The 57,580-nt window shown below is 36.3% G+C and overlaps 3 protein-coding genes across 6 annotated transcripts; 2 read left to right on the plus strand and 1 right to left on the minus strand.

The window, feature by feature from the left end:
- The first annotated feature begins 2,381 nt into the window (after window positions 1–2,381).
- LOC135696043 (ATP-binding cassette sub-family C member 4) lies at window positions 2,382–35,743 on the plus strand. 2 transcript variants are annotated; one of them, XR_016144606.1, is made up of 30 exons: window positions 2,382–2,573; window positions 6,213–6,323; window positions 6,599–6,716; window positions 9,043–9,258; window positions 9,578–9,667; window positions 10,446–10,609; window positions 10,931–11,056; window positions 11,554–11,803; window positions 12,430–12,543; window positions 13,025–13,075; window positions 13,718–13,759; window positions 14,219–14,410; window positions 14,685–14,779; window positions 14,995–15,081; window positions 16,130–16,226; window positions 16,605–16,865; window positions 17,558–17,695; window positions 18,167–18,204; window positions 18,860–19,104; window positions 19,650–19,729; window positions 20,888–21,038; window positions 21,667–21,903; window positions 23,242–23,342; window positions 24,689–24,880; window positions 25,281–25,436; window positions 26,116–26,205; window positions 26,784–26,956; window positions 27,927–28,032; window positions 28,566–29,980; window positions 30,439–35,743. XR_016144606.1 is itself a non-coding variant. In XM_065215307.2 (29 exons), exons 1-29 carry the CDS (start codon window positions 2,497–2,499, stop codon window positions 28,833–28,835), a joined length of 4,068 nt encoding a protein of 1,355 aa, XP_065071379.2. In that variant the 5' UTR covers window positions 2,382–2,496; the 3' UTR covers window positions 28,836–35,743. The 2 variants fall into 2 exon arrangements, 1 of the variants encoding a protein (XP_065071379.2); XM_065215307.2 differs by having other exon boundaries at window positions 28,566–35,743.
- Window positions 35,744–42,149: 6,406 nt separating this feature from the next.
- LOC135696099 (DAZ protein 1) lies at window positions 42,150–53,965 on the plus strand. 2 transcript variants are annotated; one of them, XM_089112543.1, is made up of 8 exons: window positions 42,150–42,289; window positions 43,505–43,573; window positions 45,795–45,886; window positions 46,263–46,317; window positions 46,617–46,673; window positions 47,043–47,282; window positions 51,203–51,250; window positions 52,208–53,965. In XM_089112543.1, the coding sequence occupies exons 1-8, from the start codon at window positions 42,287–42,289 to the stop codon at window positions 52,223–52,225; spliced, it is 582 nt and encodes a 193-aa protein (XP_088968669.1). In that variant the 5' UTR covers window positions 42,150–42,286; the 3' UTR covers window positions 52,226–53,965. The 2 variants fall into 2 exon arrangements, with proteins under 2 accessions (XP_088968669.1, XP_065071450.1); XM_065215378.2 differs by having other exon boundaries at window positions 52,461–53,965.
- On the minus strand, window positions 50,359–56,005 carry LOC135696098 (3'-5' exoribonuclease 1). 2 transcript variants are annotated; one of them, XM_065215375.2, is made up of 5 exons: window positions 55,677–56,005; window positions 55,069–55,279; window positions 54,587–54,670; window positions 54,249–54,355; window positions 50,359–51,866 (listed from the first exon to the last, which is right to left on the minus strand). In XM_065215375.2, the coding sequence occupies exons 1-5, from the start codon at window positions 55,946–55,948 to the stop codon at window positions 51,593–51,595; spliced, it is 948 nt and encodes a 315-aa protein (XP_065071447.1). In that variant the 5' UTR covers window positions 55,949–56,005; the 3' UTR covers window positions 50,359–51,592. The 2 variants fall into 2 exon arrangements, with proteins under 2 accessions (XP_065071447.1, XP_088968668.1); XM_089112542.1 differs by having other exon boundaries at window positions 55,789–55,991.
- Window positions 56,006–57,580: the final 1,575 nt, after the last annotated feature.

Genomic DNA, 57,580 nt, shown 5'->3' on the forward strand with positions numbered 1-57,580 from the left:
TGATTTTTAGAGTGTGATATTTGCCTTCCTACCTTGTTAAAGGTTTTTGGCAATAATTAACTTTAAAACTTGTACCAAAACTTTTTTAAGCTGTAAGGATAGTATAGTTGCAGCCCCACCTGTTACAGCTGCATTACCTTTGAGCCTCAATGTCTGGCGAAAGGTTGGAAAACCTTGTTCAAATTAGCACCAATCAAGATATGGCACATAAAATAGACAAAATAGTCTCGTTAACAGGGTTGCCAGGAAATTTTTAGCACGAATTCATTGCAGGAAATTGTTGATGTTTGCCAGGAAATTTTTAGCGTGAAATCTCCATTGCTTGATTTTAATATGAACATTAAATTCATGTTGCAATATTTCTACGGAATGCTGTTTTCTTTTGATATACATACATACTATATAATTTTTGTTCTGCACTACTAACAAATAACGAAGATTTGCTTTCAATCATCTGGTATTATAAGCGTCTGTTATGCCAAATTTCCGTGCATGATTTTTAGCTACTAGTTTAATTCCAGCAAGCTAAAACAAAATTCATTCCTTTTTATACATTAGCCATTCTAAATATGTAAAAACACTTAAAGACAGCCAATCTTGTTACGTCAATTGTTTTGAAGGTGAACATGCTCCAAAACCTGTGTGGATGTGTCCATTATTATTCGTATTTTCCTACTGGCATTCGCATACATTTTTCATCACTTGCTTTATAGAATGTAAGCGTTTTGGTCTTAATCTTTGCCTCTAGCACCACCCCTGATTTAAAACATTTATTTTAACCATTGAAAAATAAAATAGTATTCTTACATGTTGTATGAACTACTAGCTTTGATGTTAAAAATGAGCACCAAACATGAAACCCAGAGCAAGTTGTATCGATATATCAATACTTATAAAGTATCTAGTTTGCTAGTACTGATATGAAATTTAATCAAAGAATATAGATTTTCAGATCTACTTTCTTTAACCTTGAAAACAAACTATGAGTATCGTGCTTGATCACGTTCTCTTTGATCATCTAATATAGTATAAACAAAATGATTCCTGTTCGAATAGCTATGATCAAGACTGCAGGACCAACAATTAGTTCTTTTTAGTGTGACAATTTGTTTTTTGAACAAATTTTTAAACAAATCAAGCAATTTGAAATATCAATTTCAGTGGCTGGAAACTTCCTCGAAGCTTCGCAGGAAATCTTGAATTTTTTATTTTGCTGCCAGGAAGAATTTTTTTTTCAAGGCCTGCTCGTTAATAAGTTTGAAACCATTGATTGCTAAAACATACCACTCTGAAATTAGCTTTTATGTTATTAGCTTTTATGTGTGTAAACCTTTGCCTATGAAATTTAACTCTTCTATCGAGGGTTTCAAAATATGTCAAAGTTGATTTCAATAACGAGTGCGATTTCTCGTACGGTGCTGCACCGATTTCTCACTCAGACTCATTTATCAGCTCTACCCCTTCATTGTCCACCCCTTTATTTTGGGGCTGGCGCCGCCCCTGAATTGAGCACACATTAAAAATCATATTTCAAGATTCTCACTATAGTCTGATACATTAAGATGCTCATCTTGTCTAGGTATTCATCCTGACTGCTTAGAAAAGTCCCATTAAGGCCTGACAGGGAGTCCAGTCGATTTGAGGGCCTTACCAAATGGCTACCATATGGCCCAGTTTCGATATTAACACAACAGCTTGGTTTACCTTGCGATTTATTATAGAAAATGAACAACGTTTTATATTTCTCGAATCAACAACAGTCAATGGCGGAGAAATTTGTCAATGAAGGATCATGCACGTACAAAGAAATGCACTAAGGACATAATTTCCGTCCATATGTTACCATTTGAGGGTTATTGTCTAAAAAGACTATCACGTGAGGGTAATTTTTTAACATTTTAGCTTTGGCCCTCTTTGACCCTGACTGGACCTCCCTGTTAGGCCATAATGGGAGTACCCCCCCCCCCGGGTTTGGTAATAGAGGAAATAAACTAAATTCAGATGTCAAAACTGAAATCGTTCTACTTGAATATAATTGTAAGGTAATAAATAGTTACCAAAAAAGCAATTCATCGTGATGAATTTAGTGGAGGTTTGATGCAATTTGCTAGGAAAGGCAAAAACGAGTACTACTTTCCATCTTGCGGTACCTAGTTGGTAAATTTTCAAACTTGTTGGCAAATGAAGAATGGTTTGACCACTTTGTCGGCATAAACCCTCTAAGAACGAAGAGTGGTTATAACAATTAAGCTATCTTTACTCCAGTGGAGAGAGTAAAATCATAAAAATCACCGCTCATTTTAGAAAACACGATACTTTTCTTTCAGTTGTTTGCGTCAGCATAATTTAGCCCGACCCGGTCCCCCTGTGAAAAAATAATGAAATTGAGCTGAATTACGGTAATATTTGAACATGGATTAAGATGTTCCAAGAGAAGAACAGATAAGAAATATGCATTCGTCTTGGGGATTCACATCCTAAGGTTAGCATACCGAGATGGAAACAATAAAAAAACTAAGGAAATCACCGAATCCTCGGGAAACGGCGCCGTTCCTTTCCAAGCTGACATTTTGGTAAGTTAAAAGATCAAAACATGTGAGCAGTCGACTGCTCGGCAAAGCTCAGTTGTAACAGAATGTTCTTCGTCAGTTTGTTTTCATTGCTTCTATAGAATGCTTTAGCTTTTATTTGTATTCATGGTTTCCAAGGATCGTGTTATGCTGTCCTAAAATCTCTAGTCACTTCCTTGTCGGAAATCAGTAATGACCAGGTTGCTTGTGGTCGACCTTTGCTTGTCAGGAAACGTGTGTCCATGGGACGGAAAACTGTCAAACAGACTCAATTGTGAAGCACCACCAAAGAACTTCAAGCATGCCCTAATGTCAGCGTAGGCCAGCATTACCAAAAGTTAGGAACAACATAGCATGCCAAGCATCAGCTGAAAAATTAGTAATAAAAAACAATTTGTTTTTGAAAATGTTTCAGGTTAACAAAAATAACAGACTCAATCTCTTAATCAACCTTACTGAAACTGAGACTCACTCTAGGTTCTAAAAGTATTTTAAAGGATTGGCCCCAGTAATGTTTAAATTTAGGGGTTGGCAAAAAATCTTGTTGATACAAAAATCTTTAAGGGAAATACATAAAATATATTTCTAAATCAGTTGAGAGCACTTGCCTCTGTGGTCCCCACAGATAAATTGATGACCCTTTGAAGATGTCCTTCTGAAATTGAAATTGGTGGCTGGCCTGACGTATCCATTTACACTAAAAGTATGGAAACAACAATGGCAGCTCATAGAAGCCAAGGTCTGAGCCAAGAGGTTTTTAAAAACATTTGCAATAAAATATTTTGGTAATGAATGTCATTGGTACAAAAGTGTTTGCGTTATACCAATAGCTTTTGAATGATAATAAATTTGAAAGATTATCTTACTATTTTGTGGAAAAAAATCATGGAATGGCTAGGCCAGTGCTTCAGAAAAGCTCTGGAAAATGTTTACGAAAGGTTCATAAAAATTGCCTTAAAATACAGGCAAAACTTGAGAAGCAAAGGATAATTCAATCAAACTTGAATCTTTAATACATGAATCTTTGTTCTGACTTTAAATATATTACCGAGAAGATCAAATTTGGCTGAGATGTCAAGATTAAAAATGATGTGAACAATTTCTAAAGCTCTAATTTAGTGATAAAAAATAGCTGGCTTTTTAAATAACATAGAAAGTTTGGGTGTAGTCAATTAATTTCAATAACTTTAAAGGCATAATAAACATAGAACGCTTTGATTTAATTTTTTGATTTTCTTGTGCTTAGATAATGAGTAAATCAGAATTCAAGATAAACAAGCATTTAAAATCAAATGTAGAGCAATGACCTTGTGTCAGCAATGAAACTTTAAAATTAAAGTGCACTGTTATAATTACTTTTTTAGTTATAATTTCATCATCAAAAGAAGCTTTGAGCTGTTTGCTTGAAATTCTAACATTTTTGGCTCATTTTTCTTCAAAAAAGTAACACTTTGTGGTCATCTTCCATGAATACTTAGAAAATATTTTATAGAATTGTTTTGAAGCAGTCCTTGAAAGTTCCCCTGAAGTTTTTCCCCCAAAACATCAAACCAATAATTAAATCTTCTTTTGCTGAAAGTTGCAGATATGGCAAATGTATTTTCCTGCCACAAACTATTCTTTCCAAGCCCCTTCATCTTGTCAGCTTAGGCCCGTGGCCACTGTGAGCTGCCATTTTGACCTACCGTTTCCATACTTTTGCCACCCCAGTGTAATTTTAAAGAACATGTTGTCTCCTTCAAAGTACAATGGTGATGGCTATGGTAAATAGGGGAGCAAAATTTGTCTTTTGATACACCAGTTTTTATTCATTGAAAATTTTTTTGGATCCTGAAAACAATAGGCGTGCAGCCAACAGTTCTGCCATTGTCTATCAAGGACTGTTGACCATGCTTTTTTGTCTATATATAAATGGTTGTTAAGTGCTAAGCTATGGATAGTTTTCAGCCCCCTGAAGTAAGTACGTTCTGGTACATATAAATTAACTTATGATCGTATTGCATGCCCATAAAAGCATCAGCAAAGTAAGTGAATTGATTGGCAATAGAAAGTGGTATGGCAGGGGATCTTTTAACATACAAACTAGTGGGGAATTACCCCACCAGGCCCTATTAAGTTTTCCACTAGTTTGTCCATGATTCCCCACTAGCAGGTGCCCTTTTGTTGAAAATTGTTTTAGAAACCATTACTGCTTGCTATGTCTTTGTCCCTTTATATATGAGTCAAATCAGGCACCGCGCAGCCATCGGGTTAGCAAAGACTAAAATTTAACAAATTTCTATATGGCTTAGAATAGACAGTTTGATGATTTTCAGAAAATCATTGATTAATGATTTTTAGGAAAATTTCAGGAGGGGAGGATTCATGCGTTGGGAAAAGAAAGAAAGGGTGATCTTTGGTTCAGAGTGCACATCGATGTGGATAACAAGAAGCTGTTATATTTGATTGCAAGGGTGCATTCCATGTTATTAGGTCCAAAGGTCTTCGGTGTTCACTCAGGTTTTTTTGGCCTTCTAAGTGCCGACTAATAAAAAAAGTTTGGCATATATTTAATTTTCATTAGTTGGCGTCCTAAACATGAAGCCATGTACATAGTTAACATAGTTAACATAAATTAGTATTTTCAAGAAGAGGCGTTTTCCAGCATTCTTGAGGGCGTGGCCTAAAACAATTCGGCTGCGCCCTTGTTAGCCCTCCCACCTTTAGACTGGTGCACTGTCGGTGTGTCAAATTTTGTGTTATTTTTTTTGTTTCATCGACAATATAAATCTCTGACTCTGTTTGGTTCTCTTACACAACACCAAAGTGAGGTAATGAAATTTGCAGGAAAATTCATTTTCCTGCAAACATGGCTGAAATTGCGTTCTTGTCCTGCAAACATGCCGAAACTGAAAGCTTGTTATTTTGTCTGGTTTATATGTAACTTTTCGCTGTTTTAGGAGTAAGGGCTGATGTGCAAGACCTTGAAGCCTTACATACTTTACATACACATCCCTTTGCTTTTGTTTCTGCCGTCAGTTGTGTCACATTAAGAAAAATGCCCTTTTGTGTCAATTCCCCACCAGTGAAAATTTCTTAAAAGATCCCCATGTGAACTGGTGAGCATTCCCTGCAGAATTTTGTTGCACCACACACTTCAAAATGATCTGTATCATCTTGTCTTCAAAATTCCTTCTTAAAGCTGAAAATGAAGAAACTTGTCTCAGAGTAATATAGGAATGGACATTGTTAAAACTTCTATAGTTTGATATTGTGAAATTTTGAGACTCATTTGGATAATTTTAACATAATGTGTAGACAAATGATTCTTCTCCTTTGCTATTGTAGCTGTATGAATCTTTTTATCTGTTGAAAAGGAAGGGAAGGGGCCACAACCCGACAACCAATAAAATTATAGTTTTATTCAAGCATTGGTTAACTCACCATCCTGCTGCTTAGATCATGGCCTTTTCTTGATTTAGCTCATCAATCTTGGCTGAAGTCTCATCCCAACCCCTCTTTTTGTTTCACAATACATAGTTGTTTAACAAGCAAAAGTTTTATTCATACAGGAAGTTTTAACCTTTACCCTTTATAAGAAATTGTTGTAAAGTGAAGGAATTTAAGATTTTTTTAAAGTTTTTTATAAAATTATCCAATCAGGTATTTGAATCCACTATTCAGAAAAGGATGGAAGACACCATTGGAGTCTTCAGATTTGCACGAAACATTGAAAGAATATTCTTCAAAGCAGCTTGGAAGCGACTTAAAAAGGTATGATAAGTGTTATACTCTTTTTCAAATTGAAATAAAAATCAGCCACTTTTAATGATTGAATGCCTTTGCTCAACATTGATTATTGAAAATTTATCTTTAGGTTTTGTTTGCTCTTTTTAGCAACTATTTTTATCAAGCGTGCTTTAGTAAAGAATAGATTTAGTTACAAAAAACTAAGAAAACTTGGTAAGCTGCTCAGAAAAGACAATAAGAAAATGATGTGAAAATGATTCATTTCATGGAATATTCTGTATTGAATTCTGTTTTCTCAGTGAATGGAACAAAGAGCTGGAGAAAAAAAAGACAGGGAAAAAAGCAAGTCTCCTGCATTCACTGACAAAAACACACAAATCAACCATCTTGAAACAAGGCTTGCTACTTTTCACTGAGGTAGATGTCCAGATTTACTTTGTAGAACCATTTTTATCTGAAATGATAAATTTATCTTAAATACCTTATTTTGCCATGTATAAAACGCATCTTTGCAAAAGACGCACTCTTAATTCCATGTTTGAATTATGAAAAAATAGTTATATATATTTAAGTGAAAGAATAAACTTAATAATACTATAGACACTTTTTCTCAGGGGAAAATTCTTTCAAACTGCATTGTTTAGAATACCATGTTCTGTTAAACTGTTATGTTTAAGATCATCAAGTAGAAAGTTTATCATCATAAAATAAGCAAAGTCATCATTAATGTTTACAGGTTTTAAAATCCATAAAATTCTTGTTGTCATCCCTTTCATTCACAACATTCACAACGATGAAGCAAATGCAGGGTGTACAACCCTTCCGTTTGGTAGTAAAAAGCTTTTGTCACATATTTTGCTATCGTGGCTAAATTTTTTGCTAAATTTCCTGCCAAAGTGTGATTATTCGAATTAAGAAAACAGGTGCTCAAATTATCATAATATTTTGTCTAAAAAAGGAAATTTTGCCTTCAAAAGGAAATGATGGGATAGTCAATGTTTTTATGCATGAGACACGCCCTATAACAAATGCCAATAATAATTCGAGAGAGGGTGCGTCTTATACACGGATAAATACATTAAACATACTTTTATTTCATAAATGATATCATAAGGATAAGGATATCACAAAGGACATCTTGGTAGTCTTTAGTCATTCCTAGCCAAAATATCTTCTGGGACGCTGAAGATCATTGTCACCCAAGGCAATCAAATAGACTCTTTTCATTACTTAAACCTTGTCCATAACTTGCAAGTTTTAACAAGGATGTTTTAAAAAGTGTAGTGTACAATGAAAACACTTTAGAATAGCATAGGAAGAAAACAGGACTGGAGTTCATTATTTCCTATCAAGTGCAGTGGTGTGGTGGCCAGGGGGCTGGGGGACACGTTCCCCACCAGCAACCAGGAAGAAGGGGTTGCTGAAGATGAGGCAACTCTGCAAAGGGGGCGCCAAAATCCCGTGGAAAACAAATGTGAACGAAGAAGGCCACTTAACATAGCAGCGCTCCAAAGAAACGCATATATCAATACGGGGAAGTCTTTCTCTCGTCTCTTTCTCTTTTCCTTTGCACTTCAACCTCACTCCACCTTCTCCGCAACCCAGGGTAGGGGTAGCATCCCAGCATCCCTTGGCTGTCCACCATAACGGTCCATGAGTAGTCCACTAATTTGCTTCGCCCTAAGGAGGTTGGAGATGAACCATAAATGCCATGGGAAATTTTAACGACCAGATACCTCAAATTAAAATAATACCTCAAATTTACAAAGATACTTAGCCTGGTGTTTTCAATGGTAAATTGCGGTACCTTTGACGCCCTTTAATCGCGGTCTTGTCAAATGCAAAATAGACAAAACTACGGGGTGTAATGATAAATATAAGCTTATGAATATTTGCTAGATCTATGTACGTGGTAGATATTTTGGATGCTATTTCGAGGCATCCTAAGGAAGTTATACTTTCAATTTTTTTCTTACTACCAACCGTGGTGGCGGCTTACACTTAAAACCCTCTACACTAATGAGGTTTTGGCATAATGATACAGAAAAACTCGTGATCATTTCCTTTGATCTTCCTACTTTCTAAACCTATGTTGTAAAAACTTTAATTGAGATTTCAGCTGTCATAATCCTAAAATTTTTCTTGCCCCCCACCATCGTGGTGGCACTTAGTAAGCCCCTTTACAACCTTGAGATTTTGGTGTAATGATAAGGGGAATTTCTGAATATTTCCTTTGATCTTCTTCCAATCTAAACCGATGTTGATAATATTTTCGATTCAGTAAGCCACCGCGCGCTAGAATGTTGTAAGGGCAAATTTTTTTTGCCTCCAACCATTGTGGTGCCCTTCAAGAAACCCCTGAAACTGTGTTTATACTGCCCCCTCAACTTTCAATCATGTTTCGCTGGCCCTGATAGGGTTGTATCTTGGGCATATACTCTCTAGGGGGCGCCGAGAATGATTGGTGCCCCCTAGAGAATTTTGAGCCACCACGCCATTGACGAAGTTATTGTTGTGTTGATTGTAAGCATTTCAGGCTGTTAAGATCGTGCCTTTCTATGCTCTTACAATGCAATTTATATCCCCTATGAATGCTACTGATGTTTATATATTTTGTTTCTCTCTATTTTACTACTTCTTTATTACCTTCTTAAATTCAATAATTTGAAAGAATAGAAAAAACAGTTCAGACCATTTAAACGCCTCTTATTCTTAAATAGATATTAACTTTGTTCTTCAACAGGCTTGTCTGCAGGTAGCCTCTCCATTTCTGGTTGGATTTCTTGTTGAAATCTTTGGTTCAAGTAATGCGCAAAATAGAAATGCGGCCTACATGTATGCTGGAGGAATCTTGCTCATATTCACTTTGTCTCTGATTTGCCGGCATGCGGCGCTTTTCATTTTGGAACGCCTCGGACTGAAGATGAGAACTGCATTGACTGAACTTGTGTATCAAAAGGTACTCGCATATTGATTGTATATCAAATCTAGACAAAGTGAATTCTTAAGGTAACATATTATAGACACCAACCAAACAGAGAACGAATGATTGTAATCCTCAACTTCTTTCCAAAATTATAATTATGTCCTTTCAAAAACTACTTTTAAATGTGATACAACATATAAATATTCCTATCTTTTTTCATTGCAAATAACTTAGATTTGGCTGTAACTATTCTTTTTAAGGAAAGTATATTACATGGTATCGAATACTTTGAGTCTAAGCATATAGTGCGAGCTCGATTTTGGTTCCCTAATTTTTTCATAAACTCTTGCAGGCACTCACACTAAATCAAAGTGCATTTTCACAAACCTCATCAGGACAGATTGTCAATTTCGCATCGAGTGATGCCCAGAAACTGCTAGTTGTAAGTTCACTTTGATTGCTAAAACACTTTCAGTCAATTTCGCATCGAGTGATGCCCAGAAACTGCTAGTTGTAAGTTCACTTTGATTGCTAAAACACTTTCACTTTCCTTCGATTGTTGAAAGTCAACATTGGTCTGCCAAGAGCGAGATTGTCTTGACTCGAAATTTTAGAAGAATAAAATGAGTTTTCATAGTCATCTTTATCACAAGAAGTGCTCAATGAAAATAAATCTTGAAATTTATTAAATTTTTAAAATTTTCTAAACTAACCCATTATAATAATGGACCGACTACAAAGGATTTTTAGAGGTATCTCAACATTTTTCTCCATGTCACCCTCTGTGTTCGCAAATGTCTTCGAAACAGAAATTAATACTTATTCCTTGAATGCTCTCTCAGATATCAAGTAGAATTGAAAATAGTGTTGGCAAAATTTAACACTTATGTTTTAGCGATAACATCATGTTTTTTGTATTCTTGAATTTTGGACAGGGTTCTTTCAAAAAAATATGTCAAGAATCTTTTCTTGACAATTAGTTTAGATTTTGAGCAGTAGCGGACACCTGGGAGGGGGGGGGGGTGGCCGCACCCGAATATTATGGAGGACAATGACCTTTTGTTCTATAATAATAGGAAAATGGTACGTCATTATCTCAAAACAATAGGCTTGCACCCCCCCCCTCCCCAATATTTGACCAAGTGTCTGCCCCTGAATTTTAGTGACAGCTTTTACAGTTACAAATCACCCGAATTAATTGACTTTGCTATTTTTTGCAGGGACTGCTCTTTGTGAATTCGTTTTGGATAGCGCCATTCCAGCTCCTTGTCATCTCTGTTCTTATTTATACCCAAATTGGCATCGCTGTGTTTCCCGGCGTTGGCCTAATGCTACTCTTTATTCCATACCAAATTGGGCTGGGGAAGCTTTTTGCATATCTAAGGTAAATCTGAACCTGCTTTTTTGGATTGTTCTAGAGTCTTTTTCGGTGGTTTCTTTTGAATTCTTGAGTATAGTATGCTTGAATCAGTAACAGCATATTGTTTTCAAGGTTTATAAATCCTTCCCCAAATTGCAGCATCCTACAACATTTAACTTACATATACGCTTATGTTATTGGTCCTCAATCTTCGGTAAGAATGGTGACAACGCCTTCAACAGCCGCACTTTTTGTTTGTTCTGTTTTCACTGATTTGAATGTGATGTTGATGTCCGTTGATACTATTCTGCCTGTATAACACTGAATTATATGTATCTGTTATAGGCGCAAAGTTGCAGCCCTTACAGATCAGAGAGTGAACATCATGAGTGAGGTGATCAAGGGAATGCGTGCAATTAAGATGTACTCTTGGGAGGAGCCTTTTACGAATATCGTCAACGCGATTCGACGGTACGAGACTTTCTTTAATTTCTTCTATGGATTTGTTTTCATAAACTTCTGAACACACTTCTCTTGTACTAATGCCAGTTTTCTCTGATGTACATACTTGTTACCATACCCCATCCAAGCAACATTAGCGTACTGCAGAGGGAAACATGTCGAGTAAGCAGAACCTCATTTTTGAAGGTACAACAAAATATTGGCTTAAGTATCAATTCCTTTGTCTACGTTTATTCCAGCTGAGACATTCTATCAGTGACCTCGATATAGCTTGGGCTGAAAACCCTTTTAAGATAAAATTGCCTCTAAAGGAGACTTATAACACAATTTGAACCTTGTGTAAGAAGTGGGTGTTTGCCAGAGAAGGTAAGGTCGACAAGAGGTTATTGTTGGAAATTTGGGTAGATATTTTACGATAGTAGCGTTCCTGTATTTTTCCGACACAGGTCACATTATACTATACTTTTCAAGAGAAAACTCATTTTCTTGTTTTTTTGTTTGTGAAGGAAAGAGATTGGTCGTATTAAACAAACAGTCATGGTACGGGCCCTGAACTCGACAGTTTTTACTTCAATGCCATACTTATGTGGGCTTCTGATGTTTACAACTCATTATCTCCTTGGCGAAACATTAACTCAAAAGAAAGTCTTCAGCATTATTGCCCTGTTACAAGTTCTGAGGTTCCATTTGAATCTTTTCCTTCCGATCGCTGTTCAATGCGGCGCAGAGATGGTTGTCGCCTGTTCTCGTGTACAGGTTTGTTGCTAATTTTCTTCATTTTTCCATATCGGAAATGCTTCATTGCAACCTTCAATTTATCTCTTTGTTCACACCAAGGCGTTTTATTTGAATAAGGTTCACATATGTAGAAGCTGGGTGGGAGGGGGCCAGTGCTCCCAAAAATGACGTCTTGTGAAAAGTTGTCTCTGTCGTGAGAAAATTTTAGGCAAAAAGAGATGTTCATTTTTGACAATGCCCGCTTTTGTCAGAAAAGTACTCTTCTTAAAGATTATTTGCCGTTTTCTTTAAAAGAGGACTTTTTCGGCTGAAAGATCTTGTACAGCAAAGAACACTATAACGGCCAAATAAAGAAGAGAATACAACAACCTCCTGCTTCTATGTCCATGTAAGGAAAAATAGGCAACCCAACTCCTTCCAGGGGAATTGTCAGGCCGCAAAGCTAATTTTTAGCCTTTTCTGTCCCTATATTCTTACCTGCTTTCTATTTCGCTGTAAGTACATACTAGATACATTTCTTGTATTATAGTCTCATTTTCAGTACAGAAAGGATCTGACTACGGTTAATATTGCCATTTTTTCGACATATTTCCTGTACTATTAGAAACAAAAGCAGTAAAATGATTACGTTTGGTTTTTTGTAGGAATTTCTGGAACTGGATGAAATGAAATCGGAGAATGTTGTGTCCAGCACTTTGTCTCAAGAAGACCCAATTCCCTACGTCGTTGCCAAAAGCTTAAAAGCTTCTTGGAGCAAGGTAAGCAACCTATATCTTTAAGCTTTTAACGTTGCCATTTTTGTCTCAGCTGTAAAGGGCATCCCTTGTGTTTCTTTGTTGGGATATGTATCTTAATCTCTTGGTGATACTCCTTCTCATAGAACATTTCCATCTAAGAATATTCCCACCTATTATTTTGGGTGGGAGCGTTGTGACCTTAGGGAGAATAGATAGGAATGGTCAATTGGAGACGTTTTTTTCGCAAACCTTAAGAATAAACTTTACTGCAACGGCACTTATCTTCTCTATTTCTTTGACCACCAATAAACTTGATCATCATTTCCCCTGACTAACTTTACATTTTACCTGGTTCCTCATTTAGTCCTTTCGGGGTCTCCTCTTCCCCCTAATATTTTGAAATCTTTCTTCTTTAGAAGCTCGCTTTCTTATGCATTTAGATCAAGAAATCCACCTTTTTTAAGAACAGTAATTGAAACGCTCCTTTTTTCCTGATTTGCAGTCAGAAGATGATCTCAGTCTCAATGGTATTCACTTTGATCTCACTGCTGAGGTAAGGAATCTGATTTCCTATTGTAGTGATGCAGATTAACTTCCCTATAAAAGGCATTATGTATAATAATATGTCTGGTTTAGCAAGTGACGATAACAAAATGAGATTTTAAACGAGATTCTCTAGACACATGTTGAGAATTTCATAGGTTAGGTGGGTGAGCAAAACTTAAGGGTTTACAACAACTAAAAAGTCATTTTTTTAAAAGGGTCGCCTACTAAACGGAAATACCATTGTCAGAAAAATAGATGGCATACCGCTGGTAATTGTCACCTCTTTTGCTAAGAACCAGCCTGGTTTCTGGTGATGTCAACGATAACAAGAGGATAAAATGAGGTTGATTTGAATGGTCCTGTCATGGTTCTTTTAAGATGCAACCGTGAAACACGGTTTTCAATTTTTCTTTTGGTCCAGCACCAAGGACAGAATGTGTAATTTTACAATTAGACGAAAGTGAATGAGGTTGATTTTTAGGGGGAGGGGGGGTGGGGGGATTTGACATTTGTGATGTCAAAAACGTCACTAACGTCTGCCAATAATGAGAAACTAATCAAAAATATATCATTAGTCTCTAAATATGTTGAACTAAATCTTGCTGATCAAATTATTCATTTTGATTTCATAATTTTTTTATTTTCGTAGAAGCCTTTACTAATGATTGCTGGACCTGTTGGGGCCGGAAAGGTGAGCCCAAGTTTCTCTACAAAAATTTCATGCCTTTAGTTGAATGTAAGCTGTTTAGTTGGCAAAAAGCCAGACAACAGCTGCAGGCATTTTGAACAAAATGAAGATCTTTTTTGCTAAGCCGCATTTTTCTCAGATATATATGTATAATTTATTTTCTTTTAATGGCAAATGCTAATTTTCTTCAGAATTACATGTTAAACACTTTAAATGAACAAATGGTCTGTTTTCAAGTGGCAAGGTTGATATTTGTAACTGAATTGAGTAGCAAAGTAAAAAAGATAGTTTAAACCCTAACCGCCCTCCCCCCGTGACACCCCCACCAACATTGTATACCTTCATACTTATACAGTAAACTACTGTACACTTATGGTGAAATTGCACTTCAAAATATGAATCTATAATCTCTTGTTGAAAATGTCGATTTTCCTTGAAATTTTCTTAACCTTTTCCTTCCAGAGCTCAGTCTTAATGGCTTTGTGTGGTGAGCTTCCTATCATAGAAGGCCAAGTACAAATCAATGGTTCTATCGCTTATGTTTCGCAACAGCCGTGGATCTTTTCAGGGACTGTCCGACAAAATATTCTTTTTGGACAGCCATATGTGGCAGGGAGGTACAAAGAAGTGATTAACGCATGCGCTCTCGCAGAGGTCAGTGGGTAGCCTACGCTCCCTATTTTTCATGTTTTCTGCCTTGAAATACTTTGGTTGACGAGCATTTTTTATACCTAGCTTGAAGGTAAAATTCATAAGCATTTAATGAACTGCCCAACTTGTTTTATTTCCATTGAATCCCTAAGCAAATCAATGATGAAAATTCAGGTTACGATACCAAACATTTTATTGCTGTATCGTTATACCTCGTCCGCATTTTACTAATTTTTACTTATACTTCGTCCTCTTTTACTAATTTTGTTCTGGTCAGGATTTGAGTCATTTTCCGGAATCTGATCACACGATCGTTGGAGAGAGAGGAGTCTGCATCAGTGGAGGTCAGAAAGCACGGATCAGTTTGGCAAGGTTTGTACAAAAACTACGTCTATTGCTCCTCTTTCATGAACTTGAAAGCAGTAACTCTTAAGACATTAAATGCTTAAAAACGTTGTTTCAAAAGCTTAAAAAAACAAGAGCGTTTCTTGGTGGAAGTTACAAGATTCAAAAAACGATTCTTAGACTGATTCACTAAAGTAAGAATATGATATGATCCTAATGATTCAAACATTTTACTTTTACAGGGCTGTTTATCGAAACGCTGACATCTATCTGATGGATGATCCATTAAGCGCTGTTGACACAAAAGTTGGGCGCCACGTGTTTGAAGAGTTGAGTAACAGTGATTTTGATCGTTTTTTTATAGCGTTAGACCTTAGTCTTTTTGTATTTGCCTTTTGGCTATCAGGGAATCAATTACAGTGAGTCTCTGCAAAGAAAAACATTATTTTCAAGAGTACCACTGTTTTTGATTCTTATTTTGACGTACATATTGTCATTTCAAAGTCAAAGGGACCTTTTCGAAATGTGGGTAAATTCCACGCATTTGGAAAAGAAAAGAGCCAAAATACCTTCAAATATATAAGCAATGCAAAAATAGAAAAATATTTAATCAGTTTTTTCGCTGAGGCACAAAATATTAAATAGTAACAAAACAAGTATTTGATGGCTTGGGGGAAGGGGATGTCGCTAGTTCAAGGTTTCCAACTCAATTACAAATGCTTCTTGGTCAACATTGCGAATTTTAACGGAGAAGTATTTTATCTTTCAAAGCTTTGTGCATTTCTCGGTCTGAAAATGATTTTTTTAGTTCTTAGCTTCTTTATTGCTGAGATTTACTGCATGTCTGAAAAGTATGAAAAGACGAAATGAAGGGATTTGTGTCCAGCAAAAAGTTTTCTACTCTCAAGGATTTTGCCTTGTTGCAGCAAAATGATATGCTATTTGCTTATCTTTTGTCTAAAAGGTTTTGATTTTCTTCATTTGTTGGAAGAGTTATCTTATATCGCAGACGATGACGGTGCACGGCCACTGTTTGTAGAAAAGGCGACAAAGTCGAAAGATTGTGGTCCGCGTCTTTCGCTAGAAAGCTCTTTCTGCTCCAGATCACATTTCTGTTTGATTTATTGTTTGTTCATTGAATGACCCATTGACATACACATTTCTGGAAACAGAAGCTTTTTGGTTTCGTTTAAGTGCAAAAAGTAATTTTCAACTCTCAGTTGCTCTTAGTTTCAACTCTCAGTTAATGAATAATTGCTCTTAGTTTGAAGCCATAAAAATCAATTACCATAGTTTTGCTTAATGTAAAATTTTACCAGACAACAGTAAAATATATCTTTCAAGTTTCACATTTTAGCGATTCGATTCGTCTTATAGATGCATTAACGGAATATTGAAGACGAAAATCAGGATTTTGTGCACGCATCAAGCCCAGTACTTTAAATACGCTGATAAAATACTCGGCCTTCGCGAGGTAACAATGTATTATTTCATTGATGTAGTTTTTGATTTTGTTTTTTATGAATGCTGTATCATTCAAGTTCTTTAAAAAAAACCAGAATGTCTAAGAAACATCGCCTACTTGATTTGTAAGACTGTTTCTTAAATTTTTGAACAGGGCGAAAGCTGGTCTAGGCTTGAACGCTATTTGCAATCGAGCTATTTGTATGTTATCATAAATTGTATAAATTTTTATTCTGCGATTATTCTGCGATTTGTCCATTGATTGGTCGCGTTGACTGATTGAATTGATTGATCGCATTGACTGATTGCATTGATTGATCGCATTGACTGATTGCATTGATTGATCGCATTGGTTCAGCCATTGTTTAATCGCATTGATTTATCGTAGGGCAAGCAGATTACCCTTGCTTCTCTTGATGAGCTCATTGAAATGAGGTTCGACGTGAACTCTCTGACGTCAGAAGAATCCTTTGAGAAAGAATGGGACAGAGACAGTGCTGTAGACTTCGAAGAAGTTAGGGTACACGTGAAACAGCCCCGGGTCCGCTCAAACTCCACCACCTCGTCTCATTCTCATAGCTCTAGTATCAAAGTAGCTTCTCGTGTCAACCTCAGCTACGTTTCTGAAGAGTCCCTTACCGATGCTGTGGTAGGCTATACTTTTTTATCCTTATTTTATGCTGAATAATATATTTCAAGACCCCTTTGTTCACTTTTCAAGACCCCTTTGCTCACTTTTCAAGACCCCTTTACCTTTTTGCATGCCTTGTTTTTCTACCTTTGCCTCAAGGCTATTCTTTAGTGTAATCATGGATTTCGATACATTTCTTTATGTGATGTAATACCACTATTGATAGAGAAATTTGAAATATTTGTTTAGATATATTCAAATGACATATTGTTCATCCATATATTTCATTCATCAGTTATAGATGTATGCATCCAATAGCATGATAAAGTAACCTGTATTTATCATTGTGATTAAAACAGCATAATATGATTGCCTTTGTTTACGACTTTGTTGAAAAAGGATAACATAGAAGCAATAACTTTCTTGCAGGACATTATAGCAGTAACACACGGTATAGTGGGTCACGGAACCAATCGTTAACAAATCACACAAATAGAGTACAAAAAGTCCTTTAATTTTGTTGGAAAAATTTAGTTTGCAGATTTATTCAAAATATATATATTTGAAGTTTTATTGTCAATTTCTTATATCCAACCAACTCCTTTCAAAAGGAATTTAGGTTTTTGACAAAATATATAATTTAATTGGTAAGAAATTTCATCTTGCCTCAGCTGCTCTTATCTATCATTTACTGTTTGTTTTTCGTGCAGGATTTAGCTGAAGGCAACAGTGACGAAGAAACGAAAATGACGGGAACCATACCAGTACGACTGTACGTCAAATTTTTCAGATCTGGTGGCGGAATCATTTTATCCGTGTTCGTTTTACTCCTGTGTCTCATTAGTCAGGTGAGATAATGATTTAAGGACGCAGTCATTGGGTCTTTTTATGACATCATGAATGTTTCATTTCCTTTCATATGCGTATACTGTTCATAAGGTTTTGGGCCTATATTCTTGATAGAATCTGTATTTGCTTGCTGCTGTTTCATAGAACTTCCAAACATTTCAGTGAATTGTGATTTTACGGTTTTTTTCAGCAATGCATACCCTGCGACATTTTCCACGATATCACTTTATCTACATATATTTCATTAAAAAAGGCAAAGCTTCTAAATTGCACCCCTTAAATAAGCTCTTTTCAAGATCCCTTGAGCGGAGAACAGGGATCAATAATGTCTCATACTACCGAGCTGAAATGCTGCACTTGTGTTTTTGGGCAAAGTGCTAGGCAAAATGCATATGTTTTTGTCAAGCCTTATTCTTAAGATAATCATAATCACTTTGGAGATATATCACAGCTCTGTCTATTTATTTCAGCTTTCCAGAACTGGGGTAGATTGGTGGATCGGAAATTGGTATGTTTAGTAACTTACTTGTGTGAATAAACATTCCTAGAGCAAATGCAAAGTCCAATTAAATTACCTTTTTTTGTATTTAAATTCCCTCTTTCCAAATTTCTTCTTTGTTTGCTCGCTTTATCGATTCAGTTTTTAAAGTTTGTTCGATTTGTTATTTACTCTATCGTTTTCGTAATTAATAAGGCTGATTGACGTAGTCAATATTTTCATATTGACCAAACTTCCCAGGCCATCATATGTAAAATTTAAAAACCATAGTTGACAGACGAAAGTTTGTGTGACAAGCCTTTCCTGTATGCCGCCACCACTTGTGTGCAAAGATTCTTTGGTTTTCATACTAAAAACTAGAGTCTAGAAGGCGATTCAGATCGCAGAAATTTTAAATAAAGGGACTTCTGTTTTTATATTTGAGATGACTCTTTGTTTTACTTTGTCAATTCCAATCTATTCTCTTATTTATAGTAATTCAGTCAAAGTATTCTTTTAGTTATCTTACTTGGTTAACCAAAACGGAGAATTGATTTAAGATATGCATTTAGCTTATCTTCTTTGTGTCTTTTGCATTTCTTATCTTATCCTGTATTTTTTGTCTTTCTTAACCTCTCTGCAGTATCATTTGCAATAATTGTATATTTTTATTATTTTTGTGCAGGTCTGACGGCGAGGAAATGTCAGCCGCGAACAAGACATTGATCAACTTGAAATATTACTTCAAAACTGACAAGGAAAACAATTTGTACATGTTTGTTGGATTGACACTACTGTCATTTGTCTTGTCACTGTGCAACTCCCTGCTATTCTTCAACTTAGCAGTGGATGCAAGCAAGAAATTGCACGAGAATATGATGTCCGCTATAATGAAAACCTCACTCTACTTTTTCGACACAATTCCTGTTGGTGAGGTTTCTATGAGTTTATTAGTATCCTTTCAGAATAGCGTTCTGTACAGGGCCTTAAGATTTCTTTGAAAATAACAGACAACAACGCTTGAATAACTTTCCTCAACAGGATCAATAAAATTCTTATCTATCTTAAGAATGAGATGGGGAGAAGAAAAAAACACAGAGACCGGAGAAGTGTCCATCTTGCCTTCGGACAATATCCTTCAAGCCCTGAAAAACCATAAAAACAAAGCGGGGGCTAGGTATGATTTCACCTCCGCGGTCATTGGCAGTGTGACAGCAAAATCTTTTGGTCAGTGAGAAACTCTGTAAAAGTACCAAGGGCGAAGTGTTTGTGGATGACGAGACTCTTGCTGGAGCAGAAGGCCGTCAAAAATTCTGTTTAATTTTTATGCAGTTCAATCCTCTAGGTTTCACAATAGCCTCTTGTTAATTCGTTTCAATCCCCCCCCCCCCCCCCTGTTAAACCGGTTATACATCCAATTTTGTCGCAGATGTTTGGTATTTTTCATAAGCTTCACGTATTTATTTCTCTTCCAGGTCGAATCCTGAATCGTTTTTCAAAAGACACATATTTCCTTGACGAGGAAATGCCATGGGTATTTTTCGACGTGTCTTTGGTATGCTCTATTTTTTAACTTTGTTTTTGTTCAGAGCATTAATTAAACCTAGATATAGCCTCTATTCGTGTCCCAAATTTTGTATTGGTGGAAGTAATTCAGCCAAAATTTGATTGGTAAAAACAAAGTTAGTCAAGTGCATCTTACTGTTCGTTGGTTGGTGTTTGAACACTTCTTTTGTAACTCTGGTCTCAGTTTGTATTCGAACAACTCTTTTAGCATGGTTTCTCTAATATCTTTTTTTCTGTATTAAAACTGTAACGGGGACTTTCCACTTTCAAGTGGAGTAGAACCTGCAAAGCATTTGCTTTTAGCCGGTTCTGTATCGAAGTAGAAAAGAATGTGCACTTATTGTCTTTTTTGTCAATTAGCCTCTTTTGAAGCAGTGCAATTAATGGCAGGGGTGTAGTGCTATAAAAAAACAAGGGGCCCATTGTCTTAGCCACTTTAGAGAAACATTTCTCCAAAAACGATAACGTGAAAAAATTCCTCCGAAAAGTGGAAAGTGGCTATCTTTCGGCATTAAGGGGATTCAACCCATTGAGCCCTCAGCTCTAAACACCTGATTTAGAGGATTATTTGCTATCTAAACGAGATAAATGTCCACATTTCTCGTTACTACAGTACACTTTTGTGGAAACTTTATGTCATCATATTGGAGTTTCAAATTTTACTTTAGGGTGTCTCGTAGGCCATTGGCTCCAGTTAAGGGTTTGTTGGTTTGTTACGCTTGGGCTAACAGCAAACATATGTTCAAACTCAAGACTTATTTCTACCATGAACCTTTAAAAATAGATTGAAAAAGTCCAACAGAAATATTTGGATTTGATGAAATTAACGGAAACTACTAACAACGATTTTCTGACAATACAGACCATCTCTAAAGGCAAGCGACAGATACTGAAATGGCTTAAGTTATCTGTCAGTCAATATTAGCCAATTAAAAGATATGCGAGTCGTATGAAGTTCACTGATTGGTCAATTGCTGATTGACGGATTACTGTAAGCCACTTTGACGATTAGCCAATCAACGATGACTTCACTTTCTGAGCGTATACGTGATATGGGGATATTTAAAAGTTTGCGATAATTTTTTGAATCAATCATTATATGTTGTGATGTAAGACACACCTTTGATTAAAATGCTTTCCTTTGTAGTATGGGTTGTTCACGATAAATGCCTTGGTTATTAGTGCTGTTAGTGTTCCATACATAATCATCATCATGATCCCGTTGGCCATTGCCTTTTTCCTGCTGCGAAGATATTACTTGCAAACGGCAAGAGATATAAAACGACTGGAAGGGATTTGTAAGTTTTAGGACGATCTGTGTCTTATTATTGTAAGCTGTTATCTTTGTTTTTGAAAACCTCGGTGGCTGTCTTGTAAAAGGGGCTTTCAAGTTCAGCGAAAGGCAGCAATATTTGAATTTTGATATGGTTAAGCAACTTCGCTTGATATTTCAATGATCAGCTAGACTGGATGGCTGAGAGCAGCTTCTCTGGCTCAACTTACCTATCAAAGGAGGGCCAAGGGGAGGGCGTTAGAACAAAACATACTCAACATGTTGTTTGGAAAATTATTAAAACTGAGCATAATGAAAGTAACTGTTTACTTGTCTGTCATAAAGTGCTTTATGCCGTATTGGTCAGTTCTAAGTTGCTACTCCAAGTTTCATGCTTATGCGATCATTAGGCAAGAAACTGAACTGATAATAACAATTTCCAATGAAATGTTGCTGACATTGAACTTCCACGCATCTGTTGAAAGCCATCTTTTTACCATTATTTGATCCGAGATTGAAAGTTGAAGAGGATATCAACAAAGGGAGGAGATGATTCCAACAAGGGGAGGCGAGATTTTACTTCAGCATTGCAAAATGGAAGCTTTGTATGGCTTAATTTGAGTTGTTGATTAAGCACAAACTGTTTTTTTCAGCGAGAAGCCCGATGTTCGCGCATTTATCAGCCACTCTTGAAGGTCTAACGACGATCAGGTCATCAGGTTCTGTTGATAAAGTGACTGAAGAGTTTTTAGAGTGTCAAGATCATCAATCGGATGGTTGGTTTCTCTTCATCAGTAGCTCAAGGTGGTTCTCCATTCGTCTTGAAGCGATTCTTCTATTGTTCATTGGCTTTACTGTCTTCGCTCCAATGATAATACAGCATTTTGCAAGTAAGTGTATAGCGTGGCATATAGTATAGTATAGCTAGTACAATATAGCATGGCAGTGATGACTGCATTAAAATATGCTTACGAATTTTCGAATTTCGACCACATGAGCAGAAAGTACCCGGTGGAATTAATGTGGAACACAAGTTTAAATCGTTACAAATTTCCTGTGATAAAACCAATGGCAGATTTGATGTTTGTTAGTGGCTTGCTTTTACTTTGGCTTGGTTTATCACTGTTATAACCAGGGCCATATTACAATGTTTTGATGGGGGAAATTCTGATATCTCACGTGGCAATATCTCAGATCTAACTGGTTTTGCGCATTTGCAAGTATTTCGCCATTTTGTTCAGGTATATGTCCAGAACTCATATTCTAAAAAAGGTTTCTATGGCGTCATCACTTTGCTACTCTATTTATTGGTGTTGTTGATTTCCGATGGTAATGTTTGGTTTTAGAATTTTTGAGCGCACAAATTTTAAAGGTTGTGATTGTAGGTGTTTTTGGGCAGCACGTTATAAGATAACGTCAGCAATTCTCGGTATGCCACATCCCTTCATTACAATTCCATGGTAAAAATTGTCTTTTGTTATGGAAAATTTTTGAACCAAGTTTTTTCGACGTTGTTAGACAAATAGAGAATATTTGCTCCTGAATGCTTTTTGCTAGCATATTCTACCCAGCCCCCATTTCGCAGCACGGGAAACAAGGCCCCAATCTCGAATTGTGTAAAGACCTATTTGAAGGGAAGACTCACATCGCAAAACAAACAGCTGCAATGTGTGGACTTTCCACGCCCAAAAAGTTGTGAATTTGAGAAATCAGGTGTAGGTACAAACTAAGCGGGTGAAGTAATAAGAAGTCTTACTCATATAGGCTTAAACTATGATGGTTCTGGATATTTGCGAGGCCCTAGATACATGTGCATTGTAAATGTTTTTAGTCATGGTGACGTAAAATATTAGTCATGTAAACAATGGAAATGGATATTGTCAACGAACCTCAATGCTCAAGTACAAAATCTCTCATGACAATGTGTGATCTTCCACTTCCGTGTGAATTTCTTTCTTTTATTTAACGTAGCCTTCTTGTCTTCAAGAATAATCATAAAGCTTTGTAGCGTTGTAATAAGCCCCGCGAGAATAGGAATTTAATCAGAAGGTGATAAGGACCAAACTGTTTCCTTCAACTTTGCTCGTCAGACATGTAAGGTGCCGTATTTATAACCTATAATGTTTCCTTATAATCCTATATAAAAGTTCGCCTGTAGCCTTGTCGTTTTATTACATTTTCACTACGTAAGACCGAATTATTAATAACATGCTTTAATTTCTATTTAGCTGTCGATGCAACTCTTGTTGGCCTAACTTTGATTTACTGTTTACAACTTGGTGGCCTATTTCAATGGTGCGTTAGACAAACTGCTCAAGTCGAAAGTCTGGTAAGAAGTTTTTTTATATTGCACACATTTCTTTTTCATTATTTCCTGACACTCCTTAGATGGGGTACATTGGCAGGGGACTTAAAGGGCCTCTCCAGCCAAAAAAAAATTTTTTTTTTATTGACTAAAAAGTTAGCATTTGGTGCGTGTATTATGGCAAAATCGTTGTTTTTGCAAAATTCCAATTAGTTTAGAAGTTATAAGGCTTTAAAGTTGCGCCTTTCCGAGAAAAAAACGACAAAAGCCGAATCAGCTTTGTGACATTCTGACGTCACAATGTGCGGCTCTCGTTCGCCATGAATTTCGTATATCTTCCACCGAATCGTGAAGAAGTCATGGTCACGCGTTGATAACGGCATCTAAATCTAGAGCAGGAGCTTTTTAGGATCGAAACATATTTAATGTTTACAATCATTCTAAGTTTGCGGGTCGGAACGTGTCCATGCTTTGTCACGACTTTGTTTTGATCACCTGTGTAGGCCCACAAAGCTACGGCTTCCTGTTCAAGCTCTTCCCTCGCGTATAATTAATCTAAATTGACACTTCAGTTGTTCTCCAGAAACGATGAACAACTAAAGGCTTCAGAATTGATATCTGAAATGCTCAAATTAAAAGCCGGTGGAACAGAACTGAGAGTACCATCACTGGCAGTGTTCAATTTGCGAATCGCCGTCGTTCGATTCGGTTTGAGGCGAGACTAACGAAATACACTGTGACGTCAAAATTGCGTCACAGTGTCACCAAACCGAAAAAATTTTGTCGGTTAATTCAATTCAATTATCGAAATGCAAGAACTTATATCTCACAAACTGTAAAAAATATCGAAAAACAAATAACGAATTCGTGATCAGCAGGTTCAACTCCTTTAGATTAGGCAATAAAATGCAAGTGCAAAATTTGGCTCGAGAGGCCCTTTAAGGCTTTAGCCCCCAAAAGCCCCGGATGCAGCAGAAGATTTTGGAAATTGGCTAATTTGCAGGAAATTGTAGTAACATTCTATTTTTTCGAGCTTCTTCTCGCCTCTAAGTTGATTATTTCGTGGCGATTGGCCTTTTTATCATTTTGTAATATGTTCTTATATTCTTTATACTGAACATAACCGATACACGCTCGACCAATTTTTTATTTTTAGTTTCAACCGATGATCTTGATCTATTCGATTTCGAAATAAACTTTGTAACTGGAGATAGAAGGCACAAAAAGCAGATAGAAAGAATCGAGAATTATATACATATGCATGGTTTTTTTGCTTCTCAAATAAAAACCAAGTGCACATCTATGAACTGTATACTATTATAATAATTATTATTATGATTTGCCTTTGATAAAACCCTCGTTTTTCACAGATGACGTCAACTGAGCGAATCGTTGAGTACTGTAACCTCGATCCTGAACCAGAGATCGATACCAAAACAGTTTTGTCTAAAGGCTGGCCCAAGTATGGGATTATCACAGCAGAAGGGGCCTCTTTTGCCCACCACAAGTCTTTGCCCTATGTGTTGAAGACCATGTTCTTCTGTATTCGGGCAAGCGAAAAAGTAAGAGACTTTGCAAAAATAAAATAAATCTTTTTGAGGGCATCTGTTTCTGTGTGAGCTGAGACCAAGATGAAATAAGAAAGCTAAACCTTTTCTTATATTGCTTTCCGCATATGCAGTTGCAGTAATGGCGGAGGAGCAGGGCCTAGCTGTGAGTCTATCCAATCCCTATGAAATCGTTAGGTATTAGGGATTAAGGAATCCAGAATACACGCATACTTAATGTGTTTGGGAAATAAGGTGGTAGTCATTTGTACACGGGGCAGCTTGAAGCTTAAAGTGGCCGCAGCCCGCAGAGAGACGCATAGAAGAAAAAACTTACCTATAGAACAATGACATAATCATTGCTACTTAAGAATTTTCACTTTGTTGATATTTTGAGCTGTTGCTGTGTTTGCAGGTAGGTGTGATTGGCCGAACTGGTGCAGGAAAGTCGTCTTTAATTGCCGCAATGTTTCGAACTGGGAAATTGATGGGGACAATTCGTATAGACGGTGTTGCTACCTCAGACATTCCACTCAAGACACTACGCAGCAGCATGTCTGTCATTCCCCAGGTAATTTTATTCAAAACTTTCTGTTTAAAGAGGTTTCATTAACATCAGCCCTGTTTTCCCGGAGCCTGTGGTTTTAAGGATATGAATATACTATACTTGCCAAAAACAGTTTGCATACAATATTCACGTGTCAACGTTGCTGTGTACCCCCCTTCCTTACCCAGAGGAGGGTTGTGACCTTCATAAGGTTATATCCGTTTGTGTTTAAAGCCCTGAACTCCTAGCAAACTTTTTTCTTCAGCAGAATAAATTTCGTTAATAGTACAATAAAGCTCTAAAATATATTATTATATTCTCCTTTAATATGTACCTAATTTACCTCAATTTCTTAAGAAGTTTTTCGCATAAATGATGTCAATATATATTTTGTCAGTGAAAATCTCAGTAGTGCAGCACAATTCAACAAAAATTAAATCAGAATACAGAGATTCAAGATATAAGATGATGGTATTAAAGGGCAATCTTAAAACACCTACTTTATTTAAACCTGAATCCAAAATTGCTTAAAGATTCTCGTTTAAAGGAACAATAAAAAAGCTTTTTGGGAAATGCCATTATGATATTCAGGTTTAGCTCCAATCGATGGCTTTTAGAACCCCAATTTAGGGAAAGATTTCCTTAGCTTTGGGCAATGTTTACTTGCAACAATACATAGATCTTTTTCTCTGTTCACCTCTAGGATCCAGTCCTCTTCAGTGGCACATTACGAATCAACATTGATCCGTTTAATGAATTCGAAGATCCAGACATTTGGGAAGTTCTCGAAGAAGTAATTTCTTTAGCACAATACTCGTATCTTTCTATGTTGGATATTATTCCTAGCCTTCTGTCCTTAAAAGAAACTTTACGGCTCTCTCACTTGTGCTCACCAATAAAATAGAGTATAACATTTCAGTATTGTAATGTGAATGTTCCTTTTTTCCTAGTTTTTCATTCATGTACTACAAATATGAATTTTATTTTACTTTGTTACAAACACCTTTTATTTGTAAATGCCTTTAAGATACCTGCTCGATTTTTCTCTAGGACCTTTGTCCATTCGTTTGTAAGTCCCAAGCTCAAATAACTGTTTTGTTTGCTTAGACATACCGTTTTTACGTTCTGTATTACCGTGCCCGGAAAAGTGTTGAATTACCGTACCCTTTCTTTGAACAATACTCCAAGAAGGCTCTGAAAACCTTTCTCAGAAAATGAAAAAATATAAGGTAGGGTTTGGGAGTGGCATTTAAGTTCTTATTGTTTTCGCCGGTTTTCCTCACAGACTGTATGACCGCCGTATGTTTAGGCCCTCGAGTTGGTTCATTAGTGGAAGACAACTTGAAACCAGGCTTATTTAATCTTTCCCAGGTACAGCTCAAGGACGTTGTGTTTGAGCTTCCAAACAAATTGATCACAGAAGTTTCTGAAGGTGGTGCAAATTTCAGCGTTGGGCAGAGGCAACTGTTGTGTCTAGCAAGGGCATTGCTTTTAAGGAAGAAGATTCTGTTTATTGACGAAGCAACTGCAAATGTTGACAACGAGTAAGTGAAATGTCTTGTTATAATTATCCTGATAGAAGATAATTGATGTAGCTCTTGACATACCACTGGCTGATTGGCGATGACGATTGGCAATGTCATATGATCCTTCCCATAATTTAAACAACCAGAACAAAATAAAGTGCAAACAACTGTAGTTATAACGAAAATTGTAAATATTTTTGACAACTTGTCTGTATCAACCTTTTAGTGGCTGAGAAACTTAAATCTTAACTATGAGGAAACATACCAGTTTGTAAATATTCTCATTGAATACTTCAATGTATTTCCTCCCAGGTACTAATCAAGCATAAAATGCCACACGGATGCGGTTTCCAGAATCAAAATTTAATGGAAGCTTTTTCGTTGTAAATGAAATAAATTTATGTTGATTCTGTTAAGGTAATTTATATTCCGAATATCTGCAGAAAAGAAGAGCCATCGTTCACAACCCTGATTTCTGGTCGCTGTTTATAAAAAGCCTTCTCCAGATTTTTCTATTTTGCATCGTTCTTACCCTTTATCTATCCTTTCCATCACAGCCCCCACCCCCCCCCCACCCCCCCTGAGGTGATACAATCTTCCATCTCATCTTCAGGCCTCCTCTTGTCCCGTCGGTTCAGGTTCATCTAATTTATCTTTCTTCTAATCAGTCTATGCTTCTGGCCTTTTTGAGTTTGGTAGCTTTCGTTATTTTTTCTTTCACATTGTTACTTATGCTGGTCATTCATTTCTGATCGCGCCCTACACCCATCGCAACATTTCACTTCACATGCTATCTAGTTTGCTTTCTTTAGCTTTCTTTAGGCGAGCGACAACAGTGTTGGCCTGGCTACCTCCTGATGTAACTTGCTTTCCAACTTGAACAAGCATTCGACGGTCTTAAATTTCTCCTCCTGTTTACTCTGCAATTAGGCTAAACACGATTGCAAGCATTGTCTCTTAATTTTCATTTCACTCTTTCTATCACTAGCACTGATGCCTTGATCCAGGAAACAATTAAGGACAAGTTCAGGGATTGCACAGTCATTACAATTGCCCATAGGCTGAATACGATAATGGACTGCGATCGTATTATGGTTGGTTATTAACCTACTTTGTTTCTTGTTTATGTTGGATCTCACTTTTCTAAAATTACCCAAAGAAAGCTGTGCAGGTCTCACTATCACTTACTATAGGAGATTTAATTATAGAGAAATATATTCAATGGGTTAAATTCCTGATAAAAACAAGATAGGAATAGTTTTGAAAGCGGAAAAGAAAGTTATTTGACAAAGAGAACTTTCTCTAGTTTTTTGCCGTATTTGGCTTATTACGTATTTGGATACTTTTCCTGAAAATATGTCCTTATTGTAGAACTTGTTTTAGGGTTAAAACCTTAACTAGAAAATTTTAACGAGAACGGTTCTATTGGGAATCGTGCTAGAATATTAGGTGTTCCGTTTACACGAGACCCGTCAGAACCGTTCTAAATGGAACTGCCAGTCCTGAAAATCGGCAGGACGACTGTGGGTAGAATAACTTCTCCTACAGAAGATTAAAATTATCTTAATGGTCATAGATTAGCAACTTTTTGTTTGCTTTATTCCAAGTTAAATCTTTTCGCTTATAGGTCATTAAAGCTGGTAAGATAGTCCAGTTTGACGAACCGTGCGAGTTATTCAAGGACAAAGATGGGGAATTTAAGCAGCTTGTCAACCAATCTGGTAATGTCGAGGCTGCGCGTCTTGAGATGATGGCAAACGAGGCTAAAGAAATAAAGCAGCTCATTAAGGAGAGAACCCAGCAAACATATCCAGGATGCAATATTACAAGGTCTAAAACAAGAGAGCAAATAATTGAAATTTTTGGCTCACGGGTTGTATACGAAACATCCTTATAGTCTCAACCTGTTTGTGATAACCATACATAGCTATTTATTCCGTAAGTTCTTGCTAGAGTAGGGGGGTATTTAGACGTAGCATCGAGAAAAGGATCATTTTACTACAGTTTCTATTAAATGAATAGACTCTTTGGTCACTTTTTAAAAACATATAAGAAATTCTGAAGCGAATTTTGAGATTTCTTTCTGCATATAAATGTTTAGACAATAATCAGCCAGTTAGTAAGTTTCTTGCTTGTCCAGTGAAATTTTCTTCTTTCAAGAAATAAAGAAGCCACTAGGTTATCAACGGCCACGCTGCTTCCACGCATTGGCTTCACTTCGATTACGACAGCCCCTTGTATTTTGAAAATTGTAAAAGATATTTTTGAAGAGGTTGTAAAGAATATTCAAAGATCATTTTAGACTTACGTTAAGCTAAAAAAGGAAAACTGGCTGGCTACTTTCCCATCTCTTTTCGTGCCTTCTCAGGTCGAAGCTCTGGTCTTTATTTCTTCATAAGCTTTTGTATCTTTTGTATATATATATAAGAGACGTATTATAAAAAACATATTTATAGTATAGTTTAACATCTATATTTTAGATAGTATCGCGTGCAAGTATTTTTTACAAAGCAGTGATATTTGGCACTTATGTTGAGTTTTTACTTAAAGATCTCTTCTTTTTTGCTATATGCACAAGTCATAGTTAGTCTCTGTTTTTATAATCTGCTAATAGTGTACAGATGACGGTGAAACAATATGTGATAAAAATATATAATGAAAGCGAGAGAAAAGACGGAAATTGATTAATTAATCAGTTGATCATTGAAACAATTGGTTTTTACACCGATAGTTTTTTTGTGCAATATTGGTCTTAATATCTAAATTTCACAAAACTGACCATGTTGTTTAAACTTAAATTTTATAAAGTTCATATTTCACTTATTTGCATAACAAGATGAAAAATACCTTTCAGATGAATCAGAAACCTTTGCAAAATAAACCAAACAAACTGTGTGGTATTTGTTCACAGCTCAGCCCCATGTTTACTAATGATTTTCGCTCTGTCGTGTCAGGGGGTGTGTCAATGTTATCGTATTTTCAGCTGTAAGTACGCAAAACCAAGGAAGCTTGGCGCAAAGAAAGCACAACTTCAAGACCATTGTATGTTATTTTCAGCATATTTCTTCTAGATTTTTGGCAGTGCAGATAGTGATTGTTGTTTACCTTGCCAATGCCACGTGCACAAAGTGTATTGAAGTTGTCTCTAGACTTATGTTCATTCAGGTTAAACGTAACTTTTAGAATTCGTTTTCAGATTTTTGCTTATAATACACATTTATCGTAAAGGTATAGACTGAAGTCAAATTGCAACTGATTTTAGCGTGCTTTCAAATGGAAACGTTGCCTTGCAGAGCGCAGTGGCGAGCATGCCTACCCTGTGCTCTGTCTATTTTCTTTAAAAGATTCGTTATTTCTTGCTTAAATATAAAGTACTGCTAAAATATTGCTTGATATAAAAATTAATTGACTTCTAAGCTACCTCATCCGCTATTTTTACTATCTCCTGCTTTAAATTAAAACCTGTATTCTGTTTTTCCCTTTGATACATATGTTTATAGGAAGAAGCTCGAAGATACATTAGATTTGGAGCAAATGGGAGACCCACGGTTCAAACTGCGACAACAAACCATAAGGTACAAATAATTATACATTTTATTTTGTACATAATCTGCACATCCGTATGATAATGTTTATATCAGAGCAGTGGCATGGTACACTCAGTTCTTTATAAGAAACTGGCTATGAGAGACAAGTACTGGACAGCTCCAGTACTCGAAGAAAAAAAATTAAGAAACTATTAAATCGTGATAAAACTGAGAACAACGAAATTTTCTAAAATCCTTGATTGCCGTGTTGGCCTAGAATTTAAGACACAAGGGATAAAAATATACTTCCTACATCTAAATACAGCATCAGAACGGAAGCGAATATCTTGCCGTGATAAAAAAGTCACGGACATTTCATAACATCATTCTTGACATCATAATTCAGAAACTCTTAAGAAACAATGAGTATTGAAATTTCAAGAACATTAAGAAACTGGAGTACTCAACATCGACTTTTGTTTCTTTTAAAAAAATGAGTGTATCGATTGAGTCATGCCCCTCTCTTCTCTTCACGATAGGTTGGGGGGGGGGTGCAAATGAATTGTAGACAAAATGGGGGAAAAAGCTTCTTAGATTCGTCGTTAAACTCTTTAATAAAAATTCACGTATCAACGCTAAAATTAGTTAATTTAGTTCGAATTGATGTCGATTGTCCTGTAAATCTTTAGGCTATCATTTAGTTTTTCTGTTATCAGTCTTGTTGTTTCCTTACAATGCATAAAATACTTTTTTCTGTCAGTGTCAGTGTCAGTAACATGTTTTTAAGGTATTATTTTGTACCGTGCACCCAGGGAATCATTTGTCTACCCAATCTAGGGTCTATCTACAACCTTCATTTGCCGAAAAGTTTGAATATTCGACGAAAAAGCACCCACACATCGCTAAAAATCCTCGATTTTCAGAAAAAACATTGTTCAAAATTGCATTTTGCAGAAGCTCAGCCCCAGCTTGTTCTTGATTTGTTCTTAACTTTTGACCAATTTTGAGGCTCGTGTTCTTATAAAATTGTTCTTATAAAAAAAAGAGTGTACTGATCATTCACAGCAGTCCTATCTCGGCAACCAAATAACGCCGACATTGATTTCTAATAAATTGGTAAAAGATGAGTCCACTAGGTATCAATTTCCCAAAGAAGGATACCCCAAAACCCTCGTGGATGCATGCGATTCCCTTGACTCTTTCTTTCAGCAGTTGTGTTGAAAGCAAGGTAGACGTCGGCGCTCTAAATGTGTGTTTCAAACTTCATCCCAGGCGCTCTAGCCAAGAAAAGGCGCTTTCTTGACCAGCTTGAATGCTCAATATTTTCTCTGGCAAATATTTTCACAGACGTGTCCGATAGAGGTGGATGACCCCTGGCATGACCACTTGGTACTGAGTTTGAGATAGGGTTGTCTCACGCACTTTGTTGGCAAATGAGGCCTGAACACCTCCCTAGAGCGAAAAAGCTAGCACCCAGGGTGCATTCCATGTTAGACCCAGGCCAGAGAAATTTCAACCTATTCTAGTTGCTACGCCAAGTGTAAAACATACAAGCTTTCGATTAATCTATAGTTTGCATTGCTTTTACTGTCCATATCAATATAATCAGGCTGTCCACGTATTCTGTACAAGTACCGTTTTTCTACGCCGATCGCGAAAATTTATCACGTACGCCAATGCGTCAAGGCTCGCAAATAGCAAATTTCACGCCGCTACGCCGAGGAAAAAGCTAAGTCCACGCCGGAGATCTCCGGCGTAAACTACATGGAATGCACCCTGGGCTAGCACTCGCACTGCTTACACCCTATTAGATTAAGAACAAATTAAGAACAATCCAGCCTCAGATTTTCGAAAAAATTAAGAACAGTCAGCCTGAACTTAAATTTACTGGTTCTTATAAAAAAAGAGTGTAGCTGACTAATAAGGAAATCCTTCTTGCCCCTCCTTACACGCCGTCATTTCTGCTTTTATCGCCGGATTGCGGCGCAAAAATGATCCTTTTTTGTAACTAATATGTTTAGAATAGGCCGTCTTGTGGCGCGAAAAATTGACGGAAAATACGCCTCGACTGTCTGTACAGCTGATTTATCCTACGTATACCACGTTGATTATACAGAGGAGGGCTAGCCCTCTTTGCCAAGAACTCACCTTGCGGAATTAATCCTTTATAACATTCTTTTTCATTTATATGAGAGGACAGAGGAGGGCTAGCCGCCTTGGCGAGGTCTTGTTATCGAGGTACCAATAACTTGCCTTGGAGGGCTGAAAATTCCATTTTAAGCGCAATCAAATGTATATCCTCAATACATCCTAAAGTTCATAAAACCTCTCCATCACTGTTCAGTTCTCCAAAATTTTACCCAACATATCCTTTTTTCCCGTAACTATCTTATCTGCTTTGCAAGTTTAAACATTTCTTACTGATACTTTCGTTTTCATTGGTTCTTTTGGTTAAAATTAAAATAGTAAGAAAGCCGTATTTTTGAAATATAAGCGCAATAAATGTTTTTTTCTTAAGAAAAATGTATTTTTAATTGTCAAAGTTTCCTCCGTTTTGCCACGTGGCACTTGCTGATATGGTGTAGAGACTCGGCCAGCCCCCCCCCCCCCGAATGGGCTGGAAAACTCCCATCCTCAGTACAAACGGAACCTTTAATAGCGAAGAGGAGATCCAACCTCGTCTGTTGTTTGCCAGTATGTTCTCAACCATAGAAATCCTACTATTTTTATGTTCTCCAGGCACCGCGGGGCAGGATTCCAACTTTTTGCAAAAAGTGCCTAATATTTAGTAATCAACTACTAGTAAAGCCTTTTTTATGCGGTTTTAGCCCCCCCCCCCATTTATTTAGACCCCTATTTTTCTCAACGCTCCGCGGTGCCTGTTCTCAAGCATAGATATGCGCCATGGATCCTCTACCCTATCACTGATTGACCACTTCAAAATTGTGAATTTTACGCATGTGAATTTCAATACTTGAAAAAACACCAATGTTGTCAAATATGATACACTCGGCTAGACCTTGGCTGGACCAAAACTACAAAAAAGTATACCATTGCTCGCGGCAATTGAACAACACCTTCCCCCGTTGTATTTTAATTGATTTGTATCTTGAACACTTCATCAAGATACGTTAAAGGCAGGCCACCTTGGACATCGCAGCTTCGAGAAATGATAGATTGCTTGTGTTTCCGTCTAACCATTTTCACACATCGTTTTACACCTTAAGCAAACATTGCAATCCAATACCTACGTTTCGGTTTTAGAAATGCATCAAGCTGAGTTTTGACGTAGAACGTCTATTCTTTGTTTTGGAGGAGCCAAATTGTTATAGCAAATTATTACAAATCCTTGCTTATTAAAAAATTGGATATATTTTCTGTTTATACCCTAACAGATTTGACATGGCTTGACCGTTCTCCAAATTTTATCGTTTATCATAGTCTTCCAAAGCCTGTGCTTCAGACCCTTTTCAAGTTAGGGGTCTGGGACACAGGCTAAGTCTTCCAATGCAACTGGGCCTGCAGCTTTTCTCGAATAAACCGGTCAGGACCTTTTTTAGGCTACGTTCAAGCTACTCCGTATTCGCTTCGCTTCGCTTTCATTGATGAAAACGATGTCCGTTCACACTGATCCGTTTTCAAATGAATACGCTGTGAATACGATAGATGTTCACGCTACTCCAACAAAAACGCTGTTGGTGGCCTCGTTTTTGAAAACAGGCGTTCACGAATCCTCAACAAATTGGCGTTATTATGAAGAAAATTAAACTAGAAATAGCTCTTGCTAGTACTGCCCGCAAACAATTAGTTCCTTGATAATGATTGTTTTGAAAATGTAGGTCAGGATATTCGAAGAAGACACCATCTTGGGTTTTCACAATTCTATAAAAACAGCTGCTCTAGTTGATGCTAAACTATTCTTTTTATCAAGAATTTTTGGTGTTCAGTTTGCCTTTGATTTAAGTCCAACGCCCTTTTGAAAATCATGAAGTTTTTCGAGGGTTTGACATTTATTTTTCGATAATCACGATAATCATAACTTTTGCTCGTACGGTCCCGAGTTTTTGGGAGAAAAGTGTGGCATTCGACTGGTTTTGATTCCCAAAACTTCGAATCAAAACTTCAATCCATTGCGGAGAACAGAGCTGTGATGCAGCACCGTTTTCGTGCCAAAAAAACCGAAGGCCTTTAACAGAGTCTTGGCAGAGCAACGCTCCGAAGATAATTCCCTTCCGCACAAAGAGGTGGCGGTTAACGACCTCCTCGACAAAGCCGATTGATTGACAATGAAATTGATTGACAGTTGTCATGGCAGCAGAAAAGTGACAAAATCTGCTGAAAAAGTGCTGACAACATGAACTGAAGCTTCCATATGCTACTTATACGCGGGGCAGACTATAAGCCCTTCACTCGCGCGCTATCGCGCGCGAGTTGCGGGCAATAAATGCAAATCGTGAAAAACTTTGTTGTAACAGCTACTACTCTATTGTGAATTCTCAATTTCAAAGTTTTTGAGATTTGGTGTGCTACAAAGCACACGTATTTTGTTGCCGTTGTTACCGTATTCGAAAGTATCTGTTTTCATTAGCGTTTTGAAACGACTCCGTTTTCATAGCAGAATAGTGTGAACGCAAGGCAGAAACGAACCCAGGGGGGGCACTCTGCACATAGACATACGGGGGGGGGGGTAAGTCCAAGAAATTTAAAGGCCACCCAAAAATATCAGCTCATTTTCAATAAGACCCAAAAATATCAGTTTTACTTATATCTTGTACCCAAAAATATCACAAATTGGAATTTTGGGTGAGTTAATATGACATAACTGTAATTTATAAGATCTTCAATTCAAAAAAGCCGTAAATAGTTGCAGTTGCCATTACCATCTCTAGCATATTTCGTGCCATATAAAGTTTAAAGTGAGTACAAAAAGTAGCATTAAAACTTCCAAAGAGTATGGTAACATGACTCCCGACGTGACTTGAAGTGGGTAAAATAAACCTCAGCGAATTAGATCCATGAACAATACATTTGATTCGGATATGGAAATCTCACGAATACCCAAAAATATCAGTGTTTCTAAATTTGATACCTAGAAATATCAGAATTGTATCTACTATTTTCGCAGGACCAAAAAATATCATTTCTGACAAATATTTAACCCAAATATATCACTTTTGGCAAACATTTGACCCAAAAATATCGGACTGACCCCCCCCCCCGTATGCCTGTGTGCCAAGTGCCCTCTCTGGGGAAACGAATTAGTTTGACTCCATTTTCATTCGAAAACGGAGTAGGGTGAACGGGCCTTTAGTGTTGTGTTCGGACCGAAGGGCAGATCACTGCTTAAAATCACGTTTAATCACAAATTAATTACGTTAATAAAAAATCAAATTAACCACAGAGTATAACATTAATCACAAAAATTACTTTAAAAAATATTAGAATCATTGACCACGTTTTTCGCATGTGCTATTGGAAAATGCAATGTTTAGAATGTCCCTTTCACACTTTTCCAACACGTTCGAAAATCTGCAAAAGCACGCTCAAGAACTTGAACAAAACAACAACAAATTTTTTTAAGTTCCCTGCGATGGAGCAGAAATTAAGGCCTCGTTATGATGCCGGGGTGACTGAAACAACCATTGCTATTTCTGTTGCCAAAATGCCACTGAAGTTGATCTGACCGACAACCACGCTTGATAGCAGTCATTTTCACCCATTGATACAGGGGCGGATCCAGACAGTTTCGGCTGTTGCAATTGCAACTGTTACATTTATGGGAAATGATTTATGTCAGATTTTGTAATTTCCCCAAATAAAGTTTGATAATCAAGTTCCATATTTCCGGAACTTGTAATTTCTTCCCCTCGCTGAAAGTTTCAGGAATGACAGTTTCATTTTTTGCAATAGCGATATCATTTGCGAGGGTCAGACAACAGAGCACATGCATTTGCCTTTTATAGTCTTTTGCAAGGTGTTCAACAACTGTTCACTGTTTTCCATTTCAGGCTAATGTCACCCCCTGCATCCATGATGTAGAAAACCCATCATACATCATATTGATTTAAAATTTTACTTTTGTTGCTGTTCATAAAATATAACTCGGTTTTTTCAATGTACTTTCATAGTTTCAATGTAAAAATAAACTTTTGCATCTTTTTCTTTTGCAAATCTGCAACGTTCTTTTGCAGTCAAATTTTTCTCTGAATCCACCCCCCGCCCTGAACTGCTAATTTTTCTTTTTCAATTTCAACAAGAATGTTTCAAAATCGTTGCTAAACTGGCATGATAGGTTGTCATTTTATTTATGAAATATTGTTGTTTAATTTTGCTTATTAATTGGTTTACCATCACGTTATCAAATGACGTTTATGCGCATGAAATTATTTGATAGCACTGTTGAATCTACGATTGAACTTCCAAATAGCCACAAATTAATCACTCTTATCACTAAAGATCAAATTAATCAAACACAAAATTGATTAAATCGCAAATTAATCACTAGTGATTATTAATCTCGTATACTATTTTCAAGAGTGATTTGCCCCTCGGTTCGGTCCATGTTCTTGGGTGCAAGAATCCGAATCTTGCCACATAAATGAAACCATAAGGGAGCTTTGTCAAGAAAGCAACACATGGGATCAGACAAATGGCTTTTACCCCTTTAGAGACCCCCGATGCCTCCCAGGGATAAGGCTGTGGTGGGGATAAGGTATTGGCTGGCGAAGCTCTTTGAAAAATTGTTCCCCTCTTTATTTCACCACTCTATTTGCATCATTTCTGTGCTACATCATTTTGATAGTGCAATTTCCAACAATTACAAAATATGACATAGACATAGCCAATACTTTTATCCATTTTCATGTTATGAAGTGACACTGTGCACCAATCACCAGCTCTTGTAACAGGGGCGAACGTTCCATGATTATCCCTGTAACTTCGGGTGGGGACATAGTGAAGAGCTCAAGGATGTACTAAAGAGTTTGTGCTCTAAGAGTATAACATCATCATCATAACTGTTCCTCCGGCTACGCACCATCCTCGTCGCCACCCCCATATCATCATTCACTACATTTCCTACCACTCTCTCCAATTAGAGTACTTAACCGAAAAATCCTTGCCTCTGCGATATCATCATTATCTGTCACCATTACTCACAACAGACTTAAATATAACATCAGTATCCGTCCGTTGGCTTTGTTACTTAATTATATACTAGCTATGACGGAAGCCCGAGATATTAGGGCATAAGAAAGTTATCTGATGGTTCTAAAATAGTCGCACTCAAGTCTTATCTCGGGGTATTTCGGTCTTCCTTGTTTTATTTAATTTATCTGTACTTTACAGTGTGAGACTACGTATCTAAAGCTTTTAAAAGCATACAATAGCAACTGTAATGACAAAGTCTATACATATTGTATACGCCCAGTAATATTACCACAAAATCAGGCGAGGGGCAAATCACTCCAAGAAAATCTTGTACACACTTGTGAAAATCCTATTGTTTTATCTGAAAATCCCCAGAAATCCTTTTGTTTTAGGAATAAATTTCGAACGCTATTTGCAAGAGTGAATTGCCCCTCGGAATCAGGTGGTCCTTTTTATCAACAACATACCAGGTCGGTAATGCGTACAACTTTTCTGTACATCTGAGAGATTTGAAGGGGAGCTAGTGTATTAATTTCATAAAATTGACAGGTTCAAATAAGCTTGGTTTCGCAGAAGCAAAACATAGACTGAACACCTAATCAATGGAGGTCTTGTTTATGTAAACAGAAACTTAGTGGCAAAAAGTAGACTAATACAGACAACTGCAGACAATTACATATTTTCGTCTGCACGAGAGATACGGAAGTAATAACCCTCAATATTGGTGGCCCTTTACATGGGGTATAATCGATTCTCTTTGCACAATTAAACAATTTACCTGCCGCGAAAATGTAAGTTAGATGCCATAGAAGTAGTTTCAGAGGAACTCGACTTTACTATAAATGCTGTATATACGTGCGCTTCATAAAGTGCTTCCTTTTAAAAATGCGTTCACTAGAGAGATAAACAGTATTTTTAGGAATTTTAACGATCGCCCCAAACCATACTATAACGAGTATTGCGAATAGCCTATAACGATTTTTCATCTAGTTTTGAACAACTACTGCTCAAAGACAATGCGGTTACAATTCATACAAGGAATTTAAAGCAACTTGCAACATAAATTTACAAAACTATTCATCACGAAAACCCAAGTTTCATGGAAGATATTTTTAGCATAACTGAATCACCTTATAACATCAGGGTGCTCACTTTCACTAGAAATAAGCCAAACACTATAGCATACGGATTAGGCACTTTATCATACAGGTGTCAAGAAGTATGGAACTCAATTCCCACAGAAAAAACCTCAAGCTCAAACATAAAAACCTTTAAAGCAAGTATCAAAACTATGTCTGCCATTTTTTTGCTCATGCCGCATTTGTAAAATGACAGGGAACCTACTGTACATTGATGTATCTATTTTATTAAGTTATTTATCTATTTTTGTTGCGTTGTTAAATTCGGTTATTGTTAATATATTTAGTTGGTTTTAGTTTTAAATAGCTTTAGTATAGCTAGTAGAGTACGTTTACCAACTCAAAAGAAAGTGAAGAAAAAAATACTAAAAGAAAGCCCAACGGTTTTAGCAAACTTGTGTTTCGAAATATTAACAAAAATTAGTATTTTACTTGAAAAGTGGCTAAATTTCGCTCGATACGTGATATTTCCGTAAGCATAGTGAGAAGGTGAGGCAAATTTGAAGTCCGTGAGTCTCGCAGCAGATCCTTGAAACTTGGCAATCATGCTACATGTATTTATAGTCATTTGTTCTTTTTTCGCTCCCCCCCCCCCTTACAAAGTTTATCTGTGTGTGAACCCGGTAAAGCTAATGTTTTCTCTCATGCTAGCAAAACAGATCACATTTTATCAGCAAAGCAAAGCTGTTATTTATTTTTTTTTATGATAATGCTAAAACTTTTTCCAGCCTCGATAGTTTTAAGAAAGTTGCGTTTTGAGCCTGGATTTTTTCTTAAAGTATTATTGTTCTTTTCAAATCTGATATTGTCAGGGGGAACATCGCCCACGTTTGAACGGAAACAAGATTTTGGAAAAGCATGCCTTTTGAAAAAACGAGATGTCAGTCATGCAAACTTTTGTCATTGACATCGCAAAACAGTCAACTGCTGAAAAATGAGACACAACTAAAATTGAGTAATATTCCTAGAATACTTTTAAAACTGGATGATTCTGAGCCTGAATATTTTTACAAACAATTATCTCATGAAAAAGAAAGATAGTATAATCAATGTTGAAACACGAACAATATTAAGAACACCCGAGCCTAAAAAATACAAACATTGGGCCAACAATACGATTTCTCGTTTTACCATTAAAAGTGCCCAAGCGACCCCGAAACCCGTACAACAGCTACGAGTTTGGAAACAAGTTTACATGCGAAAGTATTCAGAATCTTGAAAGCGATATAAACTTTTCTATCAAAAATCAATGGATGAAAATTTTGATTCATGAACGTCTTGTAGAATTTATTTAGCAACTCTTCCGCTTTATCTTTGGATTTTATGTTTTGTTTTTGTCCCCTGCCAATATTGACCTATGAGACAGCATGGCTTCACTCATCTGAATTTTAAATTTTCTAAAATTAACTGACAACTGTATTTTAAATTGTAGTGTGTTTTAAGTCATTATGACATGAGTATTTTTTGTAGTTTTTTCAATACGATTTCAACTTTAGAGGTCTCTACGATTCGAGATTTATTAATCCAATCCCCCCCCCGCTGATTTTGCAGAAAACTTTGCCTTCCAATAAAGGCAATAGATCAATTAAACCACATATGTCGAAATGCATTGACTTATCACAAAATTCGACTTTGCATTTCTCAATACTTGTTTCTACTTGTTACCTTTTTGGCAGAGTATTTACTAAATTCAATTAATGTCTCTTGTTCATGAAACTTTTGCAGGGACGGCTTTTCGAGGCAAAGATTGGGTCAGGCCTCATTTGTTTGCTCCTCATCCTTCGGGTGCCTAGAAAATGACAGAAACTCCCATTATTAAAAATATCTATGTCTTCATTTCATTGATACTGACCACCAAAAATATCTGTTTACCGAATCAAAGCAAACACATAAATATTGGGGATGTCGCACCCCCGAACCCCCCGGTACGTCCGCCCTTACCCTGAGTACCAGACTCACTACATATAAAATAAAATAGAGAGTACCAGACTCTATTATTCTATGTAGTGAGTCTGGTACCCAGGGTAGTCCGCCCTGATCTTCTTTGCTCCTTACATTTGCATCTTCTCTACACTTCACATGTTGTGAATGTAGACTCGCGTGATCATGCTGGATGCGTTCTATATCGGTTGCTTCAATTTGTTACTCAAAGTACTTAAAATAGAAAGGGGGATTATCACCCAGTAACCGCTCTCTTTAGCACCTATTCTGCTCGCTATTCTTTATATTTCTTTGACCTGTCTAATTGCCATGGAGAAGGATGCCTGCAATCAAGGTGGGCTAAGGTTGTGAAGCGTCAAGAAAGTGAGGAAAACAAAAGCAAAATCAAGAAAAAATAGGCCTAGGCAACTTTCGCAAAGACAGGGGGACGATGTTGGGCTTGTCTAGCAAACAAAATTTATTTATTCAAGATAACAACCAGTAAATTGAGAAATTGAGTATAAATCAATAAAATGTTACATTTAGACATAGTCAATATGATTTAGACAATGTTTTATTGCATTGGTTGTTTAGGCATACAAGGCAAGTGTTATTTTTTTAAAAACATTGGCAAGAGATAAACCCTAATGTGAATATGTATCAATGTATTTAATAAAAATGAGCTTGCAGATGTATATTCTTAACAACAATGTTATAAATTACAATATTCATGATTTCAATGTTTTTGACAGGTCATGCAAATAATTGAAAAGCAGAAGCAAACACTCACTGCTCAAAATTACGTTTTACAGTACCTTAGCTTCAGGTCAATTTTTTTCTAATTTATGACCAATTTTCATGCACATGTTTTTATAAACGTTCTTAAAAAAGAATGTATGTTTTTGCCATGATTATATATAATAAATTGTGTATTATCGAGATTAGGAACGGCATATTCGTTTTTATAACATTGGCGAATATGATGATGATTATTATTATTACCATTTGAACATTATTTATTACCATTTAAAACATTACCATTCAAACATTATTGTTTCTTATGTTATGGTGAAGATAATGTTATTTTTTATTACCAACATGTCACTTGGTTTTGATAACGATCAAAATTGTGGTGAAAATTAAAAGAATTATGGTGAAAATAAAAAGCCAAGATATGGGGGATCGTGGATTGACCTCAGGATCACCTGTTGAATCCTCAAATGGTTCCGCCTGATTATATATGTTTGCAGCAGTGTAAAGTTTTCATCTCAAATAATCTGCGTTCTCGTCTAATGCTTGAACGATTTTTGTATTTACTCGACAAACTCTGCCAACAATTTGTCCCTCCTCTCTTGTGAATCCTATTTTTTAACACCAAAGATCTAATTTGCAGGTTCTGAAGACGATAATCTGATGTTTGTCTTGTTCAGTTATTAATGTGTCAGCCCATTCTCCAATTGGCTACGCTGTGAATGACCCATTGAGAAGTTAATTTGAATGACATCCTCTGTCGCCTCACAAGTCTTTGCAGTTGCTCTCCGTGACAGAAATCATCCGTAGAAGAGTAGAAGGTAGTCGTTGCCTCGAAGATTATAGTCGATATTCAGATCAAAATGGTGAGTAGAGTTTTTCTCTGCTTTTTGATATCAGTTTAAGGACTGTTATGTCTCTCATTAACTTTTACTGCGATGAGCCATTATAAAGTGCCCACGTGAGCATTCATGCTGCCTTAACTTTGAATTGCTTTACAAACATTTACGTTAGTTTCGTAAGTCCAAGTTATTTATTCACGGTTTGTGTATTTATGTTACAGTATGTAAACGAGGGATGCCTTTGCGGGATCTTAATCAAAATGTTTGATTCATGCATTAAGCTTGTCACGTTGCGTTACGTATGTGCTGTATCCAGAAATATATTTGCCACCTGTGTAGGCTGTTTCCTTCCTCCGACATTACGGTTCCTACGCTATCGAACATGGTTGAAATCTTCACCATCATTAACATCTCAGAGTGAATCTTATTTGAATAAACGTTGTGTATTCATAAATTATGCTATTATTTGTTCTCTTTCAGCAGATTAAACAATCTCGCCATACTTTGCCGGGTTGAGTTGTGTTAGCCAAAGTTTTGTTGATCTTGGCCCATTTTTAAATGCCTTCACACAGGCAACTATACTGCAGAAGTTTTTTCAAGTGTTTTTTGCTGTCTTTTCCATTTCATGTAGGAATGTACCTTGATGACGATTGACGCCCACCTTGCGTATAATTTATTGTTCTCGTGTAACGCGATTTGACTAGATGCAGAAAGACCCTTGCATAATTTTAACAGACACCCAATACAATCGGATTCAAGGAACGGCTTTTACATTACCTAAGTTAATGTTTGACAAGATCATGCACGGTTAAGTTAGTTCTCAACCGAGCACAACAAATCTTCTTTACAACAGACAGTTTTACTTCCAAGGATATTGCAATTGGATGAAGTATCTTCTACCTTCATTCATTCAGCCGTGCAGATCATTTTACAATTAACTCGAGCTCCTTTTTGGTAACTAATTGGATGAGATTTACCACAGTTTACAGTCTGCCGCTTGTCTCTTACATGACTTAGGCAGTGGCAATGAAAGAAACCTAAATTGGAGATGAAATTTAACAGTGTTGATTTCTAAGCCCTTTTCAGATTTAAATGGTTAAATTGTGATGTTTCTGCTGGTCGACTAAGTGATTGTCCACTGAACCTAAATTTATTCATCAAAATTTTGTAAACAAATAAATTATGATGTCCCATCCCAATTCTGGTCGTTTTTGTCAGATTCTTAATGTTTTCATTTAGGATCATTCCACATACATTTATGGTGTCAGGTATCCAAATAGAGTGTTCGTTGGCGGATTGCCACGTGAGGTAAGAGCCAATATTTCATCATTCGATTTGCTTTTTAATTCGGTAGAATAGCCATTCTCGAGGACCTGATTTCTCTCATTCAAAGCTACCGCCTGGAATTTACCTGTCGTCATAGAATTGTTTCATTAGAGTGCCAATTAAACCTCGTCACGTGTGAAGGATGCTTGTTGTCAGCAATCCTCCGTTGAGCCGGAGGACTTTTGTTATTCGTGTCGCATCATTTACTATGGTAGCATGAACCCTCGAACCAGTCTAAGGTTTTCATTTCTCAGGAAGACATTTTAAAAACAAGCTTTCATTTTTTTCAGGCCATTTTAAAATTTTGTACCACCAAAAGATTGTGTTCATTTCTTTTTATTAGATGCCTTACTCTATATTAAAGTGCTCTACTTTTTAAAATGTCCTATATGTTTTTCAACATTCCCCAATTACCCCCCCCCCTCCACTCAATTATACCTGCCACACATGGGTGAAGTACTATGAAAAGAACAGTACACTGGCGCCTCTACGAAAAATGTCCTGAAACCAAAAGCAAAGGTGCAAACGGACAATTTCCGGGATTAGCAAAAGGGCTTAGCCCCCTATTAGGCCCCTTTACCCCCAGCTTTAAATTTCTGTATTCACTCCAATTATTCTGGAATCAAATTAAACAAGCCAATAATTTTTTATAATATAGTAATGAAAATGGCTGGATGAGCAGACATATCGAGTCACGTGGCTGCTCGATATGTACAATCCAAACAGAGCGTAGTAGATGTGTTGAAGTGCATATGACGTCATCAAAGCATTTGTTATCGTTTTTAACTTGGAGCAAATATTCTGAATAAGAATCCTGCTCCTGTTTATCTTGAAGGTGACTTGTAAAATGCCTAAAGACGTAAACGTCTCAGTGCTTATCATGACAATGAAGCCTGTTGCATTGACTTCTGTTGAAGAATTCGAAAAGAATTGTGTTTTGCTGATGCAATTTTTTCCAAAGTTAATTAAGGTACTCTTGCGAATAATCTCTTGGCCATTGAGAGTCGAGCAAGTCATTAGCCCTAATTTGCACTTGATATTGATTCTCATCGGTATTGATTCTGCAATCGACTTGAGAATCCAATCACCATTAGATCAAGAATTTTCCGTTGTCGTCAGTAAACATAGAATACAACCCTTTCTAATGCGATTTGCCTGTGTTTTATATAACCTATACAGATAACAAAGATTTGATATGTATTAATTACAGATTACGTGAAACTAAATGTATTTTGATTATTTTTTGTTTTATTCTTTAGTTTGTGTGTTTATTATAGAACAAAGTCTATTTCCCGTCCATTGTTCGCCTGATCTTTTGCCCGTCTCTGGCATTCATCAAGCGAGTCCTAAATTGAATGTTGAATTTGAACAAAACGGGCTTAAGAATGAATTGTGTTTTCTAAGAAAAATGTTTTTGCAATTTTTTCTACAAGTAGTGGTTGAAGATAACTACTAAGACGATGATTAAGACGATAAGTGTGTACAAGAAAAATACAAAGCACTCGAAAATTGGATTTCCAGATGTAATTTGCGCCTATGTTTTCTTCTCAGAGATGGTCATCAAAATCTGTACTCTGTACATGTGTGCAGGGTCCTTCACCAGGGATCAGTTTCATGTGTAGAAAAGCTCCTATTCGCATTTAAATTTGTAAAAAATGCGCGGAGCGTAAAAATGTCAAAGACGAATGTGGCGAATTTTGGACTGCTTTTTAGGATGTTGTTTGCCGAAATTTCTCCTTTTTATGTGTCCTTGTTTTCCCAGCGAAAATTAATTAGTGACAAGATAATCTTTGCTGTTCTCAAAGATTTTTTGGGAGAGACTTGAATATCTCTAGCAAGCTGGTAGCGAGTTGGTCACCATGGTAATAAGTTGAAATTGAATAATTTGGTATTTGTCCAGACGTTTTCCTCACCAACAGGAACGGTTTAGCGAGGGGGTGTGACACCCCCTATATTTCTTTGTTCTTGTGTTCTTCAGTAAGTTTTGCTTCCTTCCATTCTGTAAAAACATTAAATTAAGCAAAATCATTTTATGGGTTGCTCTTCAAGGCAAAAAAAATTGAACCATTGCAAATTTCACTTTCTAAGTGTACATGCAAATTGCAGACACAAATCCAGAAAAAGCTACGTAATGTTAGTGCTAGGTAGTTTTAATTTTGAGGAAACCAAGATAATTTTTGAAGTTTTCCCTGATTATTTTCAGACAACTGCAACTGATCTGGCCAGTTTTTTCAGTAAATTTGGTCGAGTAACAGAGTCAAAAGTTATTTTGAACGAGGATGGCACATCTAAGGGGTGAGTAATCTTATTCCTATTTTTTCTTAGTTTATCAAATGCAGTTAATAAGATAACTAAGGCACTGTACAGACTGACTAGTTGATTAGGAAGTTTACTGGAATATTCGAAAAGTGGTTTCTGAACAAGCTCAAACAGCAAAAAAATAAATTGTGGACCTGTTGTTTTCCTGTCTACATATTTAAAATTCTTGCATCTTGCTACCCATTTCTCGAATATGTTTACTTAGAATCTATAGTGCTATCAGCTTTTGATATAGTATCAATAATATGTTTATATTAAGAAGCTACTATCGGTCTTTTGAGCAGCAACAATTAAGCAGCTTTTTCAACTGTAATGATGAATTGTTGGTTATACAGTTTTTACTTTCTTGCAGCTATGGATTCATAACTTTTGCCACTTCAGAGGATGTTGCTGGTGTGTTTGGACAGGTTTGTTAGATTATAGTATTTAGAAGCCATTCTCTTAGGTTATTTTCATCAGAACTAAAAAAGCATTTAAATGATAATCATCATTACAAGTATGATGATGATTGACAAAAAACCACTGGCTAACAGTGATGTGTCAGGCCAGTCCAGAAAATAGGTAGACCCTCTACATCCCCATGACCACTGGAAAGCAAAGACAGTAAATTAAGAAATAGCATTTTAAGTGGTAAAAATCATCTTTGGAAAGATATTGTGTTTTCTCACTTCTTGAACAAGGGTTTATGTTATTGTTTTATTTTCAGGGTGTGATATTTTATAAACAGAAGAAACTTAATCTTGGCCCTGCAATTAGAAAACAGGTATGAAAATACATCGAAAGCTTCCCGGAATGAAATAATTTGTTTATTTAAAAAAACATTTTGACTCTTTTCCTTGTACTGGCAGCTCTATTTAGTCAAGGCTATTAAAAGGAAGTTCCAGTCCTAGAGTCATTCAGAAAATCAGAATCTTCATTAGACCCTGAAGAGGCTTGTCGACACTCCAAAAGAAAATCTTTTGTCATCTTGTCGCTTAGAACTTAGAAGATGCCCTTCTGTTCTTTTGAATCAAGGAGATCTTTTCTAAGTTTAATATTTCATTCATTGCAATAAAACAGTTCTTGGCTACAGCCAACTTTGTGCGACTGCTATAACAGCTAAATGGTTAATTCCGCAAAAAACTTTTTTCAGGCACCAGAAACACCAGGGGAACCAATCTACATGTTAAATTTACCAGCACAAACTCAAATATCTGGATCCCCACCACCCAAAATGCAGCCTAGTCCTCCAGCATTGCCTCCTCCTTGTCGCCAAAATTCACGAAGTCCTACATTAGCAGCATTGCCTGCACCTCCAGCAAATGCCCGGAATCTTCCAATCCCACAAGCAGCACTAACGTTTCCACAGCACTGCTACCAATCAATATCAATGGTAAGTGTTTAAACTAAAAGTTGTTTACAAAATAAAATGGGAGGCTTCATCTCCTTTTTAACATTTTTATACCTTAGTTTTGCCTGTAGAACAAGCCCAGCAAAAACGGTCCTGTCCACACCCTTTTACGCCACTGACCACACCCAAATTTCATCATGAAACAAAACTTTGTTGTGTTATCTTATTTTTGCATGAATTTGTGTCGTTTTAAATCAATATGATAGAATGAGCAGCAAAATACCCATAATCAATAATTCCTTAAAAAAGTTAGTTTATTAAAATTTGAGCTTTTTCACTTTCCTCTTAGAATGTTAGGGTATTCACTGAATACCTTCAATACCACTTGTGATAATAAACACCTTGACAGGATGTCACCCTCTTAATGGATAGCGAAGAGTGATAAACACCTCAACAAGATAAATATATAGGTCAAAATGACCCAATTTTCCCCATTCTTTTTTCCAAGACTATTCAAATTTCCAAGACCACTTTAAGTGACCAATTCAACTCTAAGTTAGGCACTTCCTCCTATTTAGAATCTGCCCCTCAAAGTCATGATCCACCTGGTATCTCCAAGTCATGATATTATCCATTTATTGCTTTCTACTATTAAAATATGCAAACTACAAAGTTATTTTACCTTTTTATTTACCTTTATACCTTATTCAGATGCTTTGAACGATCAAATTTGGTAAGCAAGAAGGTCACTAGTCTAGTGTTTTTTTTAAAATACGTCCCCTCTTTTCTTTGCCCCTCCTCCTGTAAAAGTTCCCCTCTCAAATGGGAAGAATTTAATTAGCTACCTGGAGCTTTAATTTGAATTTCATGGTAACAATTTTTTGTGATATTTCTCTTAATGGAATGGCCCAGTGCCTTAAAACTGATGTGTCATAACATCTAGTCTTGCAACAAAAACAAGTATACATACAAGTTGGTCATTGTGTTCACTTAAAAGCCAAATCACAGCCACTTATTTTCCCACACTAATGGGTTTGCGGAAACAATGCCCTAATGTCAGCAGTTATGTGTTAGGGAAGCAATGAATGGAATCAAATATTTTAGGGCATGTCGATTATCCGTCATTGTTTCCGTTAATGATCCTTTATTTGTTGGCTTTCAATAAAGGCTCCTTCCATATAACTGTGAAAAGTGTCTGGGATGATTGTGTAATGGCCTTCTTGATCATCAAACACAAAAACAAATCCAGTGTGGATGGCTAGAGCTTAAGGTTTTCCTTAGATTCTGGTCAAAAATGTTTAGTGCTGTTTAGCAAATGTTTGGTTGTTTTGCCACCAATTAAACATTTTCTGTGCTAGTGCAGGCGCCTTGGCTGTGGGAATCCAAGGTTTTCCAGGGTTTTTCTTGGTTTTTCCTGTCTCTACGTGACACAAAATCTCTAAAATGCTTTCATGAAACATTTGCTTCATCTCCATGTGGGCTTCTGTGTCTTCATCAACAGGCAACTTTGTTATCAATATGCTAAAAATGTTTTCTTTCCCCTTCTTCTATCAAATTCTTATTTTTACCCACTTTTGCGTTTTAAGTATTTTATGCTAACATACAACAAAACAAACAGAAAGCAAATTCCTATGCAAAGTCCCCTACAACCCCACAGCGGCCTACACAGGTCACAGTTCAAAAACTTTCAGAAAAGTTTAATGAAAAGTTTATTCATGTTTTGCCACCCTCGCTAAACTTTGCTCAACTTCACTAAACATATGTCTAGTAAAATGTTTAGTCATTTTGCCAAATTTCCGAAATTTCCCAACGAATTTGTCGTTTTTAGGAGTTTGTGTTCCCAAGCCGCTATGCTGAGGGACAGGAGATTCATAAGGCAGCCCAAGTAGACATAGAATGCACTCATTCTTCGTGCATCAAAACGGGGAATGAATTTTGCTGATTTTAGTATTAAATTTTTAAAAGATTTATTGAATACCAAAGTGTTCAAGAGATAATCTTTAGATTGAAAAACAGCAGACATAAATGCAGGGTTCACTAAAGGAGATTTCAACATAACATTAAGCAAAAGACATGATCAGTAGGAAGGTCTTATTCTATTATACTTTTGTCAATTGAATGAAAAATAGGTTCCTGAATTCCATTTTTCTTCAATGAAAAGAAATTTGACATAGATTATAAACAACTTTAACAACCAATTAGATCTACAATTTCATATTCATCTTTTGTGACATTTTGTGTTTATAAAAGTGCTTCTTACTACCTTTCAATAACTTTAAGAGCTAAAATCCCTAAAAAATTGATAAAATGCAATGAATGTTGCCTTTAAGGGGGATTGTGACTCTCCCAGCCTTAATGTCTACTTTGCCTAAGAAACCAGAAACTAATATTGAGCTTATGTTCCTCATGAAAAATGCCAATGCATGATCTCAAATTACAACTTCACTTTGGTCATTGCTCTTTAACTAAATTGTATGGCTTTATTGAGATCATTTTAACCAAATAAAGTTAGAAGACCTGTGAGGGATTTGACTTTTCTTAGTGAGTTTCCACCCAAGTCATTTATGACAATCAATATCTTATAAAATTATACCAATACGAGATTGCCGTAAGGTCTTGCACCAGCATAATGCAAACAAAAAGGAAGATTAAAATAATTGTTGTTAATTGAAGGAAAATTTCTCAGAACAAGGCTATAAATCAAGACAGTGAATTCTCTCGTGTCTTTTGACAAATGCACATACTTGAATAGGGGAGGTTGGTAGGTGTTTAGTATACATGCATTCTACCAAACCTGTTTCAAAGGGTTTGTCTCAATAGCTACTTCCAACAGCTCAGGGGAGTCCACATTAAATTTATGTTAATATGTCTGAGCTGAATTAAAGTTCAGGGGTTAGGGGGAAAAGGAAAGCATGTGTTCCTTCCTTTTCAATGCAAGTCTGTCTACACAAAGCCTGATTTCACCCAAAAATAGAGCCAAAGCCACCCTGCCTTAAAATCATGATTGCGTTTTATTTTAGTTATTGATAAAGAATTTCAATAAAAGATCCAATATTCCCAGGTGCTCCACCCAAATTTGGGGTTTCAAAAAGAGATTCAGAAAAACTTGACAATGAGATTGAAAGTTTTGTTATAATCACATTTTTTCATTAGCAAATTTAACAGCTATAAGATATAAGATATTAAAGCATTGATATTATAGGCAGTGTGTCTCTACTAGTAGCATGCTTCAAGGGGGTTTATCTCTATCTATACCAATCAGCAAACAATCCTGGGAGTGCAACTACAGTCTGTAATTGCACACTGCCTTTGAAACCGCTCATATTTTATAGTGACAGGTAACATTTGTACCCTTTTATGTCAGGTAGAATGGGATTCTAATCTCAGATTTGAAAACATTTCACTTATGAACAATTTATTATTATCATAGAATAACAGCTGTTTTGTTCTACAAGGAGCTAGATAAATACCTATCCAAGTTTTGCCAAAAAAGTGGGACACTAGCTTCTATTTGCTGAAATGAAAGCCAAATGAAAGCCAAATTCACCATGCTTACATTTCACTGCGAAGCAGATAGCGGGCTACTTGTTTATAATATCTTGTGTTTCCTGTAATGATAATGCTGTACCCATAGAATTAGTCAAAGTACCATATTCCCAGATTCTAAGGTTTTCATTCTTCTCAACCTCTCAAAAAGGGTGTGAATAAGAAGCCTCCAAGCTGTCAAAATTTTATTGCAATTTTCATTGGTCTTTAGAATGAATGGTGTATAAAACTTCTAAACTAGAGATGATCCGTTTTTTGTAGATGTTGTTTAAAATCTTGTTTAAAATCAGTGTTGGCAGGGGGGGGGCATTTCTTCAGCCAAGAGGAAGTTTTAAGCAGGGGCATCAAGCTTGTTTTGAGGCATGCTGCCAAATGGCTTTACAATTCAATAAGATAATATTTTGTCATTCTCGCAGGTAGACATATATCCACAAGCTTTACCATTTGCACAAAATTTCCAATGGGTAAGTTTCTTCTGCTTTAGCTAATTACCTTGATAATGAGAGCAATCAGTCTTTCTCCTTTATCCAAAGTTTTTTTCACTAATTGGGTGCTTCTGTTATGTAGAAGATAGGTACCTGTATTATGTACAATGCTCTGCAGATATTTTTATGCCTATATAACAAACAAATCTGTAAACTTTGCAGAGACTGGTCATTTACGGATGCTGTGCCATTCTTGAAACAATAAAGCCAATAAATCTATTGTTTGGCTGCAATAGACAGCCTACTTTACCCTTTACCCAACATGTTGTAATGATTTGGTAATTATTTTTAACACCCAACAAGATATTCTTGCATAGCACCTTACAAAAATGTTTCATTAATTCGCAAGTCACATCCATCTTCCAATAGTTGGATGGCTATGCATGCTATGTTGAATGTGTCATCTATACCACTATGGGGCCTGCCCTGAAATTTCATGCCTAGATAATCCAGCATGCCCTCTAAGTTCACTTTGTCTGTTTTATAGTAGTTTCTAAAGTGTTTGCGGATATTTATCCACCTATTGGAGTAATATGGCATCTCCAATTTGCTCTGCTTGCATTGAACTTTTAGGAATTTCGCTATGTCCCATGGTCTGCAACAAAAAGTAGAGAATTTGTTTAAAAAAATACTGAACATGTTATCTTGCAGAGAAAGACTCTCTTCATTTAATCTAAGGGTGCTTGAACTAGACAAGAAATACAAACTAATTGTGTTTTCTTGTACTCTACCAAAATAAGTTTGATTGTCCAATCCAGTACTTTTTCTGTCCATTGTCTCATATTTTACATATCAAGCATCTAATTAGCAAAATTGACTATTCTTGTGAAGAGGAAAGGTTTATTTTCATAACTAGACAGTTGCTTTTGTCTGGACAGTTGCATGAAACTTTTGCAAGTCACTCTTAACTGTTACTGTTGTTGTTTTCTCTTCTAGTTTCCAACACTGGCTTGATGTTAATTATTCAGCATTTAAAAACTGAATTGATAACTGTGGTTCCATACTGAGTCAAAAAAGATGAGAGATTCAAGAAATAAGCAACAATGTTGCCATTTCTTTGCACAAGTTAAAAATTTGACTGTGATATATTATGGTCCTTCATTAGGAGCATATGGGCACTGGTTACTGCATATGCTTCTTCAGTCATAAATGTAACGCTAAAATAGCTTGTAAATTTATTTTATTTTAGATGTCTGTGACCAATTCAGAAATAATGGTGGGATCAACAACCCAAACTTTGAGGCAAGATTTTTGTACTTAATTTCAACTCGATTGAAACACATAGCAGAAAATGAAAAGAATTCTCATATATCTTAAACTATCCAAAATGATCTGTTTACAGAATTGAAGTACAATTTTGAGCTGTATAGTTAGTTAACTTGACGAATCTTTAAATTTGAGGGCCAATAATTGCCTGTTGTAAATTATATCAAACCACTTTTCTCAACATCAATTTCTTATAGATTCTGGGAAAAAACAAAAGCTGAAAGTGCTGATTTTATAAATTTTAATGAAACTGACAAAGTAATGTAGATAAACAATTGCTAAAGTTATTGGGAAAAATTTTAATCGATTTGAAGAGTAAAAGTATAAAAATTACAATATTAATGCTAGAAAAATTGGCCAAAACCTGAAGGCTGGGAATGTTTTTCCACCTAAAAAAGCTGATGATTGTGCCAAGCGTGTGTCCAAGTATCTGAACAAATGTTAATTGTTTGAGCTAATATGCCAGGCACTAATTACACCTATATCATCAGCTTCTTGATTTAGTTGCTCTTTCTTAGTTTTTAGTTTAGCAATAGTTTTCCATAATAGAATATAGTATTACTGGTAATCAATTGACTAATATTTTGGCAGCTTTTGATGTAAGCATGTAAAACAGTAAATTCATTACAATATGCATTGTAAAATTGTGTTCCTTTAAATATTAGAAAGAAAAACAGAGGTGTGTAGAAGCTGTTTGTCCAGCAGACATGTTACTGCTTTTTGGATTACAAAAATATTTATGGAAAATTTTTTAACATAAAGACTATTGTAGAACTACTTCAATTAGGAATACCTCAACCATGCTGGATGATTTTGTTAGGCTTGGTAGATTGACTCTAGCATATCAGTTTCAACAAGCAGTCATTGTTTTTTATTCTACGAACCTCTGTAACACTTTGGTTAACAAATTTTGTTATTTTTATGTAAGATTAAACTTAGTTAACCTTAACTTGGTTAGTAATGGGATCATAGCATAAATCATCAATAGAAAGACATTATCAGGAAAATTTAAAACCATAGTATGCTTTATATCAGAGTATACATGTTAGTTGCCTTTTCAAACAAAAACAGACCAATGCATGGATGTTTTGCCATAGCCAGCAAATTCTGTATATATTTTTACTCAATTTTCATGCATTGTATTTAAAGCCAGTGAGGGAACAAACCTTCAACAGTGAATACATTTGAAGAGCAAAATAAAAGTATTTTTGAATGCTCATCTTGAAAAGAAACACTATATGCTCAAAAGAAATGTTGCTAATGCCTTGGTTCCCAGCTATTTTGTTCCTTAATTATGCTCATTAATCTAAACTACCTTTAATCCTAATTATCCTTTAATTATTTCATTATTAGACTTTAATTTATATAGCAATGCATTTTTAATTAGTATTATAAAATTATTTTGTGATGGTATAGTACAACTTAAAATCATTTTGTTTTTGTCACTGAGTCAGTCTTTTTTACTTTCCTCTATATTGCAAAGAACTGTTAAATCAAGACACTGCTCGATTTTAAAAAATGTGTAAACTCCTCAGTTGGCTGTTCAATTATAGGGAGCACCAATGCTATTGGCCTGGACTTTTCCTTGCTTGATGTCAAGAAATGCCTCCATAGGTGCCACTTTTAGAGAGAGTATGTTACTGTAGCAATATTCTGAACAAGATGCAGAGGCTTAAAATGTTCATCAAATTAACATTCTTTAATAACTTACCCATCTGTTAAAATTGCAAATGTGCTGCCAGGTGCAATTGCTGTTTTGACCCATTCATCAAATCTTCTCAGAACTGTTGGGAATCTAGGTGCACTTTCAACCATAATCTGGAATATATGTGATGATGTAAGATGCAATGTGCGCAATAAAGTTTGTTTTTATTCTAAGTTTGAAACAACAATTAAGAGAGATGTTGTACCGAAACTCTCTCTGATAACTTTCACCATTTTCAATACCGTTACTTGGTGAGTTTGGGTAGGTAGCAATATTGGGCAATTTCTTCTCAAAATGGCAACATGAGCAGTTAAATTTATTCAAAATTTGTAAGACTTGAGTACCTGTGTTATGCCAGTGAGGTCTTTACAGAAGTTTGTCAGCTGACTGTTAATAGTTGGTCTGCAGTATGAATGGAACTGACAAACCTATGGAAGAAGAATCTTGTAAGATTTGATCAACACAAGCTGTAACGTTAGCTCTATATAAAAAATAGCAGTTGAATTTGATGTGATTTGCACCAAGCTATAGTTAGTTGATGAGTAGAATCAAAAATGATAATTTCAAGTGACTTGGGGATAATGGTTCCTAAAGCCCCGTGAGTTTCCAATCCACTGAATGATTATAATGAAGGGCTTAAATTATTTCTTTGTAAATTTTATGTTTGGTTTTGATAAAACCAAAACTTAACCAATGCGTTACAAATTAAACAAAAATTTCGAGCCATTTCCAGCTGTTGATTTTTCCTTGCATTCTTTGTGCAACCACTATGGAGGTATCCTTTCAAAATCTGAGAACATTTAAATAGAGATATACTTGAACATACTATTTGTCTTGTGTGAACATCAACCAAAACTGCTGGAAATTCGATTATTTCTTGTATAAAATTTGGAGGATTGTCTTTTTCACAGGTCGCTTCAAAATCTATAACAATGATAAAATCTATTGGATTTTGTGTCTGATTCATATTTGCTTCTCTCAGCTCTCTTGCTTTTAACCAGTTCTTGAGTCTTTTAGAGACTACTTCATGCGATCCCCTACAATAGATGCAAAATTTAAAGAAAAAATATTTCATGCAGCCGATCTTTTAGACAGATTACTCTTAGATTTTGACATATGCAAAGCAAAGCTCTAAACAAATTTTAGGAAAGGCCTAAGTAAGCTTTTCGTTATTCTAGAAAAGCTAAGAAGGGCGTTTTTCAATGTTGCCCCTTCTCGAAATTTTAGAGAAATAAAAACTTTGTTTCCAATCTTTAGTTATGATCCTGTGATCTGTGCTGCACAGTTTCACTATGCGTCTACTTGCGTCGGGATCTCTAGGAGCGATACAGGAATTCGTGTGGACGATACTTGGACATAAATTTTTGTGCACGGGGGTACTCTTCAGACAAGAGCAAGGGTGGTTTCAATCAGACAGGTGAGCCATTTAATTACCCTCCATTCAATCCACATTCTGCGAGTTTCCGACATATTTCCTCCGTTTCCATATGGTTCACCAGATTGTTGCATTTCGAAATTGTTTTATATACAGGATGAGTGAATTTACGTGGTTCCCTTTGAAGCGGCTGCACAGAATCGACTTTTGGACCGCCGTTGGTTTCGCATGTTTTAGCTTTACTGATGCTTTTGCTCTGACTTTCATTTTCAGAATCATCAGACTCGATTGAATCTTGCTTTGGCGCTCTCCAAGTATATTTTTCCGCCATTTCCCAATGTTTAGGTAATGCGCGCAATGCATTTTTCCTTGGAAGTCTATCACAGGGTATCAAGAGTGGCCTTTTCTGTTTTTCAACTTGTACCTTTCTAAAGAATCCGTTTTAAAGTTAAATGTATCTGCATCTTGGTGCGATAGATCCGATTCAGGTCTGCTATGCATATCCTTCGGGAACGTTTCGAATTGGCTTATTTGGACCTATTTGGAGTCGGTCGTGTTGTTTGCCAGTCCAGACAAATCCGAGAACAATTCAAAAACATAAGACAATCTCAGACCACGTGAAAATATATCTGTTTCTGCGGCATCGGAGCCCATGCAATCTAAAATGCCAAAGACTTAAAGCGTCCTATTTACCAAAGAATATCATGTATCAAAAGTTGTGTTATATATCTGGATTGGATTTCAGACTCTAAAATATCAGACTGACGTCATCACGTTTTCAAGATTGAGCGTCCCTGTAAATGTTATCAGAACTGAACAATGAACATTGCTGTATTTTGATTCAAGTAGTAACGAACTAAAATTTACAATCCGATCTAACTTCGATATGTGATGAATTCGATTGCATTTAGCGGGAAACTCTGAGTAGCAACTTATAATCCTCCTGTTCTACACGCTAAAAGAAGTGGCGCAGCGAGTGAATGACACCCCCCTAACAACAAGAAATCTTTTTGAAAAGGGCGTTTTCTGGCGTTCAAAAGGATGTACGCCCCCTGTTTTCCCTTAATCAACTTGCCTTGGCCCCCCAATCTTACCACCCTGGCTAGGCTACTGACTACAAGCATGTACCACACGACATCGTTCATTTTATGACAGACTGATTAAAAACCATTTTTTTTATCGATTCCCGGATATTTTATGGTCGAATCTTTTCTGCCCCGTATCCTAAGAGTTGTTTCAAATTGACCAATACAAATGTAAATTCTATTCTGCAAATTGGCAATTCCATAGAACGGAGTTGTACTTTAAATACACGTGCTTTGGTTTCCAATACTTCAGAACGCTCCAACTAAGAATGCAATGGCATTCGTTATCTCTTGTTTTGTCTTTTTATCTAATAGCGCTGTCACATTTGAAGCTTTGTAGTTAGACTCTATATGAAAGAGCATCTATTGGTCATAAAGTCAAGTTTCCGTTTATACTGTACATTACACGTGTGCTAAGCTTACTGTAATTTAGCATAGATCCTCTCAAAATTGTGAATGACCTTTGTAACTTTGAAATTGGCATTTCCTGTATGAACATCCATTTACCTTGTTTCAAGAAGCTATTTTCTGACAATCTCAAATATTGTTTTGAAATGTAAAGTATATGTTTCTGAGCAACATCCTGGACGCTTCATATGAAGATAATAACATTTCGATGAACTCTAGCATGGTGGCGTGGCATTTTCAAAAGTCACATCATCCACGTCTACAATCCTTTAGGGACATTGGACCTAGAGATACACTGTGTCTGACACAGGACGTCTGAAGGGGCCTTTCATATTATTACAAGCCTCTTTTCTTTAATTTTGGGTAAATTAACTGCTATGATTGGTATTATACTCAATGTAGCCATAAACTATGAACAATATTTGAAGCGGGGCGTAGTGCTATGGGGCTCAGAGGCTGAGCTATTTTCT

This window comes from Rhopilema esculentum, chromosome 14, assembly GCF_057945365.1.
Source record: "Rhopilema esculentum isolate cy_ngs chromosome 14, ASM5794536v1, whole genome shotgun sequence".
In the NCBI taxonomy this organism is placed as follows: Eukaryota; Metazoa; Cnidaria; class Scyphozoa; order Rhizostomeae; family Rhizostomatidae; genus Rhopilema; species Rhopilema esculentum.

Excerpts from the sequence above, each read along its gene's own strand:
- LOC135696043 (XM_065215307.2), top strand. The coding sequence starts at position 2,497 with ATGGAAACAATAAAAAAACTAAGGAAATCACCGAATCCTCGGGAAACG. Across the intron at positions 6,717-9,042 it reads GCTTGCTACTTTTCACTGAG|GCTTGTCTGCAGGTAGCCTC; the intron begins GTAGATGTCCAG and ends GTTCTTCAACAG. Across the intron at positions 13,076-13,717 it reads ACTTTGATCTCACTGCTGAG|AAGCCTTTACTAATGATTGC; the intron begins GTAAGGAATCTG and ends TTATTTTCGTAG.
- LOC135696098 (XM_065215375.2), bottom strand. The coding sequence starts at position 55,948 with ATGGCGGAAAAATATACTTGGAGAGCGCCAAAGCAAGATTCAATCGAG. Across the intron at positions 54,671-55,068 it reads ATGTTCACACAAGACAAATA|GTTTGTCAGTTCCATTCATA; the intron begins GTATGTTCAAGT and ends CTTCTTCCATAG. Across the intron at positions 54,356-54,586 it reads ACCTCACTGGCATAACACAG|ATTATGGTTGAAAGTGCACC; the intron begins GTACTCAAGTCT and ends CATATATTCCAG.
- LOC135696099 (XM_065215378.2), top strand. Across the intron at positions 43,574-45,794 it reads TTGGCGGATTGCCACGTGAG|ACAACTGCAACTGATCTGGC; the intron begins GTAAGAGCCAAT and ends GATTATTTTCAG. Across the intron at positions 46,318-46,616 it reads TTGCTGGTGTGTTTGGACAG|GGTGTGATATTTTATAAACA; the intron begins GTTTGTTAGATT and ends TTTTATTTTCAG.